Source organism: Aegilops tauschii, chromosome 6 (genome assembly GCF_002575655.3).
Source record: "Aegilops tauschii subsp. strangulata cultivar AL8/78 chromosome 6, Aet v6.0, whole genome shotgun sequence".
In the NCBI taxonomy this organism is placed as follows: Eukaryota; Viridiplantae; Streptophyta; class Magnoliopsida; order Poales; family Poaceae; genus Aegilops; species Aegilops tauschii.
In genome coordinates, this window is record NC_053040.3 from 6,760,783 (window position 1) to 6,832,871 (window position 72,089).

Sequence of the window (72,089 nt, forward strand, 5' to 3'; positions counted from 1 at the left end):
AAGAGAGAAGAAGTTCGAAGTGCGCTGTGAGGTGAAGGAAGGTTCTTTGTACAGGATCAGTTGCTCTTGTCGTAAGCTGGAATGCTTGGGAACACCATGCTCTCACATATTCTACATCTTGGGAATACGTCAAGTGGAACTGCTACCTAGGTGTTGTGTTCCCATGAGGTGGACGATGAGTGCGAAGTCTGCATTCCCTCCGACCAGAAAGAGCGAGATGTATGACTATTCAGAAAGCCTTGCGAGGTACCACCGAGCGAGCCGCCGGCCACCGCGCCGGGACGCCGGGCCGTCATCAGGCCGAGGGGCACCGCCGCCGCCTCCATGCCCCCATGCCCCGGACAGGGAGCCGCGCGCGCGGGGACAGGCATGCCCCACCGCCACCAACACCACCCGGCCCGCGCCGGGGCGTCTGTCGGCGGCGGCAGGGAGGGAAGGCGTGACGAGGGCGGCCGAAGGGGAAGGAGGGCTCGCGCCGCCCCGGCCACCTCCCGGGGTGGCGGCGCGGAGCGGATCCGGGGGAAGGGGGGAAGGGGAGGGGAGGGGGCGTGGGCGGCCGGCGACCGGCGGCGGCGGTGGGGCCTAGGACGGCCGGTGGCGGCGGGGGGAGGGAGGGAGGAACCCTAGGTCGGGGGAGCGGGGCGCTACTTTCGTCAAAACCTGAATATTCTGACGGACGGATATCCTTGAATGTCTGAATTTGTTCCACTGTCGCCTACACGCGTGCTGAATCATCAGAGGCAGATGGCGGCGCAGGGGGCTAGAGGGATACTCGTCCTGCGCGGGAAGCTTGGCAGGATAAGTAGCGACGGTTCTAGACACCAGACCTTCTCCGTCCTCGGCGGCGAAGGACGACTGTGCAGGATAACGGGTCAGAGGATGTGCATGAAAAAACAGGGCCGTCCTCGACGGCGGCGGCGATGGAAGATTAAGCCCCGGGGTTACCTTCATATGGATTGGGTCGCCGGCGTTGATGGCCGTCAGTGGCTGCTCCAGGGAGAAGGCGCTGCCGTGCGGAGCGCCTATTCGACGGGGCGATGCTCGGGGCGCTGGGGCAGCAGAGGAGAGCAGGCGGCTGCGGCTGTGCGAGGGTCGGCGGCTGTGGCGGCACGAGCGACACGAGGGACGCCGGCAGCGCCGCGGTCGAGGGCAGGCTTGGCGGCGGCGCCTGTGCGAGGGGATTGAGGTGGCTAACAATCCGGCGAGGCCACTGAAGATGCCACCACCACGACCACCCGGATCCTCCTGCGCTAGACGCCGATCTGGGGAGCGGGGAGAAGAAGGCGCAGGAGAAGCGGCTGAGCCGGCGGCGGAGCGACCCGTGAGAGGAGGAGGCAAGCGGAGATGCGATCGACAGATTGGGGACGAAGCGTTTCTTTTTTGCAGGTTTTCTTTTTCTTTTGTCCCAGCGCTGCATCCTAAATTGGACGGATCAACCCTTTTAAAAATTGATTAGCCCCACCATAATCTTGTAATGGTCCCAAAATTATTTGTAATTTCATGTAATTTTACTCCTGTAACTCCTTGTAACTCCTATTTCTTCACTGTTTGATCGGAGTGAATGGACGGTCCCTAAGAGCAACTCTAATGGGGCGACCCAATTTGTCCGCGGCCGTCCGTTTGGGTCGGCGCGGACAAAAAAGCCGGCCCAACGCGCCGACCCAAACGGACGTGCGTCCGCTTTCGTCCGCCTGCCGGCCCATTCCCGGCCCATTTTTTAGCCCGATTTGCGTCGGCGCGGACACGCGACGGACGCGCACGCGCTCGCCCTCTTTCCTCACCGGCCCGCTGGTCGGTGGCACATTGGATTCACACCCTCGCCCGCCTGCTTCGTCGCCGACGCCGCCGGCCATTTTTCAGATAAAAATGGATACATGGATAGTTCTAGCGTACACAGATAAAAGAAAAGACCACTGCTCATCGCTTTCTGACTCGGACTCGGTAATGTCCTCCTCCGACGTCTGAATGTAGGCATCAGCATGCTGCTCGTCTTCAAAGTCCCAACCCGACGTTTCTCGTAGCTTCAGTTTCAATTGAGCTGCCTACTTCCGCGAACGCTTGTCCTCCCGATAGGCGGCTCGCTCCGTCCTCCTCGCGTCCCTCTCCAACCTCCTTTGCTTGTAGAACTGGCGCTCGTCGATGATGTCCTGGGGGAAGCGTTCGCGCCACAGCACCAAGGTTTCCACGTCCATCTCGGCGATGGCGAGGCGACGCTGCCGCCTCCGATGGACACGACGATCCTCGTCGGTGAAAAGCCGCGGGAGAGGCGCCAGATCCTGCGCCCGCTGGCTCGACACGTCGGGAAAATTCATATCCCGACGAGGCCTTAGGAGGCGCCACGCCGCCGCGTCGTGCGCGCGGGCCGCCTCCTCTGTGGTGTCGAAGGTGCCGAGGATGAGACGTTTCTCGCGAAACCAGATCTCGGAGGAGAAGGCGCCGGAGCGGCGCTCGCGGACTCCGCGAAAATTCGAAGCGCGCAGGCGACGGATCGACATGGTGGCGCAGAGGCAGCGAGGCTAGTGAGGGGGGAGAGACGAGTGGGCGGCGGACAGAGTGTGGAGGGAGCGCCTTCTTATAACGAGTGCCGGCCGCGGCGCGCGCGCGAACCTTTCCCGCGCGCTGGAGCGCCAAAACCAGCGCGCGCTAGGCCGCTTTCCCCCACGCGCGCGAACCTTTCCCGCGCGCTGGAGCGCCAAAAACAGGGCGACGGCATGGACGCTGGCACGATCTAAAACGCGCGCGGTCATAAAATGGGTCGGCCCGTTGGGCGCACCGCCGATCCAAAACTAAAAGAGGGCGGACGGCGGGCGGGCGACCGACCCAAACGGACAAAAGGCGGACATAAACACCGTCCGTTTGGGTCGGCCCGTTGGAGTTGCTCTAAAATCGCCAATCACTGTAACAGTTGTAAACTTTGAATGCCTTGACAATTTCCACAACCAAGTTTTGAGTCCAACAAACTGTACTGTACTGTGGATTGATCCTCAGCTCGCTGCTTGTCCACGCATGCATCGAGATCTGGAATAATTCTATACGTGTGCAGCAGCAACAGCAGCTGGAGCGTGTGCATGGAGAGTAAGATAAGCCTGGACTTGATACGGGTGCCGATTAGTTTAGGGCAGCATAATCTGAAGTTATGTACGTGTGATTACGGCATCATGCTGCAGGGCACCACCACCTGACCAGCCGCACACTATTTTACTCGTGCGTACACAAGTTTCCAAAACGAATATATCGATCCCGAAAAACAAATCAAGTGTGTGCGTTCATCGTCAAAGGTGAGTATTTGTAACATATTTTTTCATTGACACTGACAGTACTTGTATTACAAATATAATGCAGCATTACATAAGATTTTGGTGGTAGAGTTAATGGTATAATGATTCACATGAATTTCATAGTTCTTTGCAGGTTCGAATCACTAGATTTTTTTTCTAGACAGTTTTTTATTATTAGTAAGATTAGGACCTCTTGACCTTTTCTAAAGATTTCTTCGCGTTTGATTTTGACGGAAATTTTCATCAGCTCAAACCTCTTACATGACCGTATACTTTTTCCTATGGCATCAATCATTTATTTCACAAATAATCTCGAGTACCTCTAATCCTGAATAATTCGGTAAGACATGTCATTTTAATTGTGTGTTTTCCTATTTTCTAAGAATATTACAAATCAACAATTCTCTTGTCTGACAAACAAATAAGGAAAACACTACCCTTCCGTCAGCTGATGCATGCGCAACATCCGCCACTTGCCTAGCCATTGGATAAATCATGATCGAGCACTGACGCTTGGCACAAGTCAATGGCGTGCAATAAGGGTCTTGTTTCAGTGGATTTTGCCAACACAAGACTAGTTTCGGAAAGAAAAAATGATTCAGTGGTGAAGGTTTTTTCCTGCAACGGGGGCCTTGATTCAAAAGGTTTCTGCAATAGACGCCTTCTTTCAGAAAGAAGAAAAATGGTTCAGTGGTGAAGGGTTTTTTTTTCTGCAACAGGGGTCTTGCTTCAGTTTCAGAAACATAGCCCGGGTTGTAATAAGCGCAGGAGGAGCGCCCGACGTTAGAGAGTGAGTGGTCAGACATTGAACATGAGTCATGTTTCAGAAACATAGCTTTAGTTGCAGAAAGCGCCGAAGGAGCGCGCTACATGAGAGGTCATTGCCGTCATGCTGGAGTGAAGCTGGTAGCTGCTCGCAGGGCTGAGGTGGAGGAGGAGCAGCAACTCCAGCGAGCGGCGACGCTCCATGGCCAAGACGCTTGAGCCACGAGGGCTACTCTCTAGCATAGGCGGGAGGCACGCTGTGTCGACAGACCTTTGCAACAAAGTTCTTGTTGCAAAGCCACTAAACGCAATAAGGTAGCTGCTGCAACTGTCCTCGACTGGGTGGGGTGGTAGATCAGGCGACTGTTTCGGACAACATCAGATGGATGCCTAGCCGGCCAATCTAATTGATTTATCATCCAGCAGACATGTAGCAATGCCCAACAAATAAATCTGGTCTACCCCGTGTCACATGTGATAAGCAATCCGAACTATTCAAAAGGAAAACAATTTGGTCTAACCACTTGGTATGAAGGGTTCCCTATCTCAAAATAGAATCAACACCTGAAAAATATAAACCTGGTCTTGATCAGTGAGAACAAAGATGTACAAGCTGCATACATGTGCCAGTTAGCTTGGATGGATGACGTACACGTACAGTGTACATGCATGGTGCACATGTGCAGCTGCGTTCGGCCGCGTGTAATGTGCATGCATGCATTTTGAGAAGAGTCTTCAAACAGGTGCCTCATCGATGAAACTATTTACTTTTTCTGCCGTCCTCCTTGGCTCCTTTGCACTGGCATGCCCCGGTCGCTTCACCAACCAACATGCACGGCACGATCCATCAACTAGACGTAAGGGGCCGTCCAAAAACAATTAGGTGCAGCCGGCCGGGCCCAAAGCCGGCGTGGCTACAGTGAGCCACTTGTATATAGCGCTGAGAAATGCCCCGCATCGCACCTTCCCCATCCCATGGATTCTCCTATCCTATGTTTGTTTGCTGCGTACACATCACATGGTCTCATGATGATTCTATGCGTAAATGGGATCTTTTCTAATCCAGTCTTTTTCTTATAAATTTTCTATGCGTAACAGATTGAACATCCCATCAGTTTTCTGAAGAACAAGAAGCAAGAAAGAAAATAAAGTTTTGACCCACGACGGGAATATACTACTACTACTACAAGTGTCAAGTGCACAAGTGTAGTAGTGTACCTACGTAACCTACGTTGGGGTCAGGCCAAGTCGAGATCTAGCGGTATGAAGGAAGGAGACGAGAGGATGGACAGTGGTAGGGTCTCCCCTTAGAGCAGTTGCTATCAAATGTTTTGTACCGTTGCCTCGTCGTGATCATGGGGTGCATGGGGCAAATAGGCAACGCCACCACTGAAATGCACGCACGGTGTCCTGCTGCCGCCCACCATGGCCCAGCGCCATGCATGCATTGTATGAAGGGGCCCGATAACAATTGTACAAGTAGTATTTCAAAGATCCATCGTTGTCTCCAAATTCTAAAAAAAAAATGATGTATCCATGACCATGCACGCACGTAGGTGCGCGCGAAATGCTAGTACTAATATTTGATCACGAGTACAACAGTTAGATCTGCGATTTCTCTGATGTGACAGTGTGATTTACACATGTCACTTGACACCGCCCTTGCTGCATATATGACACCATCTGCATGCTGGTTAATTTCCTTTGGGTCTGAATGTATACTGGAGCCAGCGAGTGAGAGTGCTGATATCAGCTAGCTGTGAGCGGCGTCACGTAGGAGTGCTTTCATGTGCTGCATGGACCCAATGGTCTCTTGCATGCGGCGCCGTATCCATACACACATCTCCGTCATGACAATGCCATATCCGTCTGGAGTTGGTGTTGGACTTGCTTCAACACAGCAGGCCATGGTGACCTCTTCTGTACTAGCTCCTGCAGCTAGCTTGCTTTGGTAGTGCATATAGGAATAGCTAGCTATCTGATTCCTTGTACTCCTGTGAGATGGAGCAGATTCTCACCATGTTTTTAGACTTTTAATAATATGGCTGCCTTCTTTTCGTGAAAAAAAAGGAGGAGCCGCCACGGCTGGTGCGGCAAGACCGTGTAGGAGGAGGTGCCCCCGGTGATGACGAAATCGTGTGGGCGCCTCCACCACTACCTCAGTGGCCGCGGCGTGTGCGGCTCCTCGTCGTATAGCACCATGTCAACAGAGAAGATGGCGGCCACGAAGGAACAACAGGTCACGCGGGGTGGCCTTCATGAAATCCCACTTTGCGCCGAACTGGTTTCCGGTAGACCTCGATATCGCGGAGGCCTGGCCCGTCACTACTAGGGAAAAGCTTATAGGCAGACGCTTACTAGTAGCGCGGGTTTATACCCCACGCTACTGCTACTTACTAGTAGCGCGGGTTTTTACCCCTTGCTACTACTAAGAGGTCTCTACCGTGCCCCCCCCCCCCCCCCGGACATGCCATAGTAGTAGCGGGGGGTATAAACCCACGCTACTATTAAGTTGATAGTAGTAGCGAAGGCTATAAACCCACGCTACTACTAACTACATGATTTTTGAAGAGCCCTGAAATCTCCATCTCCTCCCCCAAATCCATGGACCTCCTACGCATGCGCGCCTCCTCCTCCATGGCGCCAAAAGAGGCCGCCGCCTCACGCCGTCGGCGTCCCGAAGCTCGCCGGTCTTCCCCGCATCTCCATGACACCACGCCGGAGCACCTCACCACCGGCGACCAACCCCGCTGCTACCTCCATCTCCTTCCTCTCTCCCTCGTTTTTCTTCTTCTCTCTCTTCCTTTGGTTTGACTCACCCTCCCTTGTCCTTGCCCGTGCAGGTCGTCGCCATGGACGACCAGGAGCTCGCTGCCTTGGCTGCGAAGAGGAGACCCATGCCGCCGCCTTGCTTGGCCATGGATTCGGGCCCTCTGCAGCAGCCGGCGCTGGATCTGGTCTGCCGCTGCACTTCCACAGCTCCGGCGACCCCTGGCGTCGCTGGATCGAAGCATTGCTGCCATTGACGGCACGCACGGGATCGAGAATTTTTTTGTTTTTGAAATTAATAGTAGTAGCGAGGGTGGCACCCACGCTACTACTAACAGACGTAGTAGTAGCGCGGGCGCACCCGCGCTACTACTACAAGTTAGCTGTAGCGCCGTAGTAGTAGCGCGGGCACCCGCGCTACTACTAGGCTTTTCTCTAGTAGTGCGTGACCAGTCGATGACCACTGCCGAGTCATCCGTGAGGCAACTCGGTGACATCTCCTTTGTCGCCGGCAAGGGCATGGTCAATGCTTTGTCGCCGACATTGACGACGGGGAGGTGTCGCTGGCCAGGCACACGAGGTCACAGCCCGCTACAATTTAGTCTAGTTTTTTTCTAGATTTTCATTGAACAGACAAAATATCATTCGGTTTGTGTATAATATATCAAACTTATGTTTGTTTGCATGAATTTCATCATGTTTGCACGAATTATATCCAAATTGTTTGTATTGCAGGCGAACGTTGCGGCAGGAAGGGGACGACGGATGCATGGAGAGCGAGGGGACACATGCCATTGAAGCGGTGGTCACCAAGTGTTTGTACTCATTCAATAATGGGTTGCACCGGCCGCGCCATGCGATTGCAATGTACGCGCGTCCACCATGCGTGGACCATGCCTGGACCAGATCATTACGTTGATGCGTAGCGGCAACGAACAATAATGCGGAGAACTGTGCGTGTCCACCTGCGTCTAGCGTAGAGCCATGGAGCTGCTGCGTGCCTGCGTGTTTGTTGGATGAGGGACCGGCGGCGTCGGGTTTTGTTTGTGCCGGTGTCCGGCTCTGCTCTGCTCTGCTGGGCTGCTGTACCTGTACGTACGTACGTACCACCGCGCTGGACGTACATACATGTCTCACCAGTCGGGTCCATGCTGCATGCGTGCATGTACCCCTGGGCATGTATATGGGCATTCCAGTATGCATTAGTCGACGAGCTGCAAATTATAGCTAGCTAAACTAAGAACATTTGGGAAGACATGGATAACGAACGGGCCAGGCATGGTTTGACAGACGACATAGCACCAGTATGCGATTACTATAAGCACTAGTAGTAGCACAAGGTGACGTTGCCAGCTCGTTGGCGACTCGTTTCCCAGAGGAACATACAAACGATGAATTGACACTGGGTCATGGGCCAAAGGACAGGCAGAGAGACAGGTCGATTCCAATCGGGGCCGTGGCGTGGGGCCGCGTCAATGGGCCATAGGTGGCTAGGGGCTGACGGCAACGGCTCGGGGGGCTCCCTCCTTGTCTGTGGTCCTCAAGCAGGCCCACTGGGCCCCATTCCCCTCTCGCACCTCGTGTTCCTCTCTCTGAAAAAAAAAAAAAAGATAGACTCCGATGAGGTGCAAATATCCATGCATGCATACCCTCAAAGACAGAATTCTCATGCATGCATATCCCGTTTGATCAACTCCGATGAGGTGCAAATTAGCTAGCCAGCTAAACTAAAAATTTAGTTTAGCTTTCTTTTTTTTGCGAATAGAAAAAAATATATAGTTTAGCTAGCTAGCTAGACTGAAAATATTTCGGAAGGCAAAGCAAACTAACTGGCCAGGCATAGTTTGACCGACCACATAGCACCATTATGCGATTACTGTAAGCACTACTAGTAGTGTACAAGGTGACGTTGCCAGGTCGGTGGCGACTCTTTGCCAGAGAAACATACGGACGATGAAATGACACTGGGTCGTGGGGCCACAGACAGATCGATTCCAATCGGGGGCGTGGCGTGGGGCCGGGTAAATGGGCCGTAGGTGGCTGAGGGGCTGACGGCAACGGGGGCTCTGGGGCTCCCTCCCTGTCTGTGGGCCTCTCGTACCTCACGTTCCTCTCGTACCTCACGTTCCTCACATCTGTCCTCTCCTTCGCTCGTGTACTATCCATCTTGATCAATCGTCGTCCTGCTTAATTATCGTGAGTGTCTCCAGTCGTCTCTCGTGTTGTACGGCATCCAGCTCCTAATCATGAACATGCATTGTTTGGCCTGCTCGATCAATGACTTAATCACGTGCGTGCGTACGTGCATGCATGCACGATGCGTCTATCCTTGGACTTGGAGCGCTCCGGTCGATCGACCAAGAATTTATTTAACTCCAAAGTCACGTAATGTACGGCGGAAAAGTTGACCGCCCACGTCAGTGCCGCCATAACACGGATGCTGGGTGACATCGTGCGGATTGATTCCTCTGAATCTCAAGACTGATCGTACCGGAGGCCGAAAGCGACCGGACAATGGCTGCACGGCGCGGCATGTAAATGGAAGCATGAACCGCAGCGACGCAGGCTCGTGTGAAGCCGTGAGTGAAGACGGGGTCAGAGAGTGCACGCCCTCTTGTCAGCAGAGAGATCTTTGCAACTTAACTTATGCGTCTGGCCCCGTGTCTCTAGCTAAAGATCGGTACAACACTACGGGTACGGCTGCAGTATGTTTTAATTCTATCCAGTTGGAAGAAGATGATATACGCGGTACCTTTTGGCTCAATTTTGCCAGTCCAAAGTCAAATATGAGTTTAGCGGTCTCCGGTGGTACCTATATTCAAAGTCGAATTTGCCTTTATATATGTCACATAGCCATTTGAGGTTAGACTCTGCCAACAATGCCTTGCTAGCTAGCTCGCTCTAGCGCGCGATGTCCGATGGCACCATAGTTTAAAAAATGGGACCGGACGAGTGCTCAGAAAACTGAAACCAGCTATTCCGGTGGTTCTTTAAACGCCGCGGACCGTTTGAGCAATCAAACCCGATAAAGAGGTTGAACGGCCGATTTTTGTAAAAACTGGCGAACCGGACGGTTCAATGTTATTTCCTGCAAAGCCTGTCGATCGACTCGTTTTCATGCGAACAAGCTGGTGGTAGCACCGCAAAAGAAAAATAACCCTCTTTTGGTAGTGTTTGGACCAGATTGGGAGTATTTATCTCGATTTCGACCGTAGACAAACCCTATCGGGCGGCCCCGCTATCCTTGCCTGGCGCGGGGACGCCTCCCCTCCCTCGCAGCTCTGCGCGGTAGTATCAAGCCACCAGCCCACGCCGCCACTCCCGCGCCGCGTCGTTCTGCGCCACCTATGTTGACGACCGGCAAAACGGGTTGCCACCGCCTGGTCGGACTGGCCGGTCCAACTACGATCTCCCTCCGGATGTCTCCCTCCGTTGATAAGTTCAGAGTAGGAGAACCAGGATGCCAATGGACACCTCCAGACTTCACTCCGCTCCAGAGTCCAAAGTCCAGACCAGCTCACGAGGACACGATGACGTCCAACTACTTGTTGTTTGCCTTGCCAACTGCTACTATAGTACTATGTTTGAGTTAGATTATCATATATTCATATATACGAATTAGATAATAATAATATGTACTTGTTGGTTACTCTGTCATGTGATTACACATTCTTTTTATCTATTGACTGGTATATTAGTGTATTGCTTAAAAAATGACAGTCGAACCGGTGAACACCGGTCCAACAAGTAAACCCTGAACCAACAACATTGCCGGTTCAATTATCGGTCCGGTTTCTTAGACTATGGATGGCAGCAAACCAGCAGACAAATGCACTCGTACTCGAATTCATGAACGGCTCTACTAAATTAGAAAGACATGCGAATGAATTTGTGGTTGGATGAGTAGGAGGGTTGTGGTATCTCCGGCCCATGAGGGTTCAAGGCCTTGATTTGACACTGCTGCTTGCATTATCATGGATTTATTTCAGGCCTTCCGACCATGTGCTTTCAGTGGAAGAATACGTTGCCTTCGACTACGAAGGCATGTGTGGCAACTTCGTCAATCCCAAAATGTTGTGCCAGCTTAGTCTCTTGAAATTGACCAAAGAGCTAGGATGTGCGTGTGTGTTTATAAAAATAAATGTATATTCATATGTATGAGCGTTTGAGTTTGTACCAAGTTAGGAAAAAAACAGAGATCACGGAATCTTGATGAAAAGAGCTTTTGAATGTTACTGATTTCATTCACGTTGTGAGCAGCCGAATGGCTAGCCCTGTGCTGTGACCGGAGGGCTGGAGGCCTTCCTGTTTTGTTGTGCTCTCCCGGCCCATCTCTCTCTGACGGGACAATTAATTTTGACGTATTTACTGTGTCGCTGGGCCTGGCCGACGAGGTAATGCAGTACGTACTACAGTACTATATAGATCTTGGACTGCCACTACTCTGCCATTTGTGACTTTTGCAGCACGTCGCAGCTCCAGCAGCGAGCCGAGCTGTGGCTATCTGATCCCTGGCCGTGCCGTGGATTTGTGATCCAGATTGAAGCAACGCTCGTGGCTCCCTCTGCATGCAGGCAGGCACACACGGAGAAATGGAAGGAAATGCATGCTAAAATAGAGACGGAGCAGGCACGCAGGTACTGCCAGCGAATCCACGAGGGAGGCCATCGCGCGCGTCGCGTCGCGTCGGACGTGACCCACGTAGGCACGCCCCTGTACAGCCAGTCAACTCTGCTAGCCACTTGCATAGCTCCACGTGGCCTTGCATGTACTGCAGGCCCCGGCCGCGCCTCTCGGACCGGACCGGACCGACGGCGGCACGGTCCCGTCTACCACCCTACCCGATGTATAGACTGTAGCTATTCATGTATAGTACCGACGACGTAGGCGCAGAGGCATCGGCAGACTTGGATGGACACCTTTCCATCCATGGAGCCCTCTTCCAGCCAAGTGGCACCTTCACCCCTGCATGCATGCATGTCATCACGGTTCTTAAAGAAAAATGCATGTCACTTGGCTAGCACAAGGCCGAGGGAAACCGGTGGGTCGGTCCACACGTGCCATGCACGTGTGTGGTGGAGAGGAGAGGGTCCTGTCCTGCGCCTGCCACGACATGCGTCAGGTGACGTCAACGTCTGTACCATGGATGCAGCGAGGGAGCGACCCTTTCTCCCTTTCTTTTTTTCTTTTCTTTCGCTCTTTGCATACCCTTTCTTTTTTTAAGGACGGGGCCGTTTCGCCTCGAGGTCCTTGCTCTCGCCCGTTATTACTCGGACCTCCTCCAATGGAAAGGTGCTTAGAGTAACTTAGTGGGGCGTAACTTAGAGTAGTAACATGCATATGAAAAAAATACAAAGGAGAACCTGGGTACCAGCGCACCCTATATGCAAAAAAAAAAAAATAGTAATTCAAAACAAGTTCAAAAAATCCCGAAACTTTTTTTGGTATCAAACATGATCAAATATTGTAGTCGTATAAAAAGATTCGTCAGAGAAAGACTTTTGTTGTATCATGGGTCGAAGATTCGGTAAAAAACGCTATATACAAGTACTATACACGCTATATTGTCGTCATAAACTTCTGTTTTTTTCCCTGAAGTCAAAATGAATCATTTCTTGTCCAAATTTTTTATACGAGTAGAATACCTAGTCATGTTTGATTCCAAAAAATATTTATAATTTTTTGAACTTTTTTGAATTACTAATTTTTTTGGCGCATATAGGCGCCAGAACCCGAGAGCACCAAGTTCCTGTCCCATGCATATGTTAATAGTCTATGTTACTACCTCCACATTGGGTACTACTCTCTCTCTTCTTAGCTAGCATGCCATATCAGTTTTTTGCTTAGTTTACAACCTTAGCACATGTATAAGGTGGAGCATTGGGAGGGGTATCAATCAGACTCTTTGCTTTGGGAACCGGTTGAAAAGTTTCCCAAAGAAGGAAAAGGAATTAGTTCCAACGAGGGTTTCTGCTGTGTTCTACGGTGCAGGTCCCATGATCCAAACATGTTCAAGCGGTTTAAAGGTCGGCATTGGAGATGCGCTCTGAGATCAAGCGGGCTAAGTCGCCATCTCCGGCGAGGGGTTCGCATCACTTCCCTAGCAAGCTACCGCGCTGATTGATCATCCCGAATTTCGGACAAGACGTGGCCAAGGCTAGGACCGACCGTCCTCATCGATCCAACAGTTGGCCGGACATAGTACGTGTAGCGTACAAAGTATTTGTCCGAACATGTAGGAATAGCTAGCGAAGAGGTAGCATATAGGACGGTCCCTTGCGTCATCAACACGACACGTCATGCATGTGCTAGCATGGGATCGATAACGATGCGTGCATGGGACCATCAGAAATTCAAGTGTGTCGGCCTCTTATTACTCACGTACCATACGTACCATGCATATGCATGACTCGGGAAACACGAATTAACTAGAAGAGCGTCCATGAGAGAGACCATGGGTGTTGGGTGATAGACTGATAGGTTAAGGTTAGCATCACAGGAGCACATATTGAGTTAAACTGATCCTAATTGATCAAGTGAATAATCATTGATGAATATTTGTTTTCTCAAATGATTTGATTTTTCTTATAAACACGAAATACAACATAGAAGGGAATGCAACATAGATGAGTAGATCCCTGCTCGAACGCAATTGTGTAAAGCTTATCAGAGATGATTGTCAACAATATTTTTTGAGTGATGCTGCACGGACCACAAAAATTGCACGATCCTTGGACGACATTTCACATGAGCTGTTGATTTCCTTTTTGTTTTCCATCTGTATGGTCCATGTTAGTGCTGTGCAAGGATTGTGTAGGAGAGTCTCGCTTGCGCATCACTTTCGATAATTTTTCCAATGACAACCATACTCCTACACATGCCCAGCTATCTTCTCGGTATCGAAAGGGTCACATCAAAGCTGCCACCTTAACGAGCGAGAACCTAAAATAATCAAACACTTGTGGTGTAGTCATCCAAATTGTACTACTTTTTTAACGACGGAAATATATTAATATTGAGTAGATATGAATTACACTTGGCCTCTGTACTATCACGACCTAAAGAGCTACTCAAGACATCCAGGAGGATTGCAACCTGGTAACATGATAAGTGCTCCGACAATGACACCTCCTGAAAGGGAATGACACACGAGCGTCGTTATTGCTGGACCCAACAAATGTGGTCAAGTCTTGAGTTTTCACCTAGGAGAGTAGTCTAGATAAACTCCATGCAAGTCTTTAATAGGAAACATCGGTAACACCACCGTTGTCCGATCCAGCTACTAAAGATCGAGTTTTCACCCCTTGAAGTCAAGCTCCTGCACTGAAAGAACACCACCTAGCTGACATCGCATTGCTTTGTCATCACCTGCCAATACATCATCGCATGGCTACAAAGACGCACAATCCAGACGGAGACCTAGCCACACAATTAGAACCACACCTGCACAACACATGCCGCCGAGCAGTGCACAAGGACACCTGCCATGTCCATGGACCATCGGTGCCATGCCGCCGAGAGTTCAACCCGCCCAACAGAGCCATTTAGGAAAGTCGCGTGGGGCACCTTGGACAAGATGAAGTCCACACATCAAGCAGAAGTTGAGTCATCCCTCACCCGTTGCCATCTTTAACCCTGTCGAGCACTCCAAAACTCTGCGCCGAGCAGGGGAGATCTAATCACCGGAGCATGCGGCCGAGAGCCTCCAATACAGAAGCTAAGAACAGCTGATTTTGCGGCCAATAGAGATGATTAGCAGTCAAGGATCATATCATCGGGAGAAAAATAACCGATGCGCGTGCAATCACACGAGATGCAAATCGTCTCCATACATGGACCAGAAGATGCATCGTCACCGCCGTCGAGAAACGGCAACCGAGAAAGTTCACCGTCGTCGCGAATCAATGAACATAAAGCCTCCGCCACGAATCACCATCACCGTCGTTGACGCCATGACCGGCCACCGCGCTCGCCTCACGGCCGCTACGCCATGGCCACCCCCGAGATGTCTCGAAGCCGCCGCCCCGACGTCTACCTGCGCCAACATTGTTGCCTGATTATTATTTTCGGCATTGTTATTGCCTGAGCTTGATGATGAAAAATATACTCTTGTAGCAACACGTCACAGAGTTTTCAAATTATTAGTAGTCTGTATTGGACCACTGAAATCTTTAATTTCAGATGTATACGTGTCTGTGGACCCCCGTAGAGACAGATGGATACTGTCCGGTGTACATACTACATGGTGACCGGTGGTTGGCCGAAATTGAATTCGCGGGCACTCCAGGCCAGGCTGCATATCCTCCTCCGAGATAAGGGGAAACACAGAGACAGAAAAAAAAACAGAATATAAATCGAACGAATATCAAGAGGGCTCGTCGTCGTCTCGCTTGGTTTCATTAGAGCGTGAGAAGAGAACAGGAACGGAGGAAGGAGACGAGACGAGACGAGACGGTGATGGTCCTGGGCCGCGTCGGCGTGGGCCTGGCATGTCCAACGGACGGAGCCCACCGGTGTCCTATCGCCCGCCGATCGTGACCCCCTCTTGGACTGCACCGCAGACGTCCCCAACTAAACATTGACATTGTCTAAAAAAAAACTAAACACTGACAAAATCACTCGCTAATACTGCTGCTGACAAATTCTAAATCAGTGGGGCTCGCTGCCTAAACAACATTCTGCTTCATCTAAGCTCCTAGCATTAATAAGCCGACAAGAAAAATAGTATAGTAACACTAATGCCAGTACCAATGATCATCAAAGCTTCTAATCACGACCTACGACCAATAATATCGCCAAATATTTCATGCAAACAAATAGCCAAAAAATAGTAGCATCAATAACACCACTTTTCACAGAAAAAAATAGTTGTATATTTTTTTTGATAATAATACTAACAACAAAGCAGAAAGCACACCTTGATTGCGATGACAACTTCCAACGAAGGTCATTGTATTGTGGATTGATCCTCAGCCAGCTTGTCCACGGATGCATCGAGATCTGGAATAATTCTATACGTGTGCAGCGGCAGCAGCTGGAGCGTGTGCAGGGAGAGTAAGATAAGCCTGGATTTGATACGGGGCGCCGATTAGTTTAGGGCAGCATAATCTGTGATTACAGCATCACGATGGAGGCCACCACCACCTGACGGCATTTCTTAATCAGCATTGTACCACCAGCCACACACTAATCTACTCCTGCGTGTACACAAGTTTCCAAGTGGAATATATCGATCCTCAAAAACAAATCAACATTGCGCGTACGTCAAATGGTTGATCAGTATTTGTAATAGTTTTTCCTTGTTACCACTGACAGTACGTGTATAAATATGATGAGGCACGAATCTCTGGAATTTCCAGGCAAAATTGGAGATCCGTCGATTCGAAGAAACGTCGTAGGCTGTTCGGAGGATTTCGATCCTTATGATTTTCTTTCTGCATATGATTTAATTTGTACTCCCTCTGCCTAAAACAAGTATTTCCCGATTTGATACAAATTTAATACAAAATTTTACTTAATCATCGACACTTCTTTTGGGATGAAGGGAGTATGATTGTTATCCTTGGGGATAGCATTGCCCTATGTTTTGGAGTAAGGTTGCCGTCCTCCCAAGCACTATTTCTATTAAACCATGTAATGTTCTAATCCGATAGGGTTTAACTCGACATGTCAATTTAATCATGTATTTATTTATTCACATGTTTTGACAATCCTGTAAATCAAATAGGCAAATCCTTTCATTCAAACAAATTTCATAGGATTTTGGAGAGGTTGGATCATTGGAAAAGTTTCTCTATAGGTGGTTTTTCATTCACAGGATTAAAGTAGTTAGCATTTCACTATGATCTTTTCTACGATTTTTCTTCGCACTAAATTTTGGAGATTTTCCTTGGTCAACTCAAACCTTTTGTACAATTCCAAATCATTCATGCTTCAAGAATACATATGACTCTGTTTACGTGTTTTCTTATTTCTATGTTTCATGAATCTTGATAATACACGAGTATCTATTTTTATATAAAAAGGGTTTAAACCCCAATCTCAGCTAATGAGCATGTCATATCACAAACAAATATATGCTTGTTTTACAAGGACAGTACAAACCTGGATGCTAACAACGAGCATGCATAGTCAATCATATGAAAGAATGTGCACACGCACCCTACCCCTATCACCGCCAAAAAATTGAGCAGGCATATATTGAGATTGACAAAATCGCCAGACACCTCATAGCCCACGGACACGCAATAGAAAGAACAATTTGAGAAAAACTAAACTAAATCCTAGAAAAAACATGTGGGCCCCCATGCCAAGTCTATGATGTGAACACATGTGTGTTGGTTTTACCAGAAGTAACCTAGCAATTCAAATTATGCCTAGTGCGCATAAACGAATATACGACTCCCTCCGATCCAAATTAATTGGCGCAACTCTATTAGGCGTTAGACGCGAATCGTGTGTGACTCTGTATAATATGTGCTAGCTAACTAGATGACGACAGACGCGAATGAGCTGCGCTTAGATTAGGTTTCATGTTGCATGTAATCGTGTAAATTCGAGAGTTTTTAACCGAGGTATCTGATTGTGGAAGAGATTACTTGAGACGTGATCGGCCACTGTCCGCGGATGCGACCGGACATGTCTGCGAACATTTAAGGGGTCGGATTTGATGTATCCGACTGTAGATATTCGCACAAACAAATATACTAGCGTTTAAGTTTGCCATCGTGTGTGAGTACGATGACGTACGATGCATACACATGTACAACTCGGATGGTTCAAATGCATTATAAATCCGTAATTTGTATGTACCTCTGACAGACAGCAGCGTCGGGTCGGCTGTCCAGGCATTTCAGGCGACTCCTCACACACGCGTGCCTGATGAGACTTGTTGTTTTATGTTCGGCCGTCGTCGTCCGGCACTTCACCACCTACTGTACGACCCATACGAGACGTGCCGGGGCCATTCTAAACAATCAGGTGCATGCGTCCAGCCGGGCCCTGACCCGACGTGCCTGCCTACAGTAGCGAGCCACTCGTATATGCATGTCTCCTGCATCGCTTCCCTTCCCGCCGGCGTCTTCCGTCTCTCAATTGATTCTTCTCCTTTTTAGCTTCGCCGCGTATAGAAGAGCCATATTGTAGTGATTCTGACATTTGTATCGCGAACGTTGCACATCACGATGCAAGGTTGTTTTCACGCGGTTTCTATGTCTTTTTCCTTTGTGACATTGGTTTCTACATATTGTCACATGATGTGGTGGATTTTATCAGCGACTTGTTGCGGCGAATTATAAGGAAACATGTTGTTATTTGGATGCATTTGAAATGTTGCAACATTTATGTTTGTTTAGTGCAATGTTGCGTATAAGTGTGAAAAGATGTTGCGCATGTGTTTTTTTTCTATTGCAACGGTCATGTGCACTAGAATGAAATAATAAATGGCATCGGACCTAGGAGGCAACAAACCGGGTTTCCTCTTTCCGACCGATGCACAACATCAAAAGTTTAGGTTGTCACTAAATCACGAAGTTTTTCTACTGCTCTATCTCGTTGATTGTCTCACTCTCGGCATTCCTCCAACGCTCCCTCTCCTCATGATGTGGCCTAGCTTCTTCCCGTCTTCTTCCTTCTCTTGGGTCCACCTGACCATCATTGTTGCCCTCCCTCTTGCCTCTCGGTCAACTCATTGGCGGAGGACGGACGTAAGTTGAGGTAGGGCGGGCCTTGGTCACTCGCCACGGGCGACGCGTCGCGCCGAGGCGCCGCCTTGCACCCTGCCTGTACCGGGCAAATCGAGGTAGGGCGGTCGCCAACCCTTGCCCTACTGGATCGCCCACCACTGGGTCAGCTAACGTCGACGGTCACTCGAGGCGCCATCAGATTATTTCTGGCATTGTTGCCCGAACTTGATACTGTTAGAAAAGCGTCTTATATTAAGTTAAGGAAGGTGTATTTGAATTATTCAAATGCATATTTATATTATAAAAATCCACAATTCGTAGCTATGCCCGACTAGCTACTCAGGCCACGTCCCTAGGTGCCACATACATACGTATGCACATATACATTGTGACGAGCTTCGGATGGTACGTACGCGCCTGAGCTTTCCCTGTCCTCCTCCTTGCAAGTCGCAAGGACCACTACGTTCATCAATCAATACTGTTCCATCATCTTAGGCGTGTCGGGGCCGTCCAAAAATCATCAAGTCCTAGCTAGCCGGGTCCAAAGCTATCGTACAACTGAGAAATGCACTTGCCTGAAACTCAAAGCCAAAACGTATAATTGTTCACAAAGCACCGTGGCACGATGTTGCTCTGCAGCATGGATTTCGTCCCCTTCTATCTCGAATGTTGCCCGCCCGGCCGTCCCCGCCCCCCTCGGCACACATCGGCCTCGCCATTCAGTCACCTATTGTCGTCATCACTAACACGTCTCCCCGGGCTCGGTCCTCTTGTGATGCGCCCATTCTACCGCCCTTGCGGACCTTAAGCTTCTCATTGACTTGCCGCCGATGGACATTGCCGCTCGATGCGCTTGCGCTCCAAAATTAGTCCTTTCCACCTCGATTTGCCGCCGATCATCGTCGTCGTTCATCGACGCCAAGCTCATCGGCGTGTGTTCTTCCTCTTCCTCCCCCTCCCGGCTCTCTCTCTTTCCGATACGCTGCGAGGTTTCGCTCCATAAGACTACCCGGTGAACACCGGCATGTAGATTTTTTTACAGTAACGTATTTGGTAGGTAGAGTACGGGTATGGTAGGTATATACACCTTCCATAATTGCTAGGCTATCACAGTGAGATTTGAGTATAGTGACCAGAGTTATATCCAGATCAAGGACCACAGACAGACAGTCAAAGACAACTGTGATTTATATATGGTACTACACCACTCTATTATTTTTCCTACTACTAGCCAGCAGGTTCCTCACTATTTTTTCCTGTGGCCGTACAAGGTAGTAAAAAATGATTGAAAATTATGCACCTGCCGACACTGCCTCTCCCATTGACCATCACACGTCCTCACACTTGTTACAAAAATAACAGGAAAATATAAACGGCCATGGTCGACAAACACAAATGTCTAAGAGCTAGCTAGTGACCTAGCTTGAGCTTGGGATTATGAAAGTGATTAATTAAACTAATCTTCTTGTAGATATATAAGCAGTAGTAGTACTAACAAGTAAGTGATTGATCCATGGTAGGCTAACAACAAGCTGCGGGAAGAGGAAAAAGAAGCAAATTTTCTCCGGCGCCGATCGATCATGTCCTAGCTAGCTAAGCATGCGGTCCTAGTTAATCAAGCTCTAATGATCGTCGTCGTCGTCGTCGTGCCCATGGCTCTGGCCAGCCTCGTCGTCATGCTCGTCGCCTGCTCTCCCCGACGCCCTGCCCATGCCCACGTCGCCCTCGCCGTCGTCCTTGGTCTCTGCATTGCCGCCACGGTCGCCGTCGGTCGGGAACCCCGGCGGTGGGCCGTAGTGGGTGTCGGCGGGGTACTTGACCACCGCGTCGAGCAGCTCGGAGCTGGCCTTGTTGGCCGCGTCGTCGGCGCCGGCTATGGCATTGGCGTTGGTTTTGGCGCTGGTGTTGCCGGCGGCGGAGGAGGCGCCGGAGCCGTGGGCGGAGCGGGAGTAGAGGCGGTCGAGCTCGTCGAAGTAGGGGCAGGTCTTGGCGTGCGCGGGGCGCTTCTTGCCGCTCTCCTTGGCCTTGCGGAAGTACTTGTTGATGTTCTCCCACTTCTCCTTGCACCGCTTGGCGCTCCGGCCGCCGTACCCCGCCGCGGCCATGCGCACGCTCACCTCCTCCCACAGCGGGCCCTTCAGCCCGGGCTCCTGGAACCGGTTGTCCAGCCCGGACCGCACCCGGATCAGCGCCTCCACCTCGTGCTTCGGCCACCGGGACGACGAGCTCATCAGCGGCAGCGACAGCTCGCCGCACTCGTAGGGGACCAGCTCCCTCCCCGCGTCGTGGCTCGTCGCGTCGTCGGCGGACGTGGGCGCGGCGGGGTTGGCCGCCGCCGGCGGGGGGAGGGTGATGGTCTCGCCGGAGAGCTTCTCGAGGTAGGCGATGATGGCCGTCTCCCGGGCGGCGGCGCTGGCGCGGTCCTGGGCGCGCGCGGCCGCCTCGCGCGCGAACTTGTCGGCCTCCTGCCGGCGCCACGCCTCGTCGCGCGCCGCGCGCTCGCGCTCCCGCCGCTCCATGGCGTCCAGGAACTGGCGGTGCAGGCCCTCCTGGTGCTCGATGAGCCGCTGCACCAGCTGCTCGAAGAAGGACGCCGACGCGGTCAGCTGCTGCTGCTGCTCCTGCCGCCGGCGCTTCCGCTTCCGGCGCGCCTCGCCCACCGACGCCAGCGGCGGAGGCGGCGGCTGCGGCTGCAGCACCGCCGGCGCGTCCTCCCCGGCAGAAGTCTCCGACGTGTTCGCCTGCGGCGCGTCCACGGCCGCGGCGGGCGCGCCGCCCGGGAGGTCGGCCATGGACGGCGGCGGGAGGATGGCATTGTCGTCGCCCGTGAGGCCAGAGCCGGAGCCCGTCTGCCCCGCACCGCCGCCGCTCCCCGGCTTGTAGATGGCCTCCAGCTCGCTGAACAGCTTGTAGTTCCCGCCGCCGCCACCCGCTGACGCAGCAGCGCCCGCATTGTCGTCCCCGCCACCGGCCTTCTTGAAGTAGTTGGCCGCCGGAGCAACCGGCGCCGGCGACTCCGGCGTGGCCACCTTCTCCTTCCTCTTGCTGCTGCTGCTCGTGCTGTGTATGTAGTCGATGTCCAGCGGCCTCCTACACAAATCATCATCACACAAAGCAAACCAAAAGCAAAAATTCAGGTCAGCAATGGGCAAAGATGAACAAACCAAACCAATTGGCAATGTCAAGTGCGAAAAACAACAAGAAATTGGAACAATTCAAGCAAGAATTGCATCTGCCATGGCACAATTTGGAGCAATTTTTCAACCAAGAACTGCATCTGCATCTGCATGGCAAATTGTGCATGCAAAGCAAGAAAAGAGTTTCTCTTTTGCGTGATGTAATGAGAAGGGAGCTAAAAGGGAACAAAAGTTGGGCGGAGGAATCATCGGCATCAGGGGCTTGTTTTCTTTCAGGTGCGCGTGTTGTTTTCCGTCCATGTCTCTCTCAATCATGCCACTATTATTGCTCTGCTCTGCTCCCCACCCCCGAGCATCTAAAGCAGAGCCAACAAAGATGCAATCTTTCCCCCCTCCCCCTTTCCTTTCCGTGTCCGCCATGAGTGGATCCGGGCGGCGGACGGAGGAATTGGCATGTGCGCGGCGCGGCGCCATGGATGGATTGTGGGAGGAACAGTGGTGGCGTGCGTACCAGGTGGGTTCCTTGATGGAGGTCTCCTCCTCGCCCGTCCACCGACGGAGCCGGCTCTCCGTCGCGGCCTCGTCGTCGCCCCCGCCCCCGCCGTGGAGCATCATGCCGCTGCCCGCGCCGCCGCCGCCCCCCGTGCCGTCGTTCAGGGCGTCGTCCGTGGCGCCGCTCCCGCCGCTGGGGTCGACGGCCAGCTTGAAGTTCATGGCGGCGGCGAGGAACGGGGGCACGCCGGGAGGGGCGGCGCCGCCGGACGTGGCGCGGGAGCTCTCCGGCACGGCCGCCGCCTCCACGTCCAGCCCCAGCTGGTGGTGGTGATGCTGCTGCTGCTGGTGCGGGTGCTGGTGGTGCTGCTGCTGCGGCGCCCACCTCGCCGGCGGCTGCTGCGGCGGCTTGTGATGCTGCTGCTGCTGCTGCTGCTCGTGGTGGAAGAGCTGGAGGTGGTGCTGCTGCTGGTGGTGGTGCCCGGCGGCCGCCGCCTGGTGGTTCAGGAACTGCTGCGTGAACGGAATCCCGCCGGCCGCCGCCGCCGCCGCGGGCGCCACGCCGAAGTGCGCGAAGTGGGGCGGCATCTGCGGCGGGTGCTGCTGCTGCTGCTGGTGATGGTGCTGCATCGCGTGGTGGTGCAGCGGCTGGTACCTGAACGGCGCGCCCAGCTCCTGCCCCCCCGCCGCCGCCGCCGCCGCAGCCGCAGCCGCCTGCGCCTGCTGCTGCGGCGCGGCCGCCATGGCGAAGCCGCCGTCCATGATGAACTGCTGGAACTCCGACACCCCGCCGTACCCGGACTGCATCTCGGCAATGGCCGCCGCCCCTCCCAACTCCACTCCACAGTCCACTCCCCACTCCCCACTCCCAATAACTACCACCAGCACCGCTCACTCACTCCCGACCTGAAATTACTCCGCTTCCCGCATGATTGGGGAACAGTGGCAGCTCCGGAATTGAAATGCGAGCAGGAATTGGAATTTGGTGGCCGAGGGTAAGGTTGAAGAGAGAGGATATGGACTACCCGGAGTGACGGAGGGGATGGGGATGGGGTTAAGGGCAGGCAGGCAAGGCAGGGTTGGTTTCCATTTTGCTTCTTGGCTGCTCAGCTTTATCTTTTGGGCAGTTTTGGAAAGGGGTCCTTGGCGATGCCCGTATTCGTGGATGGGGTGCCCTTTATGGCTCATCTCCTGGTCCTTGTCCCGGTTTGAATGGAGCCTTGCTCCTTAGGGAATGAATGGTCTCTCATTAACATCTCTCCTTTTATTCATGTGACATTTATTTGAAGTTTATCTATCTTTGCGGATGTGTTTGATTTCAGTTGTGCTTACAAGATACAAAGGGTAGAGCCCATGGTCAAGTTGTATATTTTTCTCATCAGAGGCGTTGCTATGGAAACCGTAATTGGTGACGGTGTCTGGCTTTCGCTCTTGGTTTGTTGTGCTGTGCTACACAATGTAGTTGTGGGTCTATTGGCGGGTGTCTCATATGGAATTAACGCCGCTTTTCTGAAATCATAGCTGCCTTGAGCGCTGAAACCCATTTGAGGTGGCTTTGGACCGTTTGAACTCAACCCTAAAACTTTTGTTGCAGTGAAGTTGGGGTTGCTAGGTATTGGGCGTGATAGGTGACGACGATTCTGTGCAACCTGCATGGCTTTCCCCTTGTGGTAGTTAAGGGTCACTAATGTAGTTATCACGTGTTTTGTTTCTAAAACTTTACAAAGAATGTCTCATCTTCTTATATAATGCAAAAGGACGAGCTCCTTCATCTCATCTGCTTCTCCATGAGGAAAAAAAACTAATAACTCTCCATAATTGAAAGAGAGCCCAAGGCTACTGTACATGGTTGCTAGCATGCAGATAAATTTAAGGGGATCATTTCATAAACTAATTATAAGGTAAGAACTTAAGTCAAAATCTAAAACTTCTATTAATATGGTGCTCTTATAGCTGCCCAGACCTTTAGAGGTGGTTCGCCGGTCCTCCTCCCCAAAATCTGCAACTTTGAATCCGGACTTTCTCCATCTATTCGGCCCCTTTCTCGATATTTGCATGTCAGTTACTGTGGTCAACCTTGTCCTTCGCTTATCTATTGACCTTTTACTTGAATGGGCTTGTTATAACTTGTACCATCTCCGCCCCATATTAAGTGTCGTTCATCCGAGACTCCATTTGAGCAACACTTGATATGGGACGGGGGAGTAAATGGAAACCAGATGTGATTCAAATTTTTCTGCATATTCTCACTAAATTATATAGTCATTATAGGCGGATGCAAATATCCAATAGATTCACATGCGCTATAAGTGTTGCAATATCTTACAGTCTTGAAAAATCTCACAGGCACATCTTACGTTACAATGGAACATATCTAAAAGTTCAAATGTTTTCAGATTGAAATAGATCCCAAAATTAAGAATGTGAAAATATCAACAACACTGAACTATTAAATTAGTCATAAGTTTGGGACCAAAAAAAGACTTGTGTTTGCACTACAATGTCTCGTCATAGGAATAAAACAAATTGCAGAAGTGTGTTATCAATTTTTTTATTTCTATGTTCCGACAAGAAACATATAGAATTTGTACCCAACAAAAAAAACTTATACTCATTGAGGAAATGGAACTCACCATATTTCATCAATAGCTGTAGCTAGCCCATGACTAAACTTGTCCATAACACGATATAGCACACTTGTATCATGCACATATCCATGTTATCCAATTTGGGCCTCCTTTAGTTTACATTAATTTGTAGGAAGTCTAAAGGGTATGGATTCACTAGTAGAAAACAGGGCTTTGGTCCAGGCCAGATAAGGGCATTAATCCCGGTTCTCTTACGAACCGGGACCAAAGGGTGCATCAGTCCCGGTTCGTGAGGCCAGGGCGCCGCCCGGGCCTCGAGGGCCATTGGTCCCGGTTCGTCTGACCCCTTTGGTCATGGTTCCAGACACGAACCGGGACCAATGAGCCTCGCTCCTGGCGCAGCACCTTTAGTCCCGGTTGGTGGCTGGAACCGGGACTTAAGGTCAGTCTTCTGTCCCGATTCTGGCCACCAACCGAGAGTAAAGAGGTGCCTATATATACCCTTGCCCCTGCCCACCCTCCTCTTTGTTTTTTGGCTGTATGGGAGGTGTGCATGCGCTGCTCTGTTCTCCCTTCTATGCATGCACATGAGGTGTTCGATGAAATGCCCGAGCCACACTTAAGCTTTCTCCTCTCCAAGCTCCATTTTCCTCAAGATTTGTCTAGGTTTGGCGGTTCGTCCCGTCCCGTCCCCGTCCTCACTGCCGTCGATCGCCCGAGCCGATATCGTCGCCGGCACCACCATGGTGAGCCTCTTGTTCTTATATTCTTTCTAAAAGAAAACAAATTCTTACTTGTATGATTTAGATAGATACTTGTATAATTTTCTTAATTTTATTATTGTTTGTTATTATATAGTGCCATGGTTTTGGTATCCGCCCCCGTCGGCCCTCGTCCTGTCTATGATTCGGATGTGGTATATTATCTTTTATAACTATTTGTTTCATTTAGTGTTTATGAAAATTATGCCGACCAACGTGACATAGATGTTTTTATCTAGGAGGTATGTGAACCGGAAATTCGAAGCGGCCCTCTTGTCGAGAGGTTAAATTTAGTTGAAAAAGAAAACAATTACTTGAAGAAAAAATTGAAAAGAATTGAGGTGGAGAAGATGGAATTGGAGTTGCATGTTGCGGATGTCGTCGATGATCACAAGATCAAGATGGATGCAATGCGCTTGAAGATTAGAAAGATTATAAAATATGCCATTGATACTGAGGCTTGGTATCATTATGCCATTGGATCAATTGCTACCTTAGTGGCGATTATGATCGCTTTTGTTGTTGCATTGAAATGTTTTACATAGATTCAATGTATGTTTTAATTAGATGCTCTAGAGAGCTATATGTTGTTCTATGAGAACTATGTATGAACTTTATGTATTTATTTTTTCAGTAATAACATTTGATCACTACTATACTTTGGTTTTAATGTGATGATGAACTTGTATTAATTTGGTCACTTCTCTATTCATGATGTTCTAGAATGGTTTTCGATACACTTAATTATATAATGCACGCAGATGAACTGGCAATTGATGTACGGCGACAGACGCACCTCCGAGTACATTGAAGGCCTGCATAATTTTCTCGAAGTGGCTGAGGCAAACAAGCAGAATGGTTTTATGTATTGTCCATGCCTGTCTGTGGGAATACGAAGGATTACTCTGACTCGAAAACCCTTGACGTCCACCTCCTTGAGAAGGGTTTCATGCCACACTATAATGTTTGGACCAAGCACGGAGAAGGAGGGGTTATGATGGAAGACAACGAAGTAGAAGAGGATGATGGCAACTATCCCCCTGAATACGGTGATACTGCAATGGGGGGGAGCTGAAGATCAAGAGGAACCAGACGATGTGCCCGATAATGATCTTCGCCGGGTCATTGTTGATGCAAAGAGAGAATGCCAAAGTGAAAGGGAGAAGTTGAGGTTTGATCGCATGTTAGAGGATCACAAAAAGGGTCATACCCAAATTGCGAAGATGACAACACAAAGCTCGGTACCACACTGGAATTGCTGCAATGGAAGGCGGACAATGGTGTATCTGACAACGGATTTGGGAAGCTACTGAAAATAATGAAGGAGAAGCTTCCAAAGGATAACGAATTGCCCGACAGTACGTACGAAGCAAAGAAGGTTCTATGCCCTCTAGGATTGGAGGTGCAGAAGATACGTGCATGCCCTAATGACTGCATCCTCTACCGTAGTGAGCACGAGGATTTGAACACATGCCCGGTATGCGGGCATTGCAGTATAAGATCAGACGAGATGACCCTGGTGATGTTGAGGGCGAGCGCCCCAGGAAGAGGGTTCCTGCCAAGGTGATGTGGTATGCTCCTATAATACCACGGTTGAAACGTCTGTTCAGAAACAAAGAGCATGCCAAGTTGATGCGATGGCATAAAGAGGACCGTAAGAAAGACGGGAAATTGAGAGCACCCGCTGACGGGTCGCAGTGGAGAAAAATTGAGAGAAGGTGGGGGACTTTGCAGGTGAAGCAAGGAATGTATGGTTTGGTTTAAGCGCATATGGCATTAATCCTTTTGGGGAGCAGAGCAGCAATCATAGCACCTGGGCCGTGACTCTATATATCCATAACCTTCCTCCTTGGTTGTGCATGAAGTGGAAGTTCATTATGATGCCAGTGCTCATCCAAGTCCCTAAGCAACCCGGCAACGACATTGATGTGTACCTAAGGCAGTTAGTTGAAGAACTTTTACAGCTGTGGAATGGAAAAGGTGTACGTGTGTGGGATGTGCACAGACAGTAGGAATTTGACCAACATGCGTTGCTGTTTGTAACCATCAATGATTGGCCTACTCTCAGTAACCTTTCAGGATAGACAAACAAGGGATACCACGCATACACGCACTATTTAGATGACACCGAAAGTATATATCTGGAGAAATGCATGAAGAATGTGTACCTGGGACATCGTCGATTTCTTCCGACCAACCATCAATGTCGAAAGAAAGGCAAGCATTTGAAAGGTGAGGCAGATCACCGGAAGAAGCCCGCCCTCCATACTGGTGATCACATACTTGCTATGGTCAAGGATTTACAAGTAATCTTTGGAAAGGGTCCTGGCAGAAAATCTGTTCCGAATGACGCTGAGGGACACGCGCCCATGTGGAAGAAGAAATCTATATTTTGGAACCTACCCAATTTTAAAGACCTAGAGGTCCGCTCTGTAATCGACGCGATGCACGTGACGAAGAATCTTGGCATGAACCTGCTAGACTTCTTGGGCGTGTATGGGAAGACAAAAGATACACTGGAGGCACGGGAGGACCAGCAACATGTGCACGAAAACGACGGCATGCATCCAAAGCAGTATGAAGGTCCTGCCAGCTACGCTCTTACCAAAGAAGAGAAGGAAATCTTCTTTGAATGCCTACTCAGTATCAATGTCCCGTCTGGCTTCTCGTCCAATATAAAGGGAATAATAAATATCCCAGAGAAAAAGTTCCAAAACCTAAAGTCTCATGACTGCCACATGATTCTGACACAACTGCTTCCGGTTGCATTGAGGGGGCTTCTACCGGAAAACGTTCGATTAGCCATTGTGAAGCTATGTGCATTCCTCAATGCAATCTCTTAGAAGGTAATTGATCCAGAATCCTACCAAAGTTAAAGAATGATTTGGTGCAATTAACACAAGAATATTCTGCACTCCAAACACCTGGAGTAGTGTGATGACTGGATTACATGTGAACACATCAGGACTTTCGGCAGTTGGTTGCAAACACATCTCATGGGTAACACCACTGTTGGAGATGAGCTGTACTCGTTGGCCAGGACACAATCTTCGAATGTATTGACTTACAAAGGGTTCGAGATAAATGGGAATACATTTTACACGATCGCCCAAGATAAAAAGAGCACCAACCAAAACAGTGGTGTCCGCTTTGATGCAGCAACCAACAGGGGAAAGGACACATATTATGGTTACATATCGGACATATTGGAACTTGACTATGGACATGATTTTAGGGTCCCTTTGTTTCGGTGCAAATGGGTCAATCTGTCAGGAGGTGGGGTACAGGTAGACCCACAGTATGGAATGACAATAGTGGATCCGAACAATCTTGGGTACACAGACGAACCATTCGTCCTAACCAATGATGTGGCGCAGGTTTTCTATGTGAAGGACATGTCTACGAAATCAAGAAAAAGAAAAGATAAGGAAGCCAATACATCATACGATGAGCCAAAGTGCCACATAGTTCTTTTAGGGAAAAGAGACATCATGGTAGTGGAGGGCAAGACAGACATGTCTGAAGATTATGAAAAGTTTCATGAAATTCCCCCCTTCAAAGTGAAGGCTGACCCAAGCACCCTGTTAAACGATGAATATTATCCATTGTTACGACGCAATAAGCAAGGGACACACACGAAGAAAAAGTGAAGACTATCACTGCAGTTACATGTCAAGAAATGAAATGCCTTCTGTAACAGATGAGTTTTCGTCCGAAACCCTGATACTTGGAAAGAGATTGTCCATTTTGTACACGAAGTGCATCCAGTTTTTGCTGTAAGCCTCTCAACTTTTTAGCACATGTTATGTGGGAGAAATGATGATACCATGCCAACTTTCAACCTTTTCAGAGTTCATTTGTATCGCTTTTCAATTTCAGGGTCATTTAGCTCATAAAAATCAGTGAATGCATGAAAAATAGCAAATGAAGTTGGAAAGGATTGAAAATTGATGATGTGGCTTTGAATGGTGCATTTTGAATGCACAAAACGTCTGGAGTTGAAATAAGTTAAAAAAATGAAATGCCTTTATAACAGATGAGTTTTCGCCCGAAACCCTGATACTTCGAAAGAGATTGTCCTTTTTGTACACGAAGTGCATCCAGTTTTTGCCGTAACCCTCTCAACTTTTTAGTACATGCTATGTAGGTGAAATGATGATATCATGCCAACTTTCAACCTTTTCAAAGTTCATCTGTATTGCTTTCCAATTTCAGCGTCATTTAGCTCAAAGAATGAACTAATAGCAAAAAGAATGAATTAAAAAGCTTTTATAAAACTCTAATAACTAACAGAATGAACTAATAGAAAAAATAATAAATTAAAAAGCTTTTATAAAACTCTAATAGAAAAAAGAATAAACTAAAAAGCTTTTATTAAAATCTAATAGCAAAAGAATGAACTAAAAAGAAACATTTAAATATAATATTCTTCAATAGCAAAAATAATCAACTAAAAAGATTCAAAATAATATTATCTAAAATTATCAAAGTATTTATTTGTTAAAAACTTTAATAGTAAAAAGAATTTTCATAAAGTATTTTTTGTTACAAACTTTAATAGAAAACTAAAAAGCTTTTATAAAACTCTAATAACAAAAGGAATCAACTGAAAAGAATCAATAAAAAAGAAAACTTATGCAACTAAAATTATGTAAAATTTATGCAACTAAAAATAACATATGCATAAAATAACATTAAAAATTTAAAAACATAACAAATGCCAAAAAAGGCCCACCTACTTGCCACCACGGCCTGCATACGACTAGAACCCTAGAAATGGGCCAGGGTGCAGGCCCGCAGTGCAAGCAGGTCCAACAGGGCGCCAAATAGGCATGTACTGCCTGCAATTGAGAGGAGCTCGAGAGGGTAGTGGCAGCAGCGCTTATAAACCACTTTGAGCCCCTCTCAACTAGCGAGGTGGGACTAAACTTGTCGATGCGGCAGCACAACCCTTTAGTCCCGATTGGTGGCTCCACCCAGGACGAAAGGCCCCCCTTTCATCCCGGTTTGAGCCACCAATCGGGACTGAAGGGCTCTGCTTCCCACCCTTTCAACTGCTGAAAAGGAGCTTTAGTGGGATCTTTTCGTCTTGAGTCTAAGACGGTTACTAGTCCCTCCTCAAGCTTAATCTCTAGGAGAATAGAGTGGAAGCTGCGCACGCATGCATAACTCATCAATTACATTACTATAACCTCGAGTAATAAGGGAAACCGAATATGCACAAGACAGTAACACTCACTTGAAGTTGTAAGGAAGAGTATTTTATCTTTGTTTTGATTTTGAAGCAACGATTTTAGCAAGTTGGCCTCGGCTTCTTTGGGATCATGTTTAACCGTCCATTCATCTATGAGATTTGTGTTAATGAACCCAATATCATAGATTTGTCTTTTCTTGCATTTGACGATCTTCAATCTGCGTAATATAGTGAGGATAATCATATATACGTGCAATGAAAGAGCTGAGCTATATATAGAGACTTAATTACAGAAGTAGTACCTACAGACAGTAGCAAGTGATGATTATTTTATCGAGGGCCTTTTGATTGAAAAACTGGAAGAACCCCTCAAATGGAACAGACAACAGATCAATTCCATCGAGGTCGTGCTCCTCTTTAAGTCTCTTCGTCAAAATATCCTTCCCAGACTTGCAGGTGTCCATATACCACTTATGGAATCTTTGCATCATCGTTGTTAGATGAGGATGACCAGGTTTGACGAGAGGCTTCCCGTACCGGTATTTGTGTTCGTCCACCTCCATTGTATCAAAATGTGCATCGTCGGGCAGATAATCACCAGGATTGGTACCGGGCACCATCCTCGGATGATTAGCGACGATATCGCTAGACACCTTCAGCGGGGGCCACGATTGGTTCGCCTGTTCGCCGAGCTGGCGAATTTTTTCCCACTTCTTCGTTCTTGTAACCTTTTGTCACTTGAAGTAGTTCCCGACCGGCACGGTTCTTCCACTTCCTTTTTAAGAGCGCGGACATGGTTGTCATCCGGGGGAGCACTACAAAAAATACACTTCCGTGATGATACATGTTTGTCACAGTAGGTCGCGTTTTTTTCATGCATGTACATCCATGACAAATTTATGACATAATCAAGATAGTCATACCTGTGCTGTCGTAGAAGTGTTCCATGACATTACCAAAATTATCATCACGGAAGTGTCCACTTCCATGACGATAAATCGCGCGTCACGGAAGTGCTTTCGTCAAGGGTGACCGACACGTGGCATCCACCGTAACGGAACGCCGTTAAGCTATCGGGTCGGGTTTTGGATCCGATAACCCGTTAACAGCCGCGACCAATGGGGATTTTCCACGTGTAAAATCATCATTGGCTGGAGGAAACACGTGTCGGCTCATCGTTGGGACAGATGTCATCCACTCATTGGATAGAAGGCGCCTATGATACATCGACACGTGGCACGGCCCATCAAGTTTAAATGGGCCGGCCCAACTAAAGGCCCACAAGATTTTGCGGACCATAATGGGCCGGCCCAGCTAAAGGCCCACGAGATTTTGCGGACCATAATGGGCTGGCCCAGCTAAAGGCCCACAAGATTTCGCGGGCCATAATGGGCCGGCCCAGGTAAAGGCCCACAAGATTTTTGTGTGCCATAATGGGTCGGCCCAGGTAAAGGCCCACAAAATTCTTGCGGATCATAATGGGTCGGCCCAGCTAAAGGCCCACGAGATTTCGCCGACACTAATGGGCCGGCCTAGCTGTAGGCCCACAAGATTTTGAGGACCCTAGTAGGCCGGCCCATTAACTGGCTGCCATGTTTTGGGCCAAATGCCGGCCCATATTTGATCCGGTCCATTAATGGCCTGCCACGTTCCGGGCCTAATAATGGCCCATATGAGATCCGGCCGGTTAAAAGCCTCCCACGTTCTGGGCCAAATCACGGCCCAGATCAGGTCGGGCCCTTTAAGAGGCTTTGGCCTCAATTATGGCCCATATCAGATTGGGCCCGTTAACTGGATGCTATGCTTTTGGGCCCACTTGCTAAAGGCCCATTTAGTAATTCGGCCTGATATTAGTTTCGGCCTGTTAAGGGCCCGTTTAACATTTCGGCCATATATTAATTTCGGCCTGTTAAAAGCCCGTCATATAGTTGGGCCTAACTACGGCCCGGTTTGCATCCGGCCTGCTCGCAGCCGATATCTGATTGGGCCAAACAAGGACCGAGACAATTTTGGCCTATTAAAAGCCCGTGATTTGATTCGTACAATCATGGGCCGGGGTCCATTTCGGGCTGCTGCCGGCTCGTGAGCTGTTCGGCACGTTTCAGGCCCAACCTACTTCTCAGCCTCCTAAAAGCCCATTGAGTTTTCTTACGAAAAGAGGGCCGAGGGTTACTCGGCCTATTAAAGGCCCGAATCTATTAGTGGGCTAGTTTGATGAGGCCCATGATGCGGATCATACATCGTGATTGCATGACTGCCTGATTATGTACCGTAATTTTACGGTTTGGCCAGTTTACTGCGAAGACATGATATATATACAGTAAAGTAACTGCAACATCGTGAATAAGAAAAAACCTAGACTATACAATAAAGAAATTACGGCATATTACATCCACTGGGCATCAAAGTTCGCCACTATGATAATAAAGCACAAGCAGACAACAGATTACATACACTAGGCATCAAAGATCGCCACCAGTGCAAATAAACACGCCGACAAAATAATATACAAAACCGACAACACTTCAATAGAGTTCAAGAAAGGTTAGCCCTGCTGGCGAGCTGCAGCGCAAGCACGTGAGCAAGATGATGAGACTGCGCTTGTTCAACACTTATATCTTCCTCACTCTGAAAGATAAACAAGCAGACAGATGACAGGTTTGGCACATAAAAGTATCAGTGCTGACAATTCATCACATTTCTTACTGACGAATAAAGTGACACAGTTTAAAATTGCATTAACACAATATGGTATTGTTCAGGTCAAGACATGGCAGGAAATGACATTGTGAAGGAGTTGGCAGCTTCACGACACCACTGGATTACAGATCAAGAACTCATAAGTATCAATGGTTAGTGTGCTGTCAATTTATCCCATTTCAGATTGGCAAATAAAGAGACGGTTTAAATAATAGTAGAATGATATGACATTGTTCATAGTTAAGACATTGCAGAATATGACATTGTGTTGTAGTGGGTTGGTTCACCACACCACTGGATTACGGATGAAGAACAGAAGCATACATGCACTGCAAAAGAAGATCACTTGCTCTGTATAGTTTAATTTAGATGGTATGAAGAAGGAACTTGGTTGTACAACTGAAAACTTATATTGAGAAGGACAAACTTTTGTTTATGAACTACATAATAAACTTTAAACATGCAATTTGATGCAAACACAAAAAATAAATAGCTGTTGCAGTCATGCCTAACCAAATATACACAACAAAGTTTGAAGGCTTGAGAAGGACAAACTTACATTACTGGTGAAGACAGGCTCTATAAAGCCCTTGTCCATGCTGATGGGGGCGGGGGGGGGGGGGGCAATTCAAGAAGTTTACCACAGAATCTTCTTCATAAGCATTGCCTTTATTCTACATTTTGTTAAGAGTAAATATAGATGTGATAATATACGAAAAATGGAGAATATTTAAGATAAGATGAAGAGTATTGCTACATAACCAAGTAGCTATAAATGTATGTGCAGCGATACAGGCAAAAGGCACAGCCAAGAGCAATGCACAGCTAAACTTCTTCAGTACCAACCTTATGGTAAGAGTAAATATAGATCTGATGTGTAGAAAATGGAGGGCAAAGGAAAATAAGCTGCAGAGTGATGGTACATGAACAACTACCTGTCAATATAAGTACACTGATAAAGGACAGCATGTACTTACAAGAACAATGGAGAGCGAAAAAAATCATTGGCCTTGGATATATGCTACACTAATGTAACCATTCATACAGATCAGATAATTTGGAGCGAACAATTGATAAGCAAGCTATCATGCATACTGCTGTCACATAATGAACAAGGTATGTATGCAAGTACAGTGATACAGGACAACAGGTACTAACAAGAGCAAAGCAGCGGGCAACATATTTGCGATATCCTGTCGTTCTTTGCAAAAAAGATCCGTAAGGCACATGCGGAAAAGTAGAAGTTCAAATTGTCATGTGATTTCATAGACAGTACCTCATCCTGGGAACGAGACCAGTGCATAACAAGGTTTTTCCATTCAATGTCTTCTAAATTTAGCACAGGAGACTTCACTGGAAATTCGTTTATAGACTTGCCATCAAAGTGTGATTTCCTCAAGTAACACCGATACTGCTGCAATGCTTCCTTGAAAAGCACAAGCAAGCTTTGCTCGTCATGACTATCCAGATTGACCCTCGCCTAGTTACAACAATGTAATGTAAATCATTGATGTGTTCGATCAGCAGAAAACAGGAAAATAATAACCATGAATAATAGCACTTACGCGTAAGTTGGATAGGAAGATGTGAAAATGGTGTTTGTCTTCACTATAATCTTTCCATGATGGGAATATATGCACGTAGTCCCTAACAACATTGAAAGCACTGTCTTTTAAAATGAGAATAAATGGAATGGGGTTCCAATCTGCAAGAATTGGCCGTCTCTGCAGTTGGGATAGGTCTTCGGCCGGTGGACTTGCTGTACTTTTTGCTGGAGTGGGATTTTTCTGTGGTACAGCTGGTGCTATGGCAAATGAAATCGGTATACCTTTTGCTAGAGTGCAGGTCCTGTGTGGTGGGGCTAGTGGTGTGGCCAGTGAAGTATGGGTACAGTCTGCTGGAGTCGGTCCTACGTTTAGTGTCACTGGTTGTACAGCCAATATAAGTGGGGCGCTGTCTGATTTCTCCGGCACCACCACGTTTTTCAAGGACTTTGCTGGTGCTCCTTCAGGTTCCGCAATCACCCTCTTCCTTTTTGATGTCTGATGCACAAGAACAACATTTGAGTGGAAAAACATGGTATGATGATAGATGGAATATGTATTGATAATGGATGGGCATGGCATCTTGAGTTATATGATGAGTAAACTAAGCAGATGGCGGTGCAACAAAGTAGAAGAAATGCAAGACAACATATGCAAGATACGCGCAATCAATAAAACCTTGCCAAATTAGAACAGGCACCTTGATGGGTGAACAGGACAGGCCATCTGCCTTTGACTCCTCGAGGTTAGAATAGTCATTAGGATGATATTCTGAACAAGAATCAACAGGTGGGGAGCGTATGAGTTTCATTGCTTCTAGAATGGCACTCAATGCCTTGGTGCTAATTTTGTAAGTCATTGCAGTGTTCCACAATATTCTTCTGATGCACGGATTCTGATATTCACTGTAATTGCGTATAATATCTGAGAACCATGAAAACATAAATAGTTGTGAGATTATCTTTGTAATGCAGATGATATTCTAATATAGGGGCACCCCTGTAAACACTTGTGTGCTATCACTGGATTCTGATGAGAGAGCTCATGTGTGCTGTAATATGGTGCGTGCATTTATATAATCTGGCACAAGTACACAAAAAATAGGCTGCAGAAGTAAGGATAGCTGGCAGATGATAGGTTCATAATATACTATATAGAGAGTTTATTGCCAAACCATGATAACAAGAGCACACAACAAATAGGCAGATCATAGTGTACATAACAGGGGTACACCATAACCACGATATATAAATCGAGAAAGTGGAACTGGCTTGAAAATACGGTGTTGTATTGCCGCTAGTAATTGAAAGCCTATCGATCACGTACAGGCCAGCCCTATCAGCTGTTGACTGCAGATGTCCCTGCGCCCCTTCCTGACAAGGAACATACTGTACGTACTAAATACAGAATAAACAAAGAGGAACATGTTAAAGAACAGAAGAGGAAGCATATTCTTGAGGTTCCGCTTCATTGCATACAATGTTGGTTGCCCACTCATGATGAATCACAGCGCCCGAAGAAATGCAATTCCATGCTGTCTCTCTATATGTGGCAATATTGAACAAGAGTCATTAGGATCATATTCTGAACAAGAATCAACAGGTGGGGAGCGTATGAGTTTCATTGCATCCAGAATGGCATTTAATGCCTTGGTGCCAATTTTGTAAGTCATTGCAGTGTTTAGCTTCAAGAGTGGACTGCTGCTAGTGCGACACAAAGCAGCTACACAGATCATAGTGTAGATATAACGGGGAAAACCGTAAGCATCAGAGTAAAATCAGCAAAGTGGAACTTGCTGGAATATATGTGCTAGTATTGCCGGTACAGCTAGAAAGGCTTCGGATACCAGCTCTCTTCAAGTGAAGGTGCGGTACTGTTAATATCAGTGTTACTCTCAAAGGCGACACAACTCCCCGCATTTCCTTGCTATTCTTATAGGATTCAAGTGGGCAGGTGACTACAAATCCTATTCCTATGTTTACAAGATCATATGAATCAAAGAGGCTCAAAGTGTCCATCACAACCGACCGTATAGACCTCTACACTGCAAAAGGCCCTGCTCATCTTCAGTACAAGGAACATACTGTACCACTATCATACTCCCTCCGTTCCAAAATATAAGTCTTGGTAGAGATTTCCACTATGGATCACATACAGATGTATCCAGATACATTTTAGAGTGTAGATTCACTCATTTTGCTCCATATGTAGTCCATGTTGGAATCTATACAAAGACTTGTATTTAGGAACGGAGAGAGTACATATTAAAGAAGAACGGAAGAGGAACATGGTAAAGAAGAGCAAGCAGATTTTGGATAATAAAATGTTGGTTGCGCAGTGCCCACACATGATGAACCAGAGCGCATTAAGAATGCAACTCCCAGCTGTCTCTCGACCATTTCAGGCGGTTGGATGAAGATCCTACGTCTCCTAACCCATCTTCTTCCTCGTCTCTGATTCTTCCCATACAGAACACCACACGGGCTGCCGGCCGGACCACCAGCCCCCGCCGCCTGTGTTCCTCCGCCACCCCCACCCCCACCCCGCCCCAACCCCCACCCGCGTCGAGTTTTCTTCGTTCGGCGAGGCCCCACAACCACCCGAGCCCTTCGTTCGCACCGGCGAGCTCTGAAAAATCGACTGACCCAATTTTGAAATTTAGTCTACTGTGATTTAACTAGTGTGGAATATAAAAGGGGAAAACCATAAGCATTGGGAGTATAGTGTTGAGCGTGCCATGGCGGATCTGAAGGTGCAAATCGGACAAAGACAACTTCGCAACCAAGACAAGAAATCAGAGTAAAGCAGTGGCGATCTATTTTCTTGCTGGGATAAATAAGTTGAGCAGATACGAAAGAGTACCACCTCTGGTGAGGCGCCGTGTACGCATCTGCTGAGAATTTAACGGTGCTGCGGTAGCGATGGCTGTCGGCAGCGTGGAAGCAGATCTAGGAGGGTAGACGGTGGCGGAGGGGCGCGGTGGACGAGACGGTCATAGGAGCGGCGCCGGCAAGGTGGACGACGGCGGGGATGAAGCGAGGGGACGGGATGCAAGGATCCCGGTCCGAAGCCGTGGATGAGAGAGGTCGATCTCTTGTAATGGACGGCGGCGTCGGGGTATCAGCTCCGGCATGGTGGGGGAGGACGGCGGTGGATGGGGTGGCGGACGGCGGCGGGCGGGGGAGGGTGGGGTGGAGAGGGTGTTTTGGCGCCCACGGAGTACGAATGGGGAAAATGAAGGTAGAGAGGAAGGGGGGAACCATGTATTCAGGGCGCGCTTGTCTCAAATGCGAGGAAATTTACAAACTTAGCCCCCGTTTCAAATTTCTACTACATCACAGCAACATTAGTCGGTTGGGGATAGGACGGTAATCTCGCATACACCGAATATTTGCCGACGAGAGTTTGTTTTTGGCGCCCATCGTGTATGAATATGAATCGGGGAGGGAGTCGATTTCGGCCGAGGACACACTGTGTTTTGGCGCCCACCGTGTATGAATCCGGGTGAGAGGCGGTTACGTCACGTTTGGGTGAAATTACAAACCTACCCCTATCGAAACCTATAGAAATCCAGCAGATAGGCTTTGCGTGGCAGGGATAGGCAGTAGTGATTTCCATCTCGCAGATTTTGGTTTCGGGCGGTTACTGCGACTTTCCCCGCTTCGTTCAAATTTTGCAGAGTGCACGTTTACCGTGCCAACTCAATTCGAATCCCGTTTGTATTCTATTTTTTTTTCAGGCGGGATCCATTTTCAATTGGAATTACATTCTATATACATCATTTTTATGTATACTTTCAAAAGCACAACAAAGAATTCTGCTCCTTTATATGTATAATATGATTTACAAATACAACGATCTCGAAATCTTAAGGTTGAATTCGAATTTTTTTAACCAAATTATGTTCTACTAAAATGTATGGATCAGTAATATCTACATATTAAATAACATAGATGTGCGTGAATTCATATGAGTATGCATGTTTGATAGATCAATTTTGGTTCGAGTATGGATTACATGTATCATCATCTCGAATTCAAATATTTGAATCCCTTTTTTGTTCACTCCTTTCGCCCATCTGTCTCGCATGCATGCTCCTTCAGGTAGCTATCACTCTCTTTTCTCCAGCTCACCCGCACGCTCACTTCATGTTTCTCCTATCCTCGCAAACATGGTCTCTCGACGTCTCCCTTGAGAAGTGTCACACTCTCCCTATCATTATACATTACACGGTTTTCATTATCTCTCACGTCTCTACTGTTCTCTGGTATCACTCGGTACCTAAGCTTTCTTTTTCACCGCCACACACACAGTCTCCACTCGTCTTTCACTTTGTCTTTCTCTCTATGGGATTCTCTCACACACCCTATATGTCTCTACATATGACTCATACCACTAAAATTACTCTCTCTCTCTCTCTCTCTCTCTCTCTCTCCTGTAGACACAACATTTGTTGCGGTCTCCTTTTCGTCTCCATCCCAGACTGACATTATTCATTTGTTTACCGACCAGACAACCCCGACTACCGTCTCCTCTCTCTCTCTCACAGACACACACACACACAACTCCTGCTTCCACTCCCCTTCGCGACTACCGTCTCTCTCTCACACACACAAAACTCTCGCTTTCGCACCCCGACTCGTATTTCTCTCACAAACATTTATCGACTAGCTAGCCTCTAGATAGGTTTATACACCCGCACACTCGTGCTTCCACCATCGCATACATGTCTCGCTCCCGCTCCTTGTATCTATGTAGATTATTCTTCCCTTCTTGAGACACGCCCTCTCGATCATGCACACACACACTATCGCCACATTTTAAGCTGATACCTATCGCACACACACTCCTTGTGTCTTTGTCACACATGCACTCCGTCCTCCTCCACTCTCCCTCTGTCTCACACACACATGGGCTTTTTGCAACAACTAGCAAGATGCCCATGCGTTGCACGGAACATCAAGATGCATTTGTATGAGTAGTTTATCTTGTGGGGGAAAAGGATGAACGAGGGAAGGCCTTATTTGCAAATGTGGAGAGGGGCGTGGGTATCTTTTTGCAAAATTGCCATAGTTTCCTTCCTATCCGTCAGATATAGATCGGACGGCCTATATTGCAGGATGACAGGCACACGATCATCACCGACAATGCTTTTTATAAGAGTAGGGATAAAAAATAGAGTTGGTGATGATGGTGGGCCTGCCATCCCGCAATGTAGGTCGTCCGATTTATATCTGACGGATAGGAAGGAAAATATGGCAATTTACCCGCACTCTTCACCACATTTGCAGATAAGGCCTTCCCTCGTTCATCCTTTTCTCCCACAAGATCTTGATGTTCTGTGCAACGCACGGGCATCTTGCTAGTAAGAGTAGAAATTAGACATATACCACTTCTCGAATCTTGAAACGAACAACATTCCTCCCTTATCTCATCAAAAACGCCAAAGGAATATATTTTGAGTGAAACATAACATATTTTTAGTGATATACGTATTTCAAAACTAGACTTTTTTTCTATCAAATCGGAGAATATGTATTAATCTACTTTGATCGTGTGGCAACGCATTGGCACATTGCTAGTAGTTATTATAATTTTTTGGACACCAGACAAACGGTGGAGTACATATACGAAGAGAAGAGGCGGACGCACGCAGTCGGCCTCTCGCTGTCTCGCACACATGAGTATTACGTAAAGGCGACGTTAACAAATAAACCCTAAAACCCTAGGTGCACGATTGCTGCATTCGCGGGTACCGGGTACGTGGTGGAGCACCTTTGTAGGAATAGTCAGCTTGCGTGATAATTTGATCCGTAGGAGTTGATGGTCGGGACCACAGGTGAACGACTTGGAGCGCGGTGGCTCGCCAGTTGCCACAGATCGAGTAGCCACGTTTAAAATATCATTTTTAGCGGGGTTAAGAGTTCCGATTTTCAATGGCGCGTTATAAGTAGTAAGTAGTTTTTAGAACGATTGGTATGGAGCGAAAATGGAATTCATAGTACTACGTACCTCCTTGACGTATGGTTGCATGTTTTTTTGCGATGGAGGTTGTATGGGTTTATGTTGCGAGATGTTGAACCTGGTAGTTCTAGGGCAAATACTATGGTTTAGATTTAGATGCTGGTTTTCAGTAATGAAAATCGGAAGGGGAAACCCTTCTTTGATTAAAAAAAACTACTACCTCCATTCTCGTTTACTAGTCCCCATCGTACTTTGGGTCAAAGTTTGTCCATGAATTTTACTTGTAAAATGTGAATGGAAAACGAGATTTTGTTATACCCAAACAAAAAAGGACTGGAGGGAGTGATGGCTCTGACACGGACGCGACCTCTCATAGCGCAGGCATTGAACCGGCGCGCCGACCAAGAGGGCCGCACTCGCTGCAGGCCCGGCTGAGCACGCCTCCTCGCCGCGTGCAACCAGCTTAAGACTGCCCCACCTGCCTTCATTGAATCCGCGCGTGTGCCAGCAACACGTCCTTCCGCGAGCCGGCAAGCATTTTAGACCACAAAAAATGACTAAAATATAATTAATTTACGCATGGTCTTGACTTGTTGTGCTCGCACTGGTAGCAGGAACTAGTAGAGGATTTTCTTTATTTATAACTCTCCTCACATTTTTTGGCTTTGAAGTGAATCATGGTTGTGGACATTATGTATGAATGTGAAGATATCTGTGAACATGAGTTTGATGTGGAAGTTGAACTTGGAATGTCGGGCTTGCGCGTGAACTATACCATGTCCAATGCTTCGTCTGTTCTTGTTTGGAAAGTAATTGCTGTTATTACATGACCCAAAAAAACATTTTGTGCCACATCAGTAGATGCACGGACATCACAACAGGCATGCTGACTGGATAAACATTTGAACCTAGCTATTATGAAGGAAATTTTGTATTGACAACAGTTTTAGATAGCAGGAGACGCCTAGCCTGCTCTGCCTCTGCTAGCTTATTTCTGGCTTCTTCCATCTCTTCTTTGGCTTGGGTGAAGAGAGCATCTGATTGCTCTTTTCGCTTCTTCAGGAACTCAACTACATTCTCAAGGGCTGCTGCACGCTTTCTTTCAGCCTTTACTAATGCCACGAGGACACGAACAGCTGACGACTCCACCTGGCTTGTGTGTAATCCAGCATCATCTGGGAATTTGCACCTTGTGTCTAATCCAACATCATTAGGGAAATGGCACCTTGTGTGTAATCCAACCTCATTTTGGAAACATGATCTCGAGGTTGACCATACTTCCCTCCTCGCAGGAACTGCATCCTGACATGAAGTTACTTCTTTTTTAGATCAATACTCAGAGCAACCTAGATCCATTTAGTAGAAGAAGATAAACAGAACTCGGAGAAGTGAATTCAAAAGGAAAATAAAAATAAAAACAGACTACAAGGTGAGAACACCCACTTCCTACATCAAGCTAAAAACGAAAGCATTAGGACGATTAAGACTCTTCTTATTACACATCGAAGAACACCACGCTTAAGAGAAACAGAAACTACAACATATACACATCGAAGAACACGAGGCTACACGAAAGTAATTGAAAGGGTGTTACTTACCAAAGCTTGTTTTACAGGTTCGGTGCAGCTCTTCTTTAACTTGCCACGCTCCTTGAAGATGTCCCGAATATCCCGTGTTTGGTCTTCATTGCTCCTCTGCATGTTCGCGCTCGTGGTTTTAAAATCTCAACATGGCAAGAAAAATATACTACTAGTAATACTCGCGCATCTTGTGGGCAACATTAAAGCACTCGTCTGCCATGTTAGAGCATCTCCAACAGAATCGCAACACGCGGCGCTTTAAAAAAGCGTTTACAGTGCTGAGATCGAGAAGTAGATACTAGAGAGTAGAGGATAGTTCTCAGCATAGATAGATAAAAAAAAGATAATTCAACTACTCCTCGTCGTCTGACTCCTCCTCGGTGATGTCCTCCTCCGACGTCTGACTGTAGGCGTGAAGATACCGATAGTCGTCGGATTCCCAGGCGACGCTGCTCCTAGCCTCATGTTGAATTGAGCGTCCGCTTTTCGCCTACGCTTGTCCTCGCGATAGGCGGCTCGCTCCGCCCTCCTCTTATCCCTCTGCGCCCTCCTTTGCGCGTAGAACTCGCGCTCGTTGATGATGTCCTACGGGAAGTGTTGGCGCCACAGCGCCATGGCTTCCTCGTCCATCTCGGCGATGCCGAGACGGTGCTCCCGCCTCCGGTTGTCGCGACGATCCTCGTCGGTGCTAAGCCGCGGCAGAGGCGCGAGCTCCTGCGCCCGCTCCCACGTCGGCACGTTGGGGAAGTTCAATGTTCTATGAGGCCACCGGAGGCGCCACACCGCCGCGTCGTACGCGCGGGCGGCCTCGTTGGCGGTGTCGAAATTGCCGAGGCCGAGGCGCATCCCGCGGAACCGGATCTCGGCGGAGAAGCCGCCGGAGGGGCGCGCGCGGACGCCGCGGTATCCCCAAATTTCCCGGCGACGCGGCGGCATGGTGGCGCGGCGGCGGCGAGGCGAAAAAGAGCGAGGAGAGAGCGGTGGTGAGGCACAGAGCGTGGAGAGAGCGGTGGCAAGGCACAGAGCGGTGGGAGGGCGTTGGATTTTATAAAGCGCGCCGGACGCCGCGCGCCAAAACTAGCGCACGCCCGGCCGCTTTTTCCCGCGCGCGCGCGATCCTTTCCCGACGTCTCTGCTATCTCTACTCTCTTCTCTACTGTTATATTTATTTTATATTTAATATTTAATATTTATCTCTACTTCCTTTACTGTCTACTTTTTTTTTTCTCTATACTTTTTTTTCTTGCAATATAGGCCGTCTGATTTATATCTGACAGATAGGAAGGAAACAAATGGGAATTTTGCAAAAAGATACCCATACCCCTCTCCAGATTTGCAAATAAGGCCTTCCCTCGTTCATCGTTTTCTCCCAAAGATAAACTACTCATACAAATGCATCTTGATGCGTGCAACGCATGGGCATCTTGCTAGTTCTAAAAACCTTTCCATCATTTGCCACACTACTGGTTGCAGATGAAAAACCTACCCAAGCACAGCGCGATATAGGAGCGACGCACAATTACAAGCTGATATTCTGTTGGACAATGGAGGCTATAACCAATTATTTTTACGGGAACAATAGCACCCAGGAAATTTGAAGGGTAGGTATGAACAAAATTGGAACTGCACGTGTACTGCTAAGTGATTCAATACACACATTACCAATCGAGGAGGAGAACGATCGTCGTGGCGGCCTCTGCGAGTCATGGTCGGCAATGGGAGTCAGTTCATTGTCCACGACGGTGGTACTTCTGCGCTTGGCGTCGGCTTCCGGGAAGCAGATCCGAGACCGTGGAAGACGATGCTGGGGAAGAGGCTCCGTGTACGACGACGATGGTGGACCAGCTCCAGTGCGGCGTACGAGGTCGTCGATGAGGGAGATGCGCTGCGGTGGACGAGGGCGTCGATGTAAAGGGGAGGAGCACGAAGGCTGCGGTGCCGTGGAGAAGTCTATTTTGTGGTGGGGATAGAAAATGGGGAGTATTCAGGTGTACTACTCTGGGTGCCGGGGTGGGGTTGGCTGGGTAGGGTGAACCTGAAGTTATGAAAACAGCCCCCTACCAAGCGTCATCCGTAGGCCTGTTCCGAAGGCTATGATGAATCAGGGTCGCGGGAGATTTTCCCGCTGATCTCAAAATTTTGTGACACTCGACTCCCCGTGTGGCGTGTTGAGTGATTCGGCTAAGCAACTAGCGAGTAGTAGTAGTAAACTCTGCATATTAGGTTTGACCGAAGTCAAACTTCCTAAAGTTTGACCAAGTTTATAGAAAAATGTAAACATTTACCATAACAAATATGTATGATGTGAAAGTACATTCAATAATGAATCTAATGGTATTTATTTGTTATTGTATATGTTAATATTTTTTGTTATAAGCTTTCTGAGAGATTACAAAACTTGACTTTGACCAATGCTAATACGCGGACTTAAATAAAAACAGAGGGAGTACACATTTGTTTTCTTAGTTTGTAGTGAACTAATCATTTGTTGAAATTGTGAAATAAATATATTAGGCTATTGACTTCGAATGTAACGGTCTATACAATTCAATAGTTACAATCATTGTCGAATCCCAAGATGTATACAAGGTCTATAGTACTTCACAACATGCTCAAACTCACATAATCCCAGTCAAATGAGAATCTAAATGCATTTCATAGTTATTACTTTGTAGGATGCAACAAAAACAACCATAACTCTACATCAGCCATTATAGAAGCAACATTTTGACATATCCCAATGTGTGAATGAAACGTGCAGAGAGAGCTTTTGAAGATGGAGCAGATAGGGCAGGAAAGATTGTATGTATGTGGACGAGAGAGTAGGAGACAAACCTAACGAGACAGAGAGAGAGATAGAGAGAGAAAGAGAGAGGAAGAAGTTAGGTCTGTGAGAAAGATGGATACATGTAATATACATGAGATGCGTGTGCATTTGGATTCTGTATACGTGGAAGGAGAAGAGACAACATGTTTGATGAGAGAGCTGGAAAAACATGGACGAGAGGGGAAGGATCTCGTGGGTTGAGGGATTGACAATTTTGTGCGGGGGAGAGAGGGATTGGTAATTTTGTGCGAGAGAGAGAGAGAGGGTGGGGGGAGGAGTCAGTCAGCCGTCATCACATCACCCTGCTTCCAAATGACCCCACATTCTCTAGCGCAGTGTGGTCGCCGTCTTCGATCTGCTCGATGCCCTCTTTGAAGATTGAGGTGTTGTGCATGTTGGGGTGCATAGAAGCACAAGCGAGAGTGGTCGCCGTATAACCTTGGATGGGGATGAATTGTGTGCTCGGGGGAGTGTGTGTGTGTGTGTGTGTTGTGTTGCGTGTGTCTGTGTGTGTGTGTGTCAGATATTGAGAGAAAACAAACCTAAGGAGAGAAATGGGTATTCACGAAGAGATTGTGCGGGCCTTGAGGTGGGCAGGGGCCGGGTGAGGGTGTCAAAATGTACGCGTTGATGCATGTGTTGCATGCGACCGTGCTCGGGACGGACGAATCGAGAGAGATGGTTGTTGTGTTACGGATGCTCCTCTCCCTGTCTCTCTCTCTCTCTCCCTCTCTCTCTCTCTCTCACACACACAAGTAAACTAGAAGACCGTTCTCTCATGTATACACAACGTATCGGCATCTGTCTATGTCTCACTCATGCATGATCATTTGCACATTCACACCTCTCTATGTCTGTATCACACGCACACCGTCTCCATATTGCCCTTCGGCCACAACATACATATGGACACATACACACGTTCTCTCTCAGTCACACACACAAAATCAGTATTAAAAAAAACTAGGGCGCACCTAAAACGTCCAAATCCAAATAAACACGAACTGGAGCTAAATTCAAATATATGGAAATATTGCAGCGTCAAGAACTTTCATAGGAAAAAAAAGTTGAGTAATATTCGAGGATTGTTTTCACACACAAAAAGGTTCGGTGGATGTCCTTCGAGCGCGACACGGTGACGCACCATTCGATCGACCGCGCGGCCTCGGTTAACGCGCTTGCACAGGATTCCGTATCATGGCTGTGGTACTAACTAATAAAAGCGCTACCTAAGTCTAATGTTTACGTGTACTAGTACGGTTTTCTTTTAAGTTTGACCAACCTTATATATAAAACTAAAGTAAGCTCCCACACGCGCATTCATCAATATGCCGCCGCCGCCGTTGCGCATGCCGGCGCCCGCCTGCTCCAGCCAACAATTTCTCACCCATCACCGCCGTGTCGCCGCCATCCCTGTGCCATGAAGCCGAAGGCTCGCCCGCTCACGTCGTCTACAGTCCCTCCTCGCGATGCCGCCGCGCTGCCAAGCACGCTAGCAGCTGGTGGAGCCGCGTCTATGCACGCAGCGTACGAAGAGGAGGACGAGCGCGTGCTCCAGCACGCCGGCGAGTACGAACTAGCGTGTCATTGTCGTCTCCGCCCGTGCGGAGGAGGCGCGCATGGTGGCTGTCGCGGCGGAAGCCGGCCGCGTGCGCGTCGAGCCCGCAAACCGGGTGCGGACGCGGAATCTACCTTCGAGACCTTGAATGCCACGTGGATCCTGCAATCTGAAGGAGCAATTTGGGCCAGTCGACTCATGTGAGCCGTTTGATGCAACATGGATGGCTAGAAGGGCTTCTTCCACCTCTTCTGCCGTCTTCTTCCTTCGCTCCGTCGAACTTCTTTCACAAATCGACTGACCCAAATTATAATAATATTAAGTACAGTAGGAACACGAAGATACGAGCAGTAGTACCAACTGCAAGAAGAACAGTAGTAAGACATAGTACTAGTACTACTGTACGTACTAAAGAGTTCAAATAACGAGAAAAAACATAAATATAGTTCTGCTGGGGCCTCAGCACAACACACCCTTGAAAATAAACTAAGCAACTAGTCCGCTTGACACTGCAGTAGAACCAGCATGAGCGACGGCACTGCCACCTACTCGGAGTCCGAGTCCACGTCCTCGACTTCGTCCTCGTCCCTCTTCCTCTTCGCCGACGCTTCTTTTCTTGAACCGGACACTGGGCTCTGCTTCTTCATCCAACCCTTGTAGATATTTAAACAAAGGTAGGCATCCATTGCTGCGTACAGGATGTGATCTTCATCTAATGTCTTTGACTCCCATGCATGATGAAACTCGTGATGAGGTTTCTTCAGTTTAGCGTATGAAGGATCAATCATGGCTGCTGCCAGGGTCATCATTGAAGGTTGAGAGGAGGACACCAGGCTTGCCTTCTAGAGATCGAAGGGCTGGCCTACAACGAGACCTATCCGACGCAGGACATCCCTGTCGTTCTTAAAGCCTACAGTAACGAATTTCACTCTTTTGTCCTTGAGGAAGTTCTTAAAATCCTGGCACTCAACGTCGGCATGGCATATGTGGTAGACCAAGCAAACGTTATGTACGCAAACCTGGATCACGGCGGGCTTCTTCCTCTCTTCGTCCTTTAGATCCTTCTCTCGTCCGAGGACTGTGGTGTACTCAACATCTAGCCCAGCGACCCACTCATCCGTTGAACTGTTGAACATGCGTAGGAAGCGAGCAAGCAATGCTTTCACCGTCTCGGATCCACGTGTGTAGATGATGATGAACTGATTGCCGGTGATGGCTTAACCTGGTACTCAGCGGCGACCATGGAGATTTGGGAGGCCATGGATTTTGGAGGAGGGTTAGGAGAAGTTGAACTGTTGTACCCCGCAAAAAAAATGGGAGCGAACTAATGTGAAAGGACGGGACAACTAGGAGCGAACTTTTGTAAGGTAGAAGACAGGGACGAGTAGGGCATGCGAACGGCGTGGGGTTGCTGGCTTGCCCGGTGGATAAACGGCTGCAAGCCCCCAAAGAGTTCTCGAGAACTATGTGGGACCCACTAGATGTCATGTCTACTAGACCCATATCGTAGGCCTGACGGTATAGCTTCTGCCTGTTCGCACGCCATGCTGGCGCGTGGATGTAACTTCACTTAATTCCGTCAAACATCGCGCCTCCCACGACCTTCGCCTCCCTCGCGCGGTCGCACCCTTTGAGACTTTGACCGGCTATAAATGAGCAATTTTTTTTGCCTTTTTTAGACCAGCAAATTTTTTTCCTCTCCGCATGCATGATACTCCCTCTGGTCCTTTTTACTCCCGTCAACCGTTTGCAAAGTGTTTGACCAAATTTATACTTTTTTTGAACACCACCTTATATTAATTAACCAGCCACACCAGTACACTCATTCGATACAATATTCACCACACAGGGCGGTACATTATTTACAAGAATACGAAATCTATTGTCAAAGCTATACTTAGCGATTAAGTGTGCCACCTTATTGGCCGAACAGCTAATCTTTGACAATTGAAGATTGTTGATCAACTTTGAGATGCTCAACGCTTTCATCTTCAGGTCACGCATAGCAGACCTGTCATAGTCCCCCGATGCAAGAGATGGTACCATAAAAGCGCAATCAGTCTCTAAAATTACAGGATTATGAAGAGAAATACCTATGTAGAGACCGGCAATGCAAGACCTAAGGCCCGCTTCCTCCACGCTTTGACAGGCATCAATGAAATCCCATGACCAAATTTATACTAAAAATATCAATATCTACAATACTGATTATAATGAGTATAAGAACTACGTTTTATAATGAGTGTAAAAATATTGATTTGACATTGTGAATGTTGACACATTTTTCTATAAGTCTGGTGAACGTAGAGGTACATTGACTTCAGACAAAACTTAAATGCACAATGCAGACTAGTTCCTCCGTCCAGGTGCGTGCCATGTCCTATCTTGTCATCACAACAAGGTTAGCTATTAGGCTGGCCATAGTGGGGGTAACATAAGTAGTATCATGCACTTGGGACTCGCAAACATGCTAATGTGGTAGGCAATTAAAGAAGAGAGAGATGGTTATAGTAACATAGGTAGATACCGTAACATAATAAATGTGATGCTACTATGTGTCATGCATGGCAATAAATGAGACCACCTATGATACTAATCTATGATACTATGCACTATAGAGGTAGTAACATAGACTAGTAACATATGCATGTTTCTAGTCTAAGTTACTCCCCACTATGACCAGCCTTAGAGTACCACTACCTCCCTTCTAGTTTAAAGGGCTCGATTCAAAAATTTCACCTACTCTTAGCAAGATAGTAGAGGTGGTGCAATAGTTTTTGAAGTCTGCAAAAGTACTCAACTAGTGCTGTCGTTCTTCACAAAAAAATGTGTTTACCAATGCATGCATGAACACTAGTTACTCTAACCCCCCTCTCTTCTTTAATTCTTTGCCACATCAGCATGTTTGCTATTCCCGTGTGCATGATACCAGCTAAGATACCACCATTATGGCCAGCCTTAATCATCGCATGCAATAATTTAGTGCACCTTGAAATATGAACATGTGTGGGGCGTGTATGTTTTTAATGACTTGAGACTATACCTGGCCCGGCATGCAGGATGACTTATTATGCACCGTTCCCCATACCTGCAGGAAGCCCGTTCGTCTCCAAATCTTTTCCTCTCCATCTGTGGAAACAATATGCCTGCCAAACTCTCCTTCTCCCTCCGGCGGTCCCACCACTCCATCCCGTGTGAAAAAATCTGCATGCATGACTCTCCTCCCCCCACGCTCGTCCAATCCGTTGTGACCAGCAATATTTCCACCCCTTCGCTCCCCCGTAATTTACTCCAACAAATATGCCCACGTAGCTGTTACTTAACTGCAGGTGCATTGGGTCACTGACATATGTGCCCAACAGGGGTCTGGCCCACATGTCAGTGACGCAACTGGACCTGCAGTTAAGTCAGTGCAGCTCAGTCCATATCTTACGTAGGTGTGCCATTGCTCGCTATAAATACTGCGCCTCCCACGACATCGCTATCTCCTCCCCCTCACGTTCACGTTCATCACAATCTCCTCCCCCTCCCTCTCACGTCGACCACCATGGCATCGCCCCTCCCAAGCCCTAGGAGCCCCTCGCTGCACCGCGCGGACGGTCACGCGTCGCCGTTCCGTTCCTCACCGCCACTAGTCGAGGAGGACGCATCGGTGTTCCGCTCCTCGCCGCTACGTGACGCGTTGCTGTTCCGTTCCTCGCCGCCACTAGTTGAGGAGGATGCGTCGGCTTTCCGCTCCTCGCCGCGAGGCGACGCGTCGCCGTTCCGTTCCTCGCCGCCACTAGTCGAGGAGGACGCATCGGCGTTCCGCTCCTCGCCACGACGCGTCGAGGTGGACGCGTCGGCATTACCAATCTCGCCAGCACGCGCGCCGGAGGACACGTCGGCTCCCCGCTACGAGGAGAACGCCGCGCCGCCCGCCGAGCCCCCCAGCCTTGAGGAGCTTTGGAAAGAAATGGATGTCGCCTTGTGGGAGACTTTGCCTCCAGCAGAGCGCGCCAAAATAGAGGCGGAGAAGAAGGCCGAGGAAGAGAAGCGCACCACGGAACAAGCTGCCTGGGAGGCCTATGTGACGTCCGAGAGAGTCAGGCAATTGGCTCTTTGGTAAAAGGCTCGTGCGAGGGCCGTGAGGGCGGCGGAGGACGCCCGTGCCGACGCCCTGAGTGCAGTCGGGCCCAAGCGCCTCATCTACACTTGGTGGTACGTGGACCGGGTGCACGCTTCCAGCGAGGAGGAGTACCTGTTGGCGCCGGATCACCACACCGGTGAGATCGCGCTCGCCCGCCGGCAAGCCGCCAATCAGCACCTCGCGAGTTGCGAGGCTGAGGAAGAGGTGTTGTGTCGGCGCGCTGGGAAACGGCCGCGCACCAGGGCACTCGTGGCGCGCCGCAAGCGCTCCTGCGAGCGCCGTGGCTTTTAGGAGGAGTATAATTTTTGTTTCGTAAGGCGATCTCATTAGTTTTGGGACGCAAATGATAAATCCCGAACGTTCAGGAATTTTTAGCGTCCTTAATTAAGTATGTAAAAAGGAAAGTTTGGAAACCTTGTGTATTCATACGCATTTTGCAAGTACGTGCATATAGCACAAACTTTACTATATACTATCGCACTACACGTCTCTCTCGATATATGCTTGCAGACTGTGCTACTCCCTCCATCCAGGTCAATAAGTCATCTTTGGTTGTGCACCGTGACCAAGAAGGAGGGAAGACTTATACACCTAGACGGAGGGAGTACTACTATTACTTATGTACGTGCAAATGCACGTTTTAACATTACGATGCGGTTTTTGTAAAAGTAGAAAAACAACACTAGTCAAGCTTGTGAAACGATTCAATGCAAAACAAATGCAAAAATGCTCGTTTGATTGTTTACTTTTAGCTTCCTTCTCTGTGGTTATTTCTCTGTCATACTTTGTACGGAGTATCTCACTGGTTGGAAAGGCATGCAAATTCCCAAACCGCTTCCTAGACCCTGGATCGAATTTTTTGCCTAACAAGTTGTGCCGTGCAATTGGAATTCCAACTTGAGTACTACTACTAGTAGGAGTACCAGGGGCCAGTTCTTTTAGGCTTCTAGATTAGTAATCCCATAACTACTACCTCCGTCCTGGTTTATTGGTCCCCATTGTAATCTGTGTCAAATTTTGATCATAAATTTAACTAATGAAATGTTAGTGCATGTCACATGCACTAATATTTTATCAGTTAAATCTTTGGTCAAAATTTAGCACAAATTACAATGGTGAGGAATAAACCAGGACGGAAGTACTACTAGTAGTAGTTTAGAAGCCCAAATAAATGAGTGAGGCGCCTTAATGTTACTCTCCACTGTGACTAGTCTTATGGGAAAAGCTGGGGAAGCCGCCAAAAGAACTGGCCCTAGGAGTAGTAGCTAGGGATACTAGGAGTAGTAGCTAGGGATCGAGTGTGCGAGATGAACCGGAGAAAGTAAATGCAGAGAGATGAAATGCAAAAAAGACGGAGGGATGTGATGGTTGCTTGTCCATTTATTTTACCAGGCCACTTATTACTAGGAGTGGTTGGGTTTTGTGATATGACGGCTTTACTGCCGCGCCACGAGCGGGGCGAGACTCCCGTGCAGCGCCGCCCTCTACACTAGTACTACATCGGTCGTGGTTTATCCCCCGTTGAATTTGACTGAAGATTTAACTGACAAAATGTTAGTGCATGTCAACAAAAAACAATATCGTTGGATTCGTATTTGAACATAGTTTTCAATGATATAATTTTAGGTGACATGCATCATCATTTATCGTACTATGTATAATGTTAGTTCAATTTTTGGTCGTACTAATCTATAGTAAGGTGCCCGTGCGTTGCACGGAAGAGTGAAATGCATTGATCGGGGAGTTGTTTATTTTGTCAAAGGATGTGGGGGTCATCTCATGTGTAAAGGGTATCGATAGGTTTGTTCGGATATTATTTCATCTCTAGAGCTCACAAACATCCGGGTGAAATAGATAAAAAAGTATCTTTTGCGAACAAAAGCGTTCAACTATTCAACCTGCATCCAAAACTTGTGAAGAAATAACTCTTATTGTGCTTTGCAAGAAATGATCTTCAAGAATTAGTTTTTGAGTATCCATTGTTATACATGTTGGCTACAAATGACATGGCACTTTCTTATAGTCAACAGTTGGCTATACTATAGTATTAACCATGCCCTTATACACCTAGACGGAGGGATTAAATCAGGATGACTTGGAAGGGGGCAGAGGATATGTAAGAAATGGTTCATCATAAGTCTTTCACCAGTACTGTAGTAAAAATTCATACATGTGAGATTCTAGACTAAACCATAAATAGATACACTTTTATTCATGCGCGATACTCCAATAGAGCAAGATCATGCATGGAAGTCTCCACATGCTTAGACAGCGGATTACATTGAGCGAAGACTAATGATCAACATTTAACTTGATAATGCAGATGTCCAGGTGAACCTCCTTGGAGTCCCCGTGCACATTGTTGGGGGTCAAATAATACCGTGCGTCTTCCATGTCCACATCGGTGGGAAGGTCCCAGCTCGGCAGAGTCCAAGTCAGCTTGACGTAGCCAGTGTCACCGCCCACGTACCTCCGAGGGGTAGTAATAGTGAGCACGCACCCGTACATCGGCCTCGTGTCAGTGTCACCGTCAGCGCCCCTGATGCAAACTACAGAGATGGGGCGGCGGCCTGCGCGGGCCTCGCCGGTGCCCAGGATCAGGAGGAAGACGCTGCCGTCCTCCTCAGAGACTAGCAGGCGGCGGTGATCCTCCAGCGACTCCGGCACGGTGAACGGGTAGCACGTCTCGTACTTGATGTTCTTCGCCAAGGGCTAGTAGTGATCGTCGCACGCCTGCGTCAGGTGATGCACGATGTCCGCAGGCGAGCCCCAAAACGGCACTGGGCACTCATAGCAGTAGACGAAGGGCTCCTTGGAGGCATCGACCAGGCCGTCCATGAAACGAGAGTGGCTGTAGGGGACGTTCCGCCAGTTGAATATATGAGAAAGTTACTACGAGATTTAGTACGAATAAGCACAAAATAAATCATGACGGCTATAACAGAGATTAAACTAATCATGCGGACTAGCATAGTAGATGAACAGATCGAATCTAGGACACAGACTAGAAACATGAATTCTACCACGATTTTGAACAGGAAGGACAGAAACACATACGGTGCAACGGGAGCAGCACCATTGGTGTTGAGGTTGTCGCCCATGTCGTTGAGGAAGAGGTTGCCGAGGTCGGGGAAGAAGTCGTCGGAGGTGAAGTCGTCGCTGCTAGCAGTCGCGAGAGTGCGCTCCCCAAATTTCAACAGCGCCCGCCGAATGGAACTCAGGAGGGAGTCGCCGTAGGGGACGTTGCGGCCGCCGAATGGAGCGCAGGAGTAGCCCACAAAGCAGTAGATGGTGCTCCTCCCTAGTCTCTATTCTTATCTCTATCTCTACTACTCTTCTTTGTTTTTTATAATATACTAGTTGTAGTTGTCAAATCGAATAGTACTGCGCCGTCCACAGCACGCCCGGCTGAACACGCCTCCTCGCCTCCATCAAACCCCTCCGTTAAACCCGCATGCAAACCGAGAAACCTACTCTAGCCCGCGGGAGGAAATTTGTCGGTTGCAGTTGGAGAATAATAGTCACATCCAATCCATTTGAGTTAATTGCGTGTATGATTCTTCCTCTATAAAAAGTTAATTGCATCCTTAATCTTGTATTCTAAGTACTCTGTGGGTTCCACTGTCAGTACAGTGTACATGACTTGCAGGCTGGCTACAGATTCGTACATAAATTTAAAAAGAAACAAATCCATCCTTAATCCTGTATTCTAAGTACTCTGTGGGTTCCACTGCCAGTACAGTAGCAAAAGAAGTAGTATATATTCAAAAAATATAAAAAGCTAAAATTTAGGACAGAATTCGAACTCAGGTCATCGGGCTACGAGCATCCGGCCCGGACCAGTACACTAGGAGGCTGGTAAGTAGCCTTGGTACACGCTCTCTGTTTGTCGGACTGAATTATCCGATTAACCAAGAGATAACCGACGACAAGGATCATGATGGCAGCGCGGTTTCGTTCATCAGGCAAAACTGTGTGTACACAGCGTACCATGCGTCTCTGCATGCACCATACCCTGATATGTGCCGCCACGCTCTGCAGCCCAAAGTAGGAGAGAGGGTCGCAAGTATCAGACTTCGACCTGCTTGCTGGATTTTCCCCCGTCAGGCACCTATCTGGTTCAAGCCGTCAGCCAATCTCCACAGCTTAATAAATAGTAACATCTAACTGAGCCAGTTAGTTAGATGCGTACACTTGGTGTAGTAGGATCTTTATTTAGTTTGATGCATACACTTGTTCTTTTTTGGTAGCCCTTTTGTAATAATGGCTGATATTTGGTTTGGAAGAGAGAGCTGCGTCTTCACTCTTCTGGCCTGCTTACTGCTTCTGTTGCACCCCCAGCCCTGGTTGTTGCTGCTGCTGTTTTCAATGTACAATCAGTAGTATATTTCGTCTGTTGGTTGAATAAATGTGTTGTTAGAACGACAAACACAATGTTTTGGAAGTCGTTGCACGGTTCGATCCTTTAGTGCCCGGTACCGTACGCAGCGCATACTATTTTTCGTACGGAACACATTTTCCACTTGTTGATAACATGCAGCCCATTGATGAAGGCCCAATAGAGAAGCCCATAATTAACTGGAACGGAGGCTGTCACATGAATCCGGCCCAGGTACATGCTCATGGTCCCCTAAACATAAATAAGTAAGTAAATAAATAAATAAAGCTAAATGCTCATGCACCAGTTCTTTGGGAAACTAGGTAGCCCAGTATTTCTTTTTGAAGAATACCCAAGCTAGGCCCATTTGTTTTCTTTGAATTACTGGGCTGCAAATCTTTCAAGACGAGGAGGGATGCATTCCGGCCTGGCTTAAGAGTATGGTCAATGTCTGTTAAAAGTAATATCAAAAGGGGTTGAAAATTCCAAAAAAATTATAGCAAAAGGGATATAAGTTTCTTTTTTTGTTCTTCACTGATATGTTATACATATTTCATTGGATTTAACATGACATAGTACTAATTTATTTTTAAATTTGTTTTAGTATGGCTACTAATTTTTGGATTAAGAATATTTTGTTCCCCAGCAAAAATTTGCGAATTTTCAAAATTTCCCACATATTTAGTTAATTTTTTGACCCTGGTACTGACCAGAAAATAGCCAGCAATTCTAAAAATGGAAAACGGGCTGCAATAAATTCCATATGAATTAGAAAATGAGTAAAAATTATAAAAATAATAGCAAATGGGCTGTACACGCCACATATTTCGAGGCTGACTTGTTTACGCAAGGCTTTGTCAGTGAACACACGATTCTAGCAGCAGTGACTGTTGGATGTCCATCCAACGGCCGACGTGCTTCTTCAATCTCTGATCTTCCTGCTCCAGCCGCCTAAACTAGCGCCGGCCGGGCTGCCTGCTCCCTCCTCTTATGGCTTGCTGTGATGCCACGCAGGCTTCCGCGGCCCACCCTACTCCCTCCGCTGGCCTGGCCGCACGCAATCAACTGCCTCCTTATTATGCGAAAAAAATGATTCCTCCCACCGACATCTGGGGCGCACCGGTTGGGAGGCTGACCTGTGGGCCTACTAAGTTGACGCATACGCAGGGCTTGTCAACTTAGTCAACAAATGATTCTAGCAGTAGTAACCGTTGGATTTGAATCGAACGGTCCTGCTGCTTCTTCAATCGTTGCTCTTCTTGCACCAGCCGCCCAAACCAGCGCCGGGAAGACCGCCTGCTCCTGCCTCCAGTGGCCGGCTGTGCTGCCGTTGAGGCCTCATCGCCCCTACTACTCCCACCGCTAGCGAGGCCCTGCGGCGACGGCAGCCTCACACTGCAGCCGAACCAGTGAACCCTCTCGTACTCCTCTCCGCGTGGGCATCCACTGCCGCGTCTTCCCGGCTCCGCGTCGTCCCCTTCCTAGGCCTCGCTGTCGTCCACCGCTTGGTGCTCTCGGCGCGGCGTGGTCAACGTGGTCAACGACATTCCATCGAAAGAGTACTGTACGTGGAGAGGCTGATAGCTAGGTCCACGGCCACAACCCAGTTTTTTTGTGATTTGCCAAGTAAGTCGCTTTGTCATGCCTGTTGGGCTGCAAATCTTTTAGGACGAGTAGAGCTTTCATTCGGCTGGCCGAGAAAATGGCCCATCAGTAATGAGAAATGGGCTGTACATTTTTAAAACACATCAAACCGGCAATTAGTTTCAAATATCTTTTTTTTCATTTTGAGATTTTAAATTACATTAATTTTTATGCGTGAAGAATTTGTTGGATTTTATATTGATATACATTTATTTTTAAAATCAGTTTGAATGTGAGTCGAAATTTCGGGATAAAAAAAGTTCGGACCGCACCGAAATATGCAAAATTTCGTATAGTTTTTTAACCGTGGCCACAATATGGGTTGTAATGCTAACAAAACGAATATGGGCTAAAAAAAACCTTAATAATTAGCAAATGGGCTGTAAACTATTAGAAATAATGGCAGATGGGCTGTATGCTATTTTTCACAGATTTGAGGCTTTCCTAAAAAAGGTTGACACACAAGCACTGACTGTTGGATGTCCATCCAATGGCCGTCGTGCTTCTTCAATCTCTGCTCTTCCTGCTCCAGCCGCTCAAACAAGCGCCAGCGGGACTGCCTGCTCCCTCCTGCCCGCGGCCGGCTCTGCTGCCGCGCAGGACTCACCGCCCAACCGTACTCCCATTGCTGGCCTAGCCATCCCTCTACTCACCCACACCTGCTGTTATTCTCCGGCGACGGCAGACGAACCAGTAAACCCTCATACAGTCGTACTCCCCTCCGCGTGGGAAACAACTGCCGAGTCTTCCCTGCCTCCGTGTCGTTCCCTTCCTAGGCCTCGCCGTCGTCCACCACCCTGGTGCTCTCGGCGCGGCCTGGTCAACGTGGTCAACGACCGACATGCATCTGAAGTGGACTGTACGTGGAGAGGCCGACAGCTGGGTCCACGGCCGCACGCAAGGAAATGCCTCCTTATTACGCGCAAAATAATGATTCCTCCACCCGACATCAGGGACCCACCGAAAGGGCCTCTGTATTCGCGAAAAAAACGTTACCGCCGTTGACAGCTCGGACCCACCAGCTATATCTTCGCACGCAAGGAAGTGCCTCCTTATTACGCACAAAAAAAAATGAATACTCCCCCTGTTAGCTGGGACCCAGTGTAGTGGCAGGCTGACTTGTGGGCCTACTAAGTTGACGGGGACGGAGGGCTTTGTCAACTTAGTCAATATGCACGATTCTAGCTCCAGTGACCGTACGATGTCCATCCAACGGCCGTAGTGCTTCTTCAACCTCTGGTCTTCTTGCTCCAGCCGCCCAAACCAGCGCCGGTCGTGCCTCGTGCTCCTGCCTCCCGTGGCCGGCTGCAATGCGGCGGAGGCCTCACCGCCCCCTACTACTCCCACCGCTGGCCAGACCATCCCTCTACTCACCCACACCCCCTGTTATTCTGCGGCGACGACAGCCTCACACCGCAGCAAACCAGTGAACCCTCGTACTCCTCTACGCGTGGGCATCCACTGCCGCGTCTTCCCCGACTCTGCGTCGTCCCCTTCCTAGGCCTCGCCGTCGTCCACCGCCCTGGTGCTCTCGGCGCGGCGTGGTCAACGTGGTCAAGGAACGGCTTCCATCGGACGTGGACTGTACGTGGAGAGGCTGACAACTGGGTCAACGGCCGCAGCAAGGAAGTGCCTCCTTATTACGTGCAAAATAATTATTCCTCCACCTGACAGCGGGGACCCACCTGACGGGCCACCGTATTTCGCGAAAAATAAAAACGTTTGCCCCTGACTTCTGGGACCCACCAGCTACATCTTCGCACGCAAGGAAGTGCGTCCGGGCAAAAAAAACGATTCGCCCCCTGACTGCTGGGACCCACCAGCTACATCTTCGCAGGCAAGGAAGGGCCTGACAGTCGGGACCCACCTGGTCGAAGCGTACGTAGCGTTGTCATTCTGGTCGCGAACGTGTACGTACATATATACTGGTGGATGTAGAGGCGCGCACGTGTCGTAGTAGAGGCGCGCACGTAGCATGTACACGTACGTACAGCGGCCAGGGTGCAAGAAAGAAAATACGGCCACGTATGTGTACATACGGGCGGGGTCTCGAACGCCTACTCGCGCATACATACGGCTAGGGCTCCTGTACATGGCTGCGTCGGAACGGAGAAACAGCGTCGTCGTCGTGTTCATAGGGAGGCAACGGAATGCGTCGTGTTCATGGGGAGGCAACGGAATGCGTCGTGTTCATCGGGAGGCAACGGAACGCGTGGGAGCCAACCGGCTGGGTCGGAACGGAATGCGTGGTCGTGTTCATCGGGAGGGCTTGGACGGAACAAGCGATGGAAACGAGGCCTGGCGTACCGCACAACGGAGGAAACAGACCTCCTATGGTCGAAACGGGGGTCCTGTTGATCGGGAGGGGTGTGGCGTACCGCAAAACGGACGAAACAGACCTCCTACGGTCGAAACGGGGGTCCTGTTCATCGGGAGGGGTGTGGCGTACCGCAAAACGGGACTCCACGGGATACTGTTCATCTCCACCATCGACCTCCTCCAGCCTCCACGGGCTACCGTCGACCTCCTCCAGCCTCCACGGGCTCCTGTTCATCCAGCCTGCACCACGCGCTACTCCACGGGCTACTGTTCAACCACCCCTCCACGGGCACCCCTCCACCGTCTACTGTTCATCCAGCCCTCCACACCACGGGGTCCTGTTCAACCACCCCTCCACGGGCACCCCTCCACCGTCTACTGTTCATCCAGCCCTCCACCACACCACGGGGTCCTGTTCATCCAGAGGCAACGCCACCGCTCACTATTCATCCAACCCCCCGGCAACGCTCACTGTTCATCCCAGAGGCAGCATCGATCGGCTTCAGTTAGCAGCAGTAGCGAAGGAATCGCTCGATCGGGTTCAGTTAACAGCCATCGATCGATCGCTCGGGTTCAGTAACGCGTAGCCTGCAGTGCAATCGCTCGGGTTCAGTTAGAGCCCAACGCCTCGCTCGGGTTCAGTTAGAGCCAACGCCTCGCACACACGCGCGTACGTGTACGAGAGAAACGCACATTGCTCGGCCCCCGACCTCCCACCGTAACCGAGAACTCCCCAAAATTTTCCTCGCCCTCGCTTCTACCACAGTTTTTTCCGTCATGGACGACCCAAGGAATGTCATGCAGCTGCGTCTCCGGCCCGCCCAGGACGAAAAGCCCATTTTATATCATGATTTTTTGTCATAGAAGTAGGAGCCCACCACATCTTTGATGATACCGGCTTTTGTCACAATTATCGTCATAGAAGTGTCATATGTATGACAGAAAAAAATGTCACGGATGTGTCTTTTTTTTTTTGTAGTGGAGGCGGTGGTGGTCGCTTCAGGGCATCCAAAGTGCGCTGAACTTTCACCTTATCTATCTTCTCCTCTGGAGGTGGAGGTTTCTTTGCAAAAAAAAAATCCTTCACATAGGCTTTACAGATATCCGTATTTTCCTATTCGGTCATCTCATATGGTAACTTCTCTAGAGGCTTGAGAGATGGACCGAATCTGTATTGCCTCCCGCCTCTGGCTGCACTTCTTTCGTTGCTTACGAGGCGGAGAAGGAGGTGGAGTGCTACGACGCGCTGGAGCACCCGGAGCGGCGGCGGCTCTCTTTCGCCCTTGCTGATGAGGCGGAGGAGGAGGCGGGCTGCTCGGACGTGCCGGCGCAGGAGGAGAAGGAGGCGGAGTGCAGCCGCCACGCGCCTGAGCAGCCGGAGAAGGAGGCGGAGTGCCCAGATCACTCGTCGGAGGTGGTGGCGGAGTGCCCTGACTCACCGAAGGAGGAGGAGGCGGAGGCGTCTAGTTCGCAAGGTTGATGAGCTCCTTCTGCTATAGACATGGAGTCTTCAGAGCAAGACCCACCCGAGTCTCCCCTTCACCGGTAGGGTGGTCAAGCTCGAGCTCCTCAAATCCCTCTGTTATTTCATCCACCATTACAGCAGCATATCCTTCTGGAATTGGACGACAGTGAAAACTGTGCCGGGTTCAGGAGGTGCAACACAGTCGACAACCACCTTGACTTTGAAGTTCTGCCATTGCGTCATAAGGTGGCAATTGTGAGACTCCGTGATAGCATCCACGGGGTAGCTAGCAGGAGCCGTGAAGATAGGCTCCTGAAGCAGCTCGGTGGAAGCCACACTGCTTCTCCGCTGAGATGGCGGGGTAGCTTCAGCAGGTCACTTGCTGTGAACTGCTTGTTCCTCTAGTGCTTGTACCCTTGCGTGCAGCTTCTGCAGTTGGGTCTGCTCCACTTTCCTCCTCCTCTCCCGGGTTTTGTAACCGCCTGCGTCGGGAAACCCAACCTTCCACGAAACGGAGCCTGGCGTGCCTCGTGTCCGTCCAGGGTGCTCAGGATTCCCGAGGGCCTGTGTGAGCTCGTCGTTCTCTCTGTCGGGAACGAACATCCCTTGCTGCACTGCAGCGATATACTCCTGAAGCTTCGTGATGGGTATCCTCAGTTACTCGTTCGTCCAAACGCACTTCCCTGTTTTAGGGTCGAACGATCCCCCAACCCCGAAGAACCAAGTCCTTGAACGATCTGGCCACTGGAATGTCTCTGGTGACCCCTTTATCAAGTAGGTCATTCCCAGCCTTGTCCCACAACGGCCGGGCTCTGAGGTAGCCACCTGACCCCGTGCGATGGTGATGCTCCTTCTTTGTAGCATTTTTCTTGTTTGTCGCTGATATCTACTTACTCTTCTCCGATGTCTTGTGGGCCACAAATGCGTCCCAGTGATCTCTTATATTCTCAAATCGGCCGGTGAATTCTGGATTCTTGTCTTTGTCGATAAACATTGTTTTCAACTCCTTCTTCCACCTCCTGAATAGATCTGCCATCTTCTTAAGAGCATGAGCCTTGACCAATGGCTCTATTACTGGCTTCTCCGCATCCTCCTCTGGCGGTAGGGTGAAATTTGCCTTCAGCTCGGTCCAAAGATCATCTTTTTGCCTATCGTTTACATAAGACACCTGAGGGTCTTCGTTCTTAGGCTTATACCATTGGTGGATGCTGACTGGGATCATGTCCCTAACAAGAACCACGCACTGAGCAGAAAATGCTTCCTTGGTCTAGATGGGTTAAATCGGTTGGCCATCGTGCGCGATTGCTGTGATCGTGTTCCTTTCATCCTGGCGCAACGTTTTCTTCAGGCCTCGTCTCGTTACCGAAGTTTGGCTCGATGTATCTATATTAATTAATGCATCAGTTAGCTAGTCAACACAGGCTTAATTAATATATATACCTGGCCGGAATCCGTTCGGTCACCGGAGCCGTCATCACGATTTTCTTCTTCCACCGGCATTCGGTCACCGGAGCCATCATAATCATGTCCCTCCTCCTCCATTGTTCGATCACCGTAGCCTGCTTCACCCTCTCCTTCCAGACCCTCGGTGTCGTTGAGATCCGACATGACATCACCTCCGCTGAGGATTATGTCCCCCAACACCTGTTCTGCTTCCAAGTCTCGGTGCTCCATAGTTTCTGCAAATATTACAACATGGAAATTAATATACAAACATGACAGATGGATATATTAGTGGCAAACGTAGACCTAGCTAGCTAATCACAACAAGGAATCATATTAGTGGCCTCGACGCTTCTATGGTTTGGGGTGGCCTCGGCAACGCTTCTAGGGTCTGGGGTGGCCTCGACAACAACGCTCTTTTAACTTGGTAAATTTGGCTGGCCTCGCAACGCTTCTAGGGTTTGGGCCGGACCGCCTCTCTCATGATTGTCCGACGTTTTTCTAGTGTCAAAGGATTCAACAAAACCATGTCTTCATTATTAGGCGAGAGTAACAAGCGCATGATGGTAGAAGCTCTCCAAAGTTGTTTTGGATGGAGTCCCAGATAGGATAATTCGCTTTTTGGGACAAAGTTCAGCAAGAGCCTTTCGAATATCGCTATTTGGAAGGCCTTTGCTGAAATTCGTACCAGAAGGCAGATTATCCTATCCGGGACTCTGTTCCAGAACAACTTTGGAAAACTTCGTACCATCATGCCCCGGTTACTTCCGGCTAATGATGAAGCCATGGATGTCTTCAATACTTTTACACAAGGCAACCTCTCGACCCCTCGGCTATCCTCGACCCTCGACCCCTCGACGACCCTCGACCCCTCGGCGACCCTCGACCCTCTACCCTAGTTCACGACCCTCGACCGCTCGGCGATCCACGACCCTCTACCCTAGTTCCCGACCCTCGACCTCCTCATGTCACATTTGTCTAGTGTCAAAGGATTCAACAAAACCATGTCTTCATCATTAGGCGAAAGTCACAGGCGCATGATGGTACGAAGCTGTCCAAAGTTATTTTGGAACGGAATCCCAGATAGGATAATTCGCTTTTTGGTACAGAGTACAACAAGAGCCTTCCGAATATCGCTATTTGGAAGGCCTTTGCTAAAATTTGTACCAAAAGGCGGATTATCCTATCTGGGACTCCTTTCCAAAATAACTTTGGAGAACTTCATACCATCATGCCCCGGTTACTTCCGGCTAATGATGATGCCATGGATTTCTTCAATACTTTGACACAAGGCAACCTCTCGACCCCTCGGCGTCCCTCGACCTCGACCCCTCGACGACCCTCAAACCCTCGGCGACGCTCGACCCCTCGGCGACGCTCGACCCCTCGGTCCCCCTCGAACCCTCGGCGACCCTCGACCCCTCGGTGACCCTCTACCCTCTACCCTAGTTCTCGACCCTCGATCCCTCGGCGATCCTCGACACCCTCGTTCCCGATAAAAATTAAAAAGAGGAAGAAGAAAAAAAAGAGGAGAAAAAAAGAGAAGAAGAAGGACGAATAGAGGGGAAGAAGAGAAAAAATAGAATAATATATTATTCTATTTTTTCTTTTGCTCCTCTATTCCTTCTTCTTCTCCTCTTTTTCTTCTTCTTTTTCATCTTCTTATTTATTTCACCTCTTCTTACTCTCCTCTTCTTCTCCTTCTTCTTCTCCTTCTTGTCCTCTATTCCTAAAACTAAATCTAAAACTAAACTAAACTAAACTAAACAAAACTAAACTAAAACTAAAACTAAACTAAACTAAACTAAAACTAAACTGAACTAAAATAAACTGAATTAAATAAACTAAACTAAACATAAACTAAAATAATCCTAAAACTAAACTAAACATCTCAGCCATATTCTATGAATTTTTTTTCTTCTTCTTTTTTTATCCTAAAATTCTATGAACAAAATTACAACGGAAAAAATCATAAAATTCTATGAACAAAATAAAAATTCTATGAGCGAAATTACAACAGAAAAAAATCATAAAAATTCTATGAAAAAATTGACATATTCTTTGCATATGAACATACAATCATTTGCATATTCTACAATAATATCACCGAAAAAAATCTATGAACAGAAAAAATTCTAACTTTTGCATATGAACATACATACATACATACATCATCATCATCTACTACTACAAATAATATATATATGAACAGGGGCCTCCGTCGTCGGCGTTGGGGCGCGCGGGGGAAGGAGGAGAGGGGGGGGAACGACGGTGAGGCTCAAGGTGCAGGGGAGCGGCGACGAGGTCGGGGCAGGGCTCGGCGCGCGCGACGGCGAGGTCGGGGCAGGGCTACGGCGACGACGGAGATGGCGGACAGGGGCGGGGCAGGGTGCGGCGAGGCCGGGGCAGGGGCGACAGCGACGACGGAGACGGCGGACGGGGGCGGGGCAGCCTGGCAGCGTCGATGACATCGGCGTCGTCGGGCGGCAACTGGCGATGAAATGTAAAAAAACGCTAAGTGCTGGCTTATATAGCAAAGGCTTTGTTCCCGGTTCGTGGCACAAACCGGGACCAATGCCCCCCTTTGGTCTCGGTTCATGCCACCAACCGTGACCAAAGGTCTCTTTTCAGCAGCCCAAAGGGCGGGAAGCAGTGGCCTTTGGTCCCGGTTGGTGGCACCAACGGGGACAAAAGGGGGGCATTGGTCCCGGTTTGTGCCACAAACCGGTACCAATGCCCCCTTTAGTCCCGGTTGGTGTTACCAACCTGGACCAAAGGCCTTGTGCTGCCTGCTACCTCTTTAGCACTGCGTTGGTTTTCCCTTGAAGAGGAAAGGGTGATGTAGCAAAGTAGCGTAAGTATTTCCCTCAGTTTTTGAGAACCAAGGTATCAATCCAGCAGGAGGCCACGCACGAGTCCCTCGCACCTACACAAACAAATAAATCCTCGCAACCAACGCGATAAGGGGTTGTCAATCCCTACACGGTCACTTACAAGAGTGAGATCTGATAGATATGATAAGATAATATTTTTTGGTATTTTTGTGATAAAGATGCAAAGTAAAGAAAACAAAATAAAAATGGCAAAAGAAATAGCTTGTTGTTGGAAGATTAATACGATGGAAAATAGACCCGGGGGCCATAGGTTTCACTAGTGGCTTCTCTCGAGAGCATAAGTATTTACGGTGGGTGAACAAATTACTATTGAGCAATTGACATAATTGAGCATAGTTATGAGAATATCTAGGTATGATCATGTATATAGGCATCACGTCTGAGACAAGTAGACCGACTCCTGCCTGCATCTACTACTATTACTGCACACATCGACCGCTATCCAGCATGCATCTAGAGTATTAAGTTCATAAGAACAGAGTAACGCTTTAAGCAAGATGACATGATGTAGAGGGATAAACTCATGCAATATGATATAAACCCCATCTTGTTATCCTCGATGGCAACAATACAATACGTGCCTTGCTGCCCCTACTGTCACTGGTAAAGGACACCGCAAGATTGAACCCAAAGCTAAGCACTTCTCCCATTGCAAGCAAGATCAATCTAGTAGGCCAAACCAAACTGGTAATTCGAAGAGACTTGCAAAGATAACCAATCATACATACAAGAATTCAGAGGAGATTCAAATATTGTTCATAGATAAACTTGATCATAAACCCACAATTCATCGGTCTCAACAAACACACCGCAAAAGAAGATTACATCGAATAGATCTCCACAAGAGAGGGGGAGAACATTGTATTGAGATCCAAAAAGAGAGAAGAAGCCATCTAGCTAATAACTATGGACCCGAAGGTCTGAGGTAAACTACTCACACTTCATCGGAGAGGCTATGGTGTTGATGTAGAAGCCCTCCGTGATCGATACCCCCTCCGGCGGAGCTCCGGAACAGGCCCCAAGATGGGATCTCACGGGTACAGAAGGTTGCGGCGTGGAATTAGGTTTTTGCCTCCGTATCTGGTAGTTTGGGGGTACGTAGGTATATATAGGAGGAAGGAGTACGTCGGTGGAGCAACATGGGGCCCACGAGGGCGGAGGGAGCGCCCCCTACCTCGTGGCTTGCTGGTAGCTTTCCTCTGGATCATGTTCGTTCCGAAAATCACGTTCCCGAAGGTTTCATTCCGTTTGGACTCCATTTGATATTCTTTTTCTGCGAAACTCTGAAATAGGCAAAAAACAACAATTCTGGGCAGGGCCTCCGGTTAATAGGTTAGTCCCAAAAATAATATAAAAGTGTATAATAAAGCCCAATAATGTCCAAAATAGAAGATAATATAGCATGGAGCAATCAAAAATTATAGGTACGTTGGAGACGTATCAAGCATCCCCAAGCTTAATTCCTGCTCGTCCTCGAGTAGGTTAATGATAAAAACAGATTTTTTGATGTGGAATGCTACTCGGCATAATTTCAATGTAATTCTTCCTAATTGTGGTATGAATATTCAGATCCGAAAGATTCAAGATAAAAGTTCAATATTGACATAAAAATAATAATACTTCAAGCATACTAACTAAGCAATTATGTCCTCTCAAAATAACATGGCCAAAGAAAGTTCATCCCTACAAAATCATATAGTTTAGTCATGCTCCATTTTCGTCACACAAGAATGCTCTCATCATGCACAACCCCGATGACAAGCCAAGAAATTGTTTCATACTTTAGTAATCTCAAACTTTTCAACCTTCACGCAATACATGAGCGTGAGCCATGGATATAGCACTATGGGCGGAATAGAATATGATGATGGGGGTTATGTGGAGAAGACAAAAAAGGAGGTCTCACATCAACGAGGCTAATCAATGAGCTATGGAGATGCCCATCGATTGATGTTAATGCAAGGAGTAGGGATTGCCATGCAACGGATGCACTAGAGCTATAACGATATGAAAGCTCAACAAAAGAAACTAAGTGGGTGTGCATCCAACTTGCTTGCTCACGAAGACCTAGGGCACTTGAGGAGGCCCATTGTTGGAATATACAAGCCAAGTTCTATAATGAAAAATTCCCACTAGTATATGAAAGTGACAAAACAAGAGACTCTCTATCATGAAGATTATGGTACTACTTTGAAGCACAAGTGTGGTAAAAGGATAGTAACATTGTCCCTTCTCTCTTTTTCTCTCATTTTTTTGGGCCTTCTCTTTTTTATGGCCTTTCTCTTTTTTCTATTCCTCACTTGGGACAATGCTCTAGAAAATGATGATCATCACACTTCTATTTATTTACAACTCAATGATTACAACTCGATACTAGAACAGAGTATGACTCTATATGAATGCCTCGGCGGTGTACCGGGATATGCAATGAACCAAGAGTAACATGTATGAAAGAATTATGAATGGTGGCTTTGCCACAAATACTATGTCAACTACATGATCATGCAAAGCAATATGACAATGATGAACGTGTCATGATAAATGGAACGGTGGAAAGTTGCATGGCAATATATCTCGGAATGGCTATGGAAATGCCATAATAGGTAGGTATGGTGGCTGTTTTGAGGAAGATATAAGGAGGTTTATGTGTGAAAGAGCGTATCATATCACGGGGTTTGGATGCACCGGCGAAGTTTGCACCAACTCTCAATGTGAGAAAGGGCAATGCACGGTACCGAAGAGGCTAGCAATGATGGAAAGGTGAGAGTGCGTATAATCCATGGACTCAACATTAGTCATAAAGAACTCACATACTTATTGCAAAAATCTACAAGTCATCAAAAACCAAGCACTACGCGCATGCTCCTAGGGGGATAGATTGGTAGGAAAAGACCAATGCTCGTCCCCGACCGCCACTCATAAGGAGGACAATCAAAGAACACCTCATGTTTCAAATTTGTTACACAACGTTTACCATACGTGCATGCTACGGGACTTGCAAACTTCAACACAATTATTTCTCAAATTCACAACTACTCAACTAGCACAACTTTGATATCACTACCTCCATGTCTCAAAACAATCATCAAGCATCAAACTTCTCTTAGTATTCAACACACTCATAAGAAAGTTTTTACTAATCTTCAATACCTAGCAAATTAGGATTATTTAAGAAAATTACCATGCTATTTGAGACTCTCAAAATAATCTAAGTTAAGCATGAGAGATCAATAGTTTCTATAAAACAAATCCACCACCGTGCTCTAAAAGATATAAGTGAAGTACTAGAGCAAAAACTATATAACTCAAAATATATAAGTGAAGCACATAGAGTATTCTAATAATTTCCGAATCATGTGTGTCTCTCTCAAAAGGTGTGTACAGCAAATATGAATGTGGTAAACTAAAAAATAAAGAATCAAATAATACAAGACGCTCCAAGCAAAACACATATCATGTGGTGAATAAAAATATAGCTCCAAGTAAAGTTACCGATGGAAGTATACGAAAGAGGGGATGCCTTCCGGGGCATCCCCAAGCTTTGGCTTTTAGGTGTCCTTAGGTTATCTTGGGGGTGCCATGGGCATCCCCAAGCTTAGGCTCTTGCCACTCCTTGTTCCATAATCCATCAAATCTTTCACCCAAAACTTGAAAACCTCAGAACACAAAACTCAGCAGAAAATCTCGTGAGCTTCGTTAGCGAAAGAAAACAAAAGACCACTTCAAGGTACTGTAATGAACTAATTCTTTATTTATATTGGTGTTAAACCTACTGTATTCCAACTTCTCTATGGTTTATAAACTATTTTACTAGCCATAGATTCATGAAAATAAGCAAACAACACACGAAAAACAGAATCTGTCAAAAACAGAACAGTCTCTAGTAATCTGTAACTAACGCAAACTTCTGGAACTCCAAAAAATCAGCCAAAATAGGAAGACCTAGAAAATTTATTTATTGATCAGCAGCAATTGGAATCAATATTTTATTACGTTCTGGTGATTTTTAACAATTATTTTCGTGAACAGAAAGTTTCTGGCATTTTCTGCAAGATCAAATAACTATCATCCAAGAAGATCCTATAGCTTTAACTTGGCACAAACAATAATTAAAACATAAAAAGACATCTAACCAGAGGCTAGATCAAAGATTTATTCCTAAACTGAGGCAAAATGCAAAAAACTAAAAAATAAAATTGGGTTGCCTCCCAACAAGCGCTATCGTTTAACGCCCCTAGCTAGGCCTATAAGCAAGGATAGATCTAGGTATTGCCATCTTTGGCTTTAAATTTTTTAGCAGAATCAAGCTCGAATCCGGGAGTTTCTTTACGTTTCCCTTCATATTCGGAAATTTTTAGATCTAAAGAATCCAACCGCTTATTGCAAAGAGTAATCAACATATTCATGCGGTGAATATTTCCGCTAACGTTCTTAAGAGGTTCAAGAGACTTTTGTAAAATCTTAGTTACTTTGATTTTTTTTTCAAAAACTTGTGTCTCTTCCTGGGTATGTTGTGGCCCCTTTTGTTGGGGTAGTGTTCCCACTACCCCCTCTATGATTTCATGCGCAACACTGGGATCAATTTCAATAAAATTTCCTTTGGCAACACAATCCAAGAGTTGTCTATGGGACATATTTAGTCCAACGTAAAAACTGCGAAGCAAAATTCTAAAACTCACCTCTAGGGAGCAATTACGATAAGATTCCATCATCCTATACCAAGCATCTTTCAAATTTTCTCCTTGTCTTTGTTTAAAGTGAAGAACTTCAAACTCAGGGGACAAAGGAACAGATAGGGGACTAGCCATGACGACACGGCAAGTAAGAAAGCGACAAACGGAAAGAGAGGGCGAATAAAACGGAAAGGGTGAAGTGGGGGAGAGGAAAACGAGAGGCAAATGGAAAATAATGTAATGCGGGAGATAAGGGTTTGTGATGGGTACTTGGTATGTTGACTTTTGCGTAGGCCTCCCCGGCAACGGAGCCAGAAATCCTTCTTGCTACCTCTTGAGCACTGCGTTGGTTTTCCCTTGAAGAGGAAAGGGTGATGCAGCAAAGTAGCGTAAGTATTTCCCTCAGTTTTTGAGAACCAAGGTATCAATCCAGTAGGAGGCCACGCACGAGTCCCTCGCACCTACACAAACAAATAAATCCTCACAACCAACGCGATAAGGGGTTGTCAATCCCTACACGGTCGCTTACGAGAGTGAGATCTGATAGATATGATAAGATAATATTTTTGGTATTTTTGTGATAAAGATGCAAAGTAAAGAAAACAAAATAAAAACGGCAAAAGAAATAGCTTGTTGTTGGAAGATTAATACGATGGAAATAGACCCGGGGGCCATAGGTTTCACTAGTGACTTCTCTCGAGAGCATAAGTATTTACGGTGGGTGAACAAATTACTGTTGAGAAATTGACAAAATTGAGCATAGTTATGAGAATATCTAGGTATGATCATGTATATAGGCATCACGTCCGAGACAAGTAGACCGACTCCTGCCTGCATCTACTACTATTACTCCACACATCGACCGCTATCCAGCATGCATCTAGAGTATTAAGTTCATAAGAACAGAGTAACGCTTTAAGCAAGATGACATGATGTAGAGGGATAAACTCATGCAATATGATATAAACCCCATCTTGTTATCCTCGATGGCAACAATACAATACGTGCCTTGCTACCCCTACTGTCACTGGTAAAGGACACCGCAAGATTGAACCCAAAGCTAAGCACTTCTCCCATTGCAAGAAAGATCAATCTAGTTGGCCAAACCAAACTGATAATTCGAAGAGACTTGCAAAGATAACCAATCATACATAAAAGAATTCAGAGGAGATTCAAATATTGTTCATAGATAAACTTGATCATAAACCAACAATTCATCGTTCTCACCAAACACACCGCAAAAGAAGATTACATCGAATAGATCTCCATAAGAGAGGGCGAGAACATTGTATTGAGATCCAAAAAGAGAGAAGAAGCCATCTAGCTAATAACTATGGACCCGAAGGTCTGAGGTAAACTAGTCACACTTCATCGGAGAGGCTATGGTGTTGATGTAGAAGCCCTCCATGATCTATGCCCCCTCCGGCGGAGCTCCGGAACAGGCCCCAAGATGGGATCTCACGGGTACAGAATGTTGCGGCGGTGGAATTAGGTTTTTGGCTCCGTATCTAGTAGTTTGGGGCTACGTAGGTATATATAGGAGGAAGAGTACGTCGGTGGAGCAATGTGGGGCCCACGAGGGTGGAGGGCGCGCCCCCTACCTCGTGGCTTCCTGGTAGCTTTCTTGACGTAGGGTCCAAGTCCTCTGGATCATGTTCGTTCCGAAAATCACGTTCCCGAAGGTTTCATTCCATTTGGACTCCGTTTGATATTCTTTTTCTGCGAAACTCTGAAATAGGCAAGAAACAACAATTCAAGGCTGAGCCTCCGGTTAATAAGTTAGTCCCAAAAATAATATAAAACTGTATAATAAAGCCCAATAATGTCCAAAACAGAAGATAATATAGCATGGAGCAATAAAAAATTATAGATACGTTGGAGACGTATCACTGCCCTCGCCCAAATGTTTAGTTCCACCTCGCTAGTTGAGAGGCGCTCGGAGTGGTTTATAAGCCCCACTGCGGCTACCCTCTCGAGCTCCTCTCAAATGCAGGCTTACTCGGCCTAATCACACAATATGCCGCCTGTGGGCCTACTCGGCCTTCTGCGGGCCTGAATCCTGGCCCATGGTTGGGTTTCTATTCGTATTCAGGCCGTGGTGGCCCAGTAGGTGGCATTTTTTTATTTTTTCCCTGTTTTTTGTTTTCTTTTTTGCTTTATTTATTTTATTAAAGTTTAATTTAATTTATTTTTTATTAAACTTTATTTTGTTTTATTTTATTTCTACTTATGTATTAAAGTTTGTTTTGTTTTTACTTATTTTTTTGTTTCCACTTATTTATTTTGTTTTCTTTTTTGCTTTT

The 72,089-nt window shown here is 47.7% G+C and overlaps 3 protein-coding genes and 1 pseudogene across 3 annotated transcripts in view; 1 reads left to right on the forward strand and 3 right to left on the reverse strand.

Annotated features, from left to right (window-relative positions):
- LOC109737104 (protein FAR1-RELATED SEQUENCE 5-like) overlaps positions 1 to 1,214 on the forward strand; it is a 2,749-nt gene extending 1,535 nt beyond the window's left edge. Inside the window, exons 1-3 of the mRNA XM_020296326.1 lie at positions 1 to 19; positions 739 to 871; positions 985 to 1,214. The exon at positions 1 to 19 is cut by the window's left edge and continues 1,535 nt beyond it. Coding sequence (XP_020151915.1) covers positions 1 to 19; positions 739 to 871; positions 985 to 1,214 — 382 coding nt within the window. The remainder of the gene's footprint in view (positions 20 to 738; positions 872 to 984) is intronic.
- Positions 1,215 to 2,042: 828 nt separating this feature from the next.
- LOC109737103 (AP2-like ethylene-responsive transcription factor SNZ) lies at positions 2,043 to 2,495 on the reverse strand. The gene has a single exon (XM_020296325.1). The coding sequence runs from the start codon at positions 2,493 to 2,495 to the stop codon at positions 2,043 to 2,045; it is 453 nt and encodes a 150-aa protein (XP_020151914.1).
- Positions 2,496 to 19,931: 17,436 nt separating this feature from the next.
- LOC109737094 (uncharacterized) lies at positions 19,932 to 23,366 on the reverse strand. Its single transcript, XM_020296317.4, has 2 exons — positions 22,145 to 23,366; positions 19,932 to 21,586 (listed from the first exon to the last, which is right to left on the reverse strand). The coding sequence occupies exons 1-2, from the start codon at positions 22,930 to 22,932 to the stop codon at positions 20,119 to 20,121; spliced, it is 2,256 nt and encodes a 751-aa protein (XP_020151906.1). The 5' UTR covers positions 22,933 to 23,366; the 3' UTR covers positions 19,932 to 20,118.
- Positions 23,367 to 28,313: 4,947 nt separating this feature from the next.
- Positions 28,314 to 43,392, reverse strand: LOC141025660 (uncharacterized; annotated as a pseudogene).
- Positions 43,393 to 72,089: the final 28,697 nt, after the last annotated feature.

Coding starts and splice junctions, on each gene's coding strand:
- LOC109737094 (XM_020296317.4), bottom strand. CDS start 22,932: ATGCAGTCCGGGTACGGCGGGGTGTCGGAGTTCCAGCAGTTCATCATG. Junction 21,587..22,144: donor TCCATCAAGGAACCCACCTG/GTACGCACGCCA, acceptor TGATTTGTGTAG/GAGGCCGCTGGACATCGACT.
- LOC109737103 (XM_020296325.1), bottom strand. CDS start 2,495: ATGTCGATCCGTCGCCTGCGCGCTTCGAATTTTCGCGGAGTCCGCGAG.